Consider the following 72,089-nt stretch of genomic DNA (forward strand, 5'->3'; position numbering starts at 1 on the left):
CCCCTGACGCTCATCACTAACTGCACCGCTGAATGGCAAATATATTTTACTTTTGTCACTAATACACGGCAAAAAGGGCTGTGATTTTCTCACTTCACCACTCAACAGCTAATAAGCCCTTTTCTTCCCACTAATACAAGCCAAAAAATTCTTTAGAACATATAACTGCACCGCACGAGGGCAAATAAGATGTAGAAATATTTCCTTGTAATAACCCCTGTTAATGCCTGTATCACACAGCACTTGCACCCTAATAATAAGAACGGTTTGCTGGAATTTCAGAGCTGTATAATGGCAATTTGGATCCGCAATCAGTGCAGCAAGGTGTAATAGGTAGTGATAATTGCAAATATTCTATTCGTTAATTTTCATTGCGAATATCTGCACTTTGAGAATTCGCAAAGATGTAGAATATAGGGCTATATATTCGCAATCGCAAATATTCTAGATTTTTTTTTTCCATCAGTAACCTCCCTTCTTGCTTGTGGGCCAATGAGAAGGCTGCAATATCTTTGTCTGAGCTTAGCACCATCCTTAGCAACCAATAGGAAAGTTGCCTACCCCTTACTATATAAGAACCTCCCCAGCAGCCATTTTCTGCTCTTCTTTTGCAGATCTGACAGAGAGAGCAGTGACATTGCTGTGCTCTGTGCTATCATCTGGATCCTATTTCTTATCCAATTACATTAGATAGTTAGTTAGCTTATATATAATACAGATAGTTAGTTGGAGATAGTCAGTGTAGGTTAGATAGTGATATAGTGTAGCTGTTGCAGTGCAGGGTGTTAGGTAGTGTGAAAGGGATTAGTGTCCACACATACATGCTACAGACATAGTGCTGTGATGTCACAACAATACTTAGTGCACTAATCAGTGATATCTACTCAGACCTGATAAAATGTGAAGTTGCATGTATTGCGCAAAAAATATGCACATCATTAGTGCCGATTTGCACAATCACGAAAATAATGACTGGAGATCACGAATTCTAGAATTCGCAAATTTATTGTGAATATTAAGGAAATAATTCGCGAAATATCGCAAAATCGAATATTGCCTATGCCGCTCATCACTAGTGATAGGATTGTTCCTATTACCCAGGCTGTAGCCTCCCCTACTTAACCCTGTTCAACGTGAATGCTGTGGAATGATTCCTCCATATCCTTTCCCTGCACCTTAAATAATCTTTCCAAGCACTTGTAAATCGTTTTTTTAGCACAATGAAGTCTTTCCTAGCACTGTCCCTAGCGCCTGCTGACGTCTCTCCCTGCACTAAGTACGCTGGTAAATGGCAGAATCTAAGATGGTTGTCGCTATTTATAGGGCTGTGACATCACAGGGCTGGCTGGCTGCTGATTGGCTGCATGCATGGCATTATGGAGTTCCTTTCTCCATGTCCTCACACGTGCAGCAGCCATTTTAGGAAAAAATGTGATTCGCTACCACGAAGCAGGAGGAAATTCTGCTTCGGTGCGAATCACATTTTTCCTGAAATTCGGATCAAATTCAACTTTGTCAGCTTCAATTCTCTCATCTCTACTGACCACCTTGCCCAGTTGGAGTTGGCAGGGTGATAGCCAGCGGAATGTTTGCTGCTTGATGTACAGTATTTTAGCAAATGCTCATTTCTGTGGCTGCTCTCGCGCAGGCTGATCTCGTCCAACAAGGCATGGCAACACTTGACTTGACACATGTGACAGGAAGGAGGGGGAGTGGGAGCAATGCTGTGAGGATGGAACCATACCCACTTTAAAAATCAATTACCAAAGTCATTCAACAAAGTCACGTGCAAATTCGCGAATAACTAACTTTAACTTATCAGAGCCCATACATTTTAATACTGTACGGAGATGGATCTTCATACAGTATTAAACTGAAGTTATGAACAAGGCTACTTCAGATTTAACATCCGAAGCTCGCTTCGCTCATCACTAATTACAACCGGTTGTATATACTACAAAAAAGATAGGTCTTTTGGATGTACCAGTTAGGAGCACTATTGCGGTGTGCCAGACCTTGCAGGGGAATTATGTGTGAGGCCACGGTGTGAATAATAGGTGGGCAGAGGTCAATACAGTTCTGGTTACTCACGGTTACGTGGTCCCTGGGCAGGCTCGCATAAGTGAAAAGGAGAACGGCACTATGATTCTCTGGGGCACACTCTGGTGTGAGGGACACTGGCCAGATGGTGGTTTGAGGTGCCCTTGATGGTCTGTATTAATGTGCCATTGGCAAGGTCCCTTGTAGTCGTGACGCCAGTACCTTTTATATGGAGGTACAACCATTTACTGTTGTATTAATAGAGGAACTGGAGTCTGAGGCAAGCAGGATGAAACTCCAAATGGCACTTTACTGATGATGACTCTTGATAATAACACATCCAATGCATTAAAACAGTCTCTTGATACAATCTGGCATTAAGCACAATCTCCCATGCATATGGGGAAAGAGAAATGCAAATCCTCAATGAAGTACAGGCTCTTGTAATACATAAGAAAGCTAGAAACATAGAAACATAGGAACATAGAATGTGTCGGCAGATAAGAACCATTTGGCCCATCTAGTCTGCCCAATATATCTGAATCCTATTAATAGTCCCTGGCCCTATCTTATATGAAGGATAGCCTTATGCCTATCCCATGCATGCTTAATCTCCTTCACTGTATTTGCAGCTACCACTTCTGCAGGAAGGCTATTCCATGCATCCACTACTCTCGCAGTAAAGTAATATTTCATTATATTACTTTTAAAACTATGCCCCTCTAGTTTAAAACTGTGTCCTCTTGTGGTAGTTTTTCTTCTTTTAAATATTCTATCCTCCTTTACCGAGTTGATTCCCTTTATGTATTTAAAAGTTTCTATCATATCCCCTCTGTCTCTTCTTTCTTCCAAGCTATACATGTTAAGGTCCTTTAACCTTTCCTGGTAAGTTTTATCCTGCAATCCATGTACTAGTTTAGTAGCTCTTCTCTGAACTCTCTCTAGAGTATCTATATCCTTCTGGAGATATGGCCTCCAGTACTGCGCACAATACTCCAAGTGAGGTCTCACCAGTGTTCTGTACAGCGGCATAAGCACTTCACTCTTTCTACTGCTTATACCTCTCCCTTTACATCCAAGCATTCTGCTGGCATTTCGTGCTGCCCTATTACATTGTCTTCCCAACTTTAAGTCTTCTGAAATAATTACTCCTAAATCCCTTTCCTCAGATACTGAGGTCAGGACTGTGTCAAATATTCTATATTCTGCCCTTGGGTTTTTACGCCCCAGGTGCATTATCTTGCACTTATCCACATTAAATTTCAGTTTCCAGAGTTCTGACCATTCTTCTAGTTTTCCTAAATCCTTTTCCATTTGGCGTTTCCCTCCAGGAACATCAACCCTGTTACATATCTTTGTGTCATCAGCAAAAAGACAAACCTTACCATCGAGGCCTTTTGCAATATCACTTATGAAGATATTAAACAAAATTGGTCCCAGTACAGATCCCTGTGGAACCCCACTGGTAACATGACCTTGTTTTGAATGTTCTCCATTGACTACAACCCTCTGCTGTCTGTCACTCAGCCACTGCCTAATCCACTCAACAATATGGGAGTCCATGCTCAATGACTGCAGTTTATTGATAAGTCTTCTATGTGGGACAGTGTCAAAAGCCTTACTAAAATCTAGATATGCGATGTCTACTGCACCTCCACCGTCTATTATTTTAGTCACCCAGTCAAAAAAATCTATAAGATTTGTTTGACATGATCTCCCTGAAGTAAACCCATGTTGCTTTTCATCTTGCAATCCATGGGATTTTAGATGTTCCACAATCCTATCCTTTAATAGGGTTTCCATTAATTTGCCTGCTATTGATGTCAGACTCACTGGTCTATAGTTGCTCGATTCCTCCCTACTACCTTTCTTGTGAATGGGCACGACATTTGCCAATTTCCAATCTTCCGGGACGACTCCTGTTACTAATGATTGGTTAAATAAATCTGTTAACGGTTTTGCCAGCTCACCACTAAGCTCTTTTAATAATTTTGGGTGTATCTCATCAGGCCCCTGTGACTTATTTGTCTTCACTTTAGACAGCAAACTTAGAACATCTTCCTCTGTAAAGACACATGCATTTATTAGTCATCGTTTCTAGTGGAGGTCCTTCTCCTTCTTTTTCTTTTGTAAAAACTGAACAGAAGTATTCATTAAGGCAGTCGGCTAGCCTGCTACTGCTCAGACTAGGCTTGTAATGATGAAGAAAGTCTTACACTGGTCAAAACTCTGGCCTGATCCTAATCCTTGATTAAAGGTGCTTTTCTGAATCCTGAAACTTCTATTCCAATGTTGTTCTGACAGTTGGCCTAACTGCCCTCAGGATTTGAACTGGAGATGTAGATGCTTCAAGCTATCTCCTACACCTACTACAAATGTGCCTAATAAGTCCTCAGGTAATGACTATCTTGCTAATCCTTTGTCTTGCATAAACGTGATAATTCCTTAAATACTCGGCTGCACGCAGTTTAGACATTGGTCACCCTGGAAGAGCAAACTATAGTAGTGGATTGCTCACCTCTAGAAAGAATACTTGTAGGCCTTAACCCTGGGCTATGGAGCCGACAGGGACAGAGTAGAGAGGCTAGGAAGGGGCCTCCCTCCAGATATTCAGCTACATGGCTGTTGCTTTCTTCGAGCAATATGGAGAATTCAATGCCTGGACCTCCACCTCCTGGATCAAGCGACATGGAGAATATGACAGGAGATAAAATACAAAATACAGGCATATCACATGACATTAATACATAATTAAAATACGTTTGTGGGGCCCACGGTCACAAGAGTGGGACACTGCACTATCACCCCAAGGACTAAATGAGATAATAGAAACTATAAGATATAGATACACCGAGTCAGAAATTATACCCATAAACCATTTTTTTCTCCCTCTCCTAACTCTCATCCAACATACAGTATGTGGCGAAACCAACCTCGCCACTGGGTTTTGGAGAGGCCTGTTTATCAGCCTCTTGCCTCAGGATTATGACCCATACTAACTTTTAAACCCCTGAACCTATTCAAGTGAATTTTGGATAGGTTTGTCCCCAAGTTATACTGTTTAAATTGATGTAAGTTATATGTATGGCCAATGTAAACTCACAAAGTTGTAACAATTTATAATTAGAGTTGAGCGAACACCTGGATGTTCGGGTTCGACGAGTTCGGCCGAACTTTCGAAAAATGTTCGGGTTCGGGATCCGAACTCGACCCGAACTTCATCCCGAACCCGAACCCCATAGAAGTCAATGGGGACCCGAACTTTTGGGCACTAAAAAGGCTGTAAAACACACCCGGAAAGGGCTACAGGGCTGCAAAAGGCAGCAAAATGTAGTTAAATCCCCTGCAAACAAATGTAGATAGGGAAATGATGAGTTAACATAAAATAAATAAAAATTAAACAATATTAATTGGAGTGAGGTCCCATAGCACAGAATCAGGCTTCAAGTCACCCACCAATGGAGAAGGTCACTTACTATTATTTTGACCACAGCACCCAGACAAAGGAGAGAGGTCCCACAGCAGAGAACCAGGCATCATATCACCCACCACAGGAGTAGGCCACCATTTAGTTACTTTGACCCCTACACCCAGACGGAGGAGAGAGGTTACACAGCAGAGAATCAGGCATTTAGATCACCCACCACAGGAGTAGGCCCCCATTGAATCAGACCCTGGCAACCATGTCAGATGGCACAACCATCAGCTTTATATCAATCAGCACAGGAGAAGGCGACTTTGAAAGACTTTGACCCCTACACCCGGACGGAGGAGAGAGGTTTCACAGCAGAGAATCAGGCATCATATCAACCACCACAGGAGAAGCCACCATTTAGTTACTTTGACCCCTGCACCCAGGAAGAGGAGAGAGGCACCACAGCACATATTCTGGCATCATATCAGCCACCACAGGAGAAGCCACCATTGAGTTACTTTGACCCCCGCACCCAGGAAGAGGAGAGAGGCATCACAGCAGAGAATCAGGCATTTAGATCACCCACCACAGGAGAAGCCACCATTTAGTTACTTTGACCCCTGCACCCAGGAAGAGGAGAGAGGCACCACAGCACATATTCTGGCATCATATCAGCCACCACAGGAGAAGCCACCATTGAGTTACTTTGACCCCTGCACCCAGGAAGAGGAGAGAGGCACCACAGCACATATTCTGGCATCATATCAGCCACCACAGGAGAAGCCACCATTTAGTTACTTTGACCCCTGCACCCAGGAAGAGGAGAGAGGCACCACAGCACATATTCTGGCATCATATCAGCCACCACAGGAGAAGCCACCATTTAGTTACTTTGACCCCTGCACCCAGGAAGAGGAGAGAGGCACCACAGCACATATTCTGGCATCATATCAGCCACCACAGGAGAAGCCACGATTGAGTTACTTTGACCCCTGCACACAGGAAGAGGAGAGAGGCCCCACAGCACATATTCTGGCATCATATCAGCCACCACAGGAGAAGCCACCATTTAGTTACTTTGACCCCTTCACCCAAACAGAGGAGAGAGGTTCCACATCAGAGAATCAGGCATCATATCAACCACCACAGGAGTAGGCCACAATTTAGTTTATTTGACCCCTGCACCCAGGAAGAGGAGAGAGGTTTCACAGCAGAGAATCAGGCATTTAGATCACCCACCACAGGAGTAGGCCCCCATTGAATCAGACCCTGGCAACCATGTCAGATGGCACAACCATCAGCTTTATATCAATCAGCACAGGAGAAGCCACCATTGAGTTACTTTGACCCCTGCACCCAGGAAGAGGAGAGAGGCCCCACAGCACATATTCTGGCATCATATCAGCCACCACAGGAGAAGCCACCATTGAGTTACTTTGACCCCTGCACCCAGGAAGAGGAGAGAGGCACCACAGCACATATTCTGGCATCATATCAGCCACCACAGGAGAAGCCACCATTTAGTTACTTTGACCCCTGCACCCAGGAAGAGGAGAGAGGCACCACAGCACATATTCTGGCATCATATCAGCCACCACAGGAGAAGCCACCATTTAGTTACTTTGACCCCTGCACCCAGGAAGAGGAGAGAGGCACCACAGCACATATTCTGGCATCATATCAGCCACCACAGGAGAAGCCACGATTGAGTTACTTTGACCCCTGCACACAGGAAGAGGAGAGAGGCCCCACAGCACATATTCTGGCATCATATCAGCCACCACAGGAGAAGCCACCATTTAGTTACTTTGACCCCTTCACCCAAACAGAGGAGAGAGGTTCCACATCAGAGAATCAGGCATCATATCAACCACCACAGGAGTAGGCCACAATTTAGTTTATTTGACCCCTGCACCCAGGAAGAGGAGAGAGGCCCCACAGCACATATTCTGGCATCATATCACACACCACAGGAGAAGGCCTCTTTCAGTGATTTAGGCCTTTGGACCCAGACAGAGGAGAGAGGTCAGAGATTAGCTTCATATCCCCCAGCACAGCAGAAGACCGCTTTATTTGACTTAGGCCTCAGCACCCAGACAGAAGACAGAGGTAGCATGGCAGAGGTTATGGCTTCATGTCACCCGTTAGTTTAACCGGCCACTTTCATCTGGTTAGGCCCCGGCGCCCAGACAGAGAAGAGTTTCATTCAACTGTGGGTTTCATAAAATTTGTATGAAATAAAGAAGTGGCCCGTAGCACAACAAGACATGTTTTAGGCAGTTAATAAGGACTACTCTGCACAAGGGAGGGACAGGTCCTGTGGGATCCATGCCTGGTTCATCTTTATGAAGGTCAGCTTGTCCACGTTGGCTGTGGACAGGCGGCTGCGCTTGTCAGTAATGACGCCCCCTGCCGTGCTGAATACGCGTTCAGATAAAACGCTGGCCGCCGGGCAGGAAAGCACCTCCAAGGCATAACATGCTAACTCTGGCCACGTGGACAATTTCGAAACCCAGTAGTTGAATGGGGCCGAACCATCCGTCAGGATGTGGAGGGGTGTGCAGACATACTGTTCAACCATGTTAGTGAAATGCTGCCTCCTGCTAACACGTTCCGTATCAGGTGTCGGTGCAGATAGCTGTGGCGTGGAGACAAAACTTTTCCACATTTCTGCCATGCTAACCCTGCCCTCAGATGAGCTGGCCGTGACACAGCTGCGTTGGCGACCTCTTGCCACTCCTCTGCCTTCACCTTCCACCTGTTCCCCTGTGACATGTGGGAATGCTCTCAAGAGCGCCTCTATCAGCGTGCGCTTGTACTCGCGCATCTTACGGTCGCGCTCCAGTTCAGGAATTAAAGTGGGCACATTGTCTTTATACCGGGGATCCAGCAGGGTGGCCACCCAGTAGTCTGCACACGTTAAAACATGGGCAACTCTGCTGTCGTTGCGCAGGCATTGGAGCATATATTCGCTCATGTGGGCCAGGCTACCCATGGGTAAGGACAAGCTGTCCTCTGTGGGAGGCGTATCGTCATCGTCCACCGTATCCCCCCAGCCACGCACCAGTGATGGGCCTGGGCTGCCACCCCGCTGTGAACTTGCGTCATCCTCGTCCCCCTCCACCTCCTCCTCCTCATCCTCCTCGTCCTCCAGTACAGTGCCTTGGCTGGCGACTTGTGAACCTGTCCTCTGCTGCTTAAACAAACCTCCCTCTGAGCCACTTCGAACAGACTGGCCCGAAAGTGTTAGAAACGAGCCCTCATCCTCCTCCTCCACCTGGGCCACCTCCTCTAACATCATTGCCCTAAGTGTTTTCTCAAGGAGACATAGAAGTGGTATTGTAACGCTGATAACAGTGTCATCGCCACTGGCCATGTTGGTGGAGTACTCGAAACAGCGCAGCAGGGCACACAGGTCTCGCATGGAGGCCCAATCATTGGTGGTGAAGTGGTGCTGTTCGGCAGTACGACTGACGCGAGCGTGCTGCAGCTGAAACTCCACTATGGCCTGCTGCTGCTCGCACAGTCTCTCCAGCATGTGCAAGGTGGAGTTCCACCGGGTGGGCACGTCGCATATGAGGCGGTGAGCGGGAAGGCCGAAGTTCCGCTGTAGCGCAGACAGGCGAGCAGCGGCAGGATGTGAACGGCGGAAGCGCGCACAGACGGCCGCACTTTATGCAGCAGCTCTGACATGTTGGGGTAGTGGTGAATGAACCTCTGCACCACCAAGTTCAGCACATGCGCCAGGCAAGGGATGTGCGTCAAACCGGCTAGTCCCAGAGCTGCCACGAGATTTCGCCCATTATCGCATACCACCAGGCCTGGCTTGAGGCCCACCGGCAGAAACCACTCGTCGGTCTGTTGTTCAATACCCCGCCACAACTCCTGTGCGGTGTGGGGCCTGTCCCCCAAACATATGAGTTTCAGAATGGCCTGCTGACGTTTACCCCGGGCTGTGCTGAAGTTGGTGGTGAAGGTGTGTGGCTGACCGGATGAGCTGGTGGAAGCAGTGGAGGAGGAAGCCGAGTAGGAGGAGGAGGCTACAGGAGGCAGAGAATGATGCCCTGCGATCCTAGGGGGCGGAAGGACGTGCGCCAAGGAACTGTCCGCCGGGGGCCCAGCCGCCACTACATTCATCCAGTGTGCAGTTAGTGAGATATAGCGTCCCTGGCCGTGCTTACTGGTCCACGTATCTGTGGTTAGGTGGACCTTGCCACAAATGGCGTTGCGCAGTGCACACTTGATTTTATCGGACACTTGCATGTGCAGGGAAGGCACGGCTGTCTTGGAGAAGTAGTGGCGGCTGGGAACCACATACTGCGGGACAGCCATGGCCATCAGCTTTTTGAAGCTGTCTGTGTTCACCAGCCGGAATGACAGCATTTCAAAGGCCAGCAGTTTAGAAATGCTGGCGTTCAGGCCAAGGGCTCGAGGGTGACTCGGGGGGAATTTGCGCTTCCTCTCTAAGGTTTGAGATATTGAGAGCTGAACGCTGCTGTGTGATATAGTGGAGACGCTAGTTGACGGTGGCGGTGGTGGTGGTGTCGGTGGCACATCCTCTGTTTGCTGCTCGGCAGGTGGCAACATTCCTCTCGAGGCGGAAGCCGAGGCAGCAGCGGTAGAGGGAGCAGGGGGAGCCTCAGCGAGTGCCTGGTTTTTAAGGTGTGTACCCCACTGCAGTTCATGCTTTGCATGTAGATGCCTGGTCATGCAGGTTGTGCTGAGGTTCAGAACGTTAATGCCTCGCCTCAGGCTCTGATGGCAGAGCGTGCAAGTCACTCGGGTCTTGTCGGTAGGACATTGTTTAAAGAAGTGCCATGCCAGGGAACTCTTTGAAGCTGCCTTTGTGGGGCTGGGTCCCTGTTGGCGATGTCCAGTAGCAGGCGAACTCTGGGGGCGGCGGCTCGTCTGCTTTGGCCCCCTGCTCCCTCTTTGGCTTCGCTGTTGTCTCGGTCTCACCACTACCTCTTCCTCTGAACTGTGAAAGTCATCGCCACGACCTTCAGTCCATGTGGGGTCTAAGACCTCATCGTCCTCTGCATCGTCTTCCACCCAGTCTCCCTCCCTGACCTCCTCCTGTTCAGTCTGCACACTGCAAAAAGACGCGGCAGTGGGCACCTGTGTTTCGTCATCATCAGAGAGTCGGTGACTCTGCTGTGGTGGTATTCCCATGTCCTCTTCATCTGGAGACATAAGTGGTTGTGCGTCAGTGCATGGTATGTCTTCCTCCACTGGGGAAGGGCTAGGTGGACGCCCCTGGGAAACCCTGGAAGCAGAGTCTTCAAACAGAAGAAGAGACTGCTGCATAACTTGTGGCTCAGACCGTTTCCCTGATATGCTTGGGGGTGATGTGACAGACTGATGGGCTTGGTTTTCAGGTGCCACCTGTGCGCTTTCCGCAGAAGACTGGGTGGAAGACCATGTGGTGAACGTGCTGGAAGCACTGTCGGCCACCCAATCGATTAATGACTGTACCTGCTCAGGCCTTACCATCCTAAGAGCGGCATTGGGCCCCACGAGATATTGCGGTACATTCTGCCGGCTAGTTGAGGGAGTTCGTTCCCTACTGTGTGCGCCTGGGGCCGAACGGCCACGTCCTCTACCAGCAACAGAGGCTCCACGGACACCACCACGACCGCGTCCTCGTCCCTTAATAGTATTTTTCTTCATTGTTGCGATTCAACTCGCACCACAATGAAATATATTATTTTTTATAAGCAAAATCCCCTCACTGGAATACTTTCAGTCTTTTGACTGTATGGATTACAGATGGAATGACTGTTATATGTGAGTACCGCTTTCTTTGACAGATTCTAGTATGGGTACATATATGTTTTCCCAACCCCAGCACATTAGTTTGCTAATTCCAGATGTATGAAACGCAGGCCTAACTGTATCTAGTATATTGAACGCCAGATAAACTAACTTGGCCTTTTTTAAATAAAAAAAATCCCCTCACTGGAATACTTTCAGTCTTTTGACTGTATGGATTACAGATGGAATGACTGTTATATGTGAGTACCGCTTTCTTTGACAGATTCTAGTATGGGTACATATATGTTTTCCCAACCCCAGCACATTAGTTTGCTAATTCCAGATGTATGAAACGCAGGCCTAACTGTATCTAGTATATTGAACGCCAGATAAACTAACTTGGCCTTTTTTAAATAAAAAAAAAATTCCCTCACTGGATTACTTTCAGTCTTTTGACTGTATGGATTACAGATGGAATGACTGTTATATGTGAGTACCGCTTTCTTTGACAGATTCTAGTATGGGTACATATATGTTTTCCCAACCCCAGCAAATTAGTTTGCTAATTCCAGATGTATGAAACGCAGGCCTAACTGTATCTAGTATATTGAACGCCAGATAAACTAACTTGGCCTTTTTTAAATAAAAAAAATTCCCTCACTGGAATACTTTCAGTCTTTTGACTGTATGGATTACAGATGGAATGACTGTTATATGTGAGTACCGCTTTCTTTGACAGATTCTAGTATGGGTACATATATGTTTTCCCAACCCCAGCACATTAGTTTGCTAATTCCAGATGTATGAAACGCAGGCCTAACTGTATCTAGTATATTGAACGCCAGATAAACTAACTTGGCCTTTTTTAAATAAAAAAAATTCCCTCACTGGAATACTTTCAGTCTTTTGACTGTATGGATTACAGATGGAATGACTGTTATATGTGAGTACCGCTTTCTTTGACAGATTCTAGTATGGGTACATATATGTTTTCCCAACCCCAGCACATTAGTTTGCTAATTCCAGATGTATGAAACGCAGGCCTAACTGTATCTAGTATATTGAACGCCAGATAAACTAACTTGGCCTTTTTTAAATAAAAAAAATTCCCTCACTGGAATACTTTCAGTCTTTTGACTGTATGGATTACAGATGGAATGACTGTTATATGTGAGTACCGCTTTCTTTGACAGATTCTAGTATGGGTACATATATGTTTTCCCAACCCCAGCACATTAGTTTGCTAATTCCAGATGTATGAAACGCAGGCCTAACTGTATCTAGTATATTGAACGCCAGATAAACTAACTTGGCCTTTTTTAAATAAAAAAAATCCCCTCACTGGAATACTTTCAGTCTTTTGACTGTATGGATTACAGATGGAATGACTGTTATATGTGAGTACCGCTTTCTTTGACAGATTCTAGTATGGGTACATATATGTTTTCCCAACCCCAGCACATTAGTTTGCTAATTCCAGATGTATGAAACGCAGGCCTAACTGTATCTAGTATATTGAACGCCAGATAAACTAACTTGGCCTTTTTTAAATAAATAAAAAATTCCCTCACTGGAATACTTTATGGCTTTTCACTGTATGGATTACAGGTGGACTGGTATTAGTAGGGGTGACACAAGCACACCCAAGTCCCTGATGTAGGATTTCTATGGCACAGACCACTATTACAAGTGATTAATGGACGTTGGGAGAGATTGTGCTGCAGCACTAGTCCCAAGATAGCCGCCGCCTATCAGCCCAGTAACATGTGCCACAAAATGGTCTGCACAACCTCTAAATCGCTATTGGTCTGAATCCCAGGTGTAGATGTCTGACTTGTTTGGAGCTTTGGAATGCACACTGTGGCAGCTTCTGCTGCAGCACTACAAGTCGCAAAATGGCGGCCGGCGGTCAGCCCGGGTACATGTGGATGGAAAAATCACTCTGGCCACTCTAAAAATAGCCAATCCCTATCAAAAAAGCAGCTCAGCTGCAGTTGTTCAGATGAATCACAGGTGGAGGAGAGAAATTTGCTTCCAGTTATTCAATTATCCCTGCCTATTCTCGCCCTAGCATCAGCTGCGTCTAACCCTGTTCTATTCACATCGGGAGTGAGCACGTCCCGACGTGCGCACAAGCTGATAAGAGGCTGAGTCACATGCTGCACTTGGCCAATCACAGCCTTGCCAATAGTAGGCATGGCTGCGATGGCATCTTAGGGCAAGTAGTATGATGCATGTTGATTGGCTGCTTTGCAGCCTTTCAAAATGCGCCAAAATACATGCCGAACGACGAACCCGAACCCGAACTTTTACGAAAAAGTTCGGGTTCGGGTCCGTGTCACGAACACCCCAAAATTCGGTACGGACCCGAACTATGCTCGAACTGTTCGCTCAACACTATTTATAATAAGTGTAACTTGTCAGCTTGGGAGGAATATGCTGGGTGTGTTTCTATTGTGCCATTGTCCCATTGTGTGTTTAAATGGTGATGTCTGTCCTGTTATATCCACATGTGTATTGGTGATTTCTCTTTGTCTTGAGACATAATTGGATTACGCCTCGGGTTTCTCCAGGGCAGAGAGGAGGAAACCATGATGCATTGTGGGGATGTATTGTTTCTGTGTATCCTACAGTGCTGCATATCTGTCCTATGTCACAGTCTTCATTCTGGTCCCTTAGGGGCGTGTACACCAGATGAGCTTGGTTGTTTTATACCTCCCTGTGGGCGGACCTGTATTTGCAAACAACTGTAATAAAAACCAGGCTGGATGTGCCAGCACCTCAGACCACTGCTTGACCCTCAACACGGAGCCTTGTCTCGTTATTGGGGGGATCCGCTGTATGCTGTTAGAGACTGATTGCCAGGAGTGTAAGCTGATCCCTGTTCGTCTGCTAGCAGCTATTCGTGAGGTTCCAGTTTGGAGTGCTACTTTCTATCCAGTTCAGGAGTTTGGTGTTCTGCAGTAGCTGTGCCTGTCTCTCAGAAAGGGGCACATCGCCTAAACAGATTTTAACCCCTTGTCTGCTGAAACGGTCCGGTACATTGGTGGCAAGCAGCGGGATCGTTCCTACAGCCAGAAGGACAGCTACAGGAGACACCATCTCTTTGGATTTTACAACTTAAGGGCAACGCATGTCTCAGTACAGCGACCCTAAAAGCACCAGGATGGAACCAGCAGTGGAGTACAGATACTCTGTGGAGGAATTTGACCGTATGATGTGGTTGCGGCTGAACTTCTTCGGACCCAATCCAGCTGAGAAATACGTGAAGTTCGTGAGGAGTCTAGTGTTCAAGACCCTACTATACCGGGCAGAAGGTGACGGTCAGCTGCCACGTTGGGTGGACCTCCACCGGAAGTTACAGTTGCGTGACAGAGGGAGCTCAGTCTCCTCTCCCCAGCGGCAGAGTGTCCAGCAGGGAATTGGGAGCCCAGTCTCCATTCCCCAGTGGCAGTGTGAATTGCAGGGAATTGGGAGCCCAGTCTCCTTTCCCCACCGGCAGTGTGAAGTGCAGGGAATTGGGAGCCCAGTCTCCATTCCCCAGCGGCAGTGTGAAGTGCAGGGAGAGGAGAGCAGCATCCTCCCTCCCCAGCGGCAGGCTGCATTACAGGGGGCAGAGGTAGTTGTTCCTGCCCCCCAGCAGCAGAGTGATATGCCGGGAAGGCAGTGTGAAATGCAGGGAGAGGAGAGCAGCATCCTCCCTCCCCAGCGGCAGGCTGAGTTACAGGGGGCAGAGGTAGTTGTTCCTGCCCCCCAGCAGCAGAGTGATATGCCGGGAAGGCAGTGTGAAGTGCAGGGAGACGAGAGCAGCGTCCTCCCTCCCCAGCGGCAGGCTGAGTTACAGGGGGCAGAGGTAGTTGTTCCTGCCCCCCAGCAGCAGAGTGATTTTTTGGGAATTGGGAGCCCAGTCTCCATTCCCCAGCGGCAGAGTGTCCAGCAGGGAATAGAGAGCCCAGTCTCCTTTCCCCAGCAGCAGGACACTGTATTGGGAGCGGAGACGGTCGGTCGCCCTCCCAGCGGCTGGAAGTATGTATGGGAGAGGAGCTCGTTACCCCCTCTCCCCAGCGGCAGCTTAGCGCACCAGGGGGAGACAGTAACCCCCACAACAGTGCAGATGGGACCGTGGTCTCTGCACCTACAGCACAGGGGGTAGAGACAGTCTGTCTCCCCCTCCAACAACCAGACTCTAAGCCAGGGAGCAACACAGAGACCGGGAGTACCAGCTTCCAACATAACCTTGGTGGACTCACTGGACAGAGACAGGCTACCAAATGCAACAGGTCCAGTATTGGGTTGTGGGTGGGCTGCCAGACTAACTCAGGTACCGACCGGCGTGAGGTCTGGTATCTGGTTAGTCTTCCCTGGGGGGGGGAGATGTGTGGCGAAACCAACCTCGCCACTGGGTTTTGGAGAGGCCTGTTTATCAGCCTCTTGCCTCAGGATTATGGCCCATACTAACTTTTAAACCCCTGAACCTATTCAAGTGAATTTTGGATAGGTTTGTCCCCAAGTTATACTGTTTAAATTGATGTAAGTTATATGTATGGCCAATGTAAACTCACAAAGTTGTAACAATTTATAATAAGTGTAACTTGTCAGCTTGGGAGGAATATGCTGGGTGTGTTTCTATTGTGCCATTGTCCCATTGTGTGTTTAAATGGTGATGTCTGTCCTGTTATATCCACATGTGTATTGGTGATTTCTCTTTGTCTTGAGAGATAATTGGATTACGCCTCGGGTTTCTCCAGGGCAGAGAGGAGGAAACCATGATGCATTGTGGGGATGTATTGTTTCTGTGTATCCTACAGTGCTGCATATCTGTCCTATGTCACAGTCTTCATTCTGGTCCCTTAGGGGCGTGTACACCAGATGAACTTGGTTGTTTTATACCTCCCTGTGGGCGGACCTGTATTTGCAAACAACTGTAATAAAAACCAGGCTGGGTGTGCCAGCACCTCAGACCACTGCTTGACCCTCAACACGGAGCCTTGTCTCGTTATTGGGGGGATACGCTGTATGCTGTTAGAGACTGATTGCCAGGAGTGTAAGCTGATCCCTGTTCGTCTGCTAGCAGCTATTCGTGAGGTTCCAGTTTGGAGTGCTACTTTGTATCCAGTTCGGGAGTTTGGTGTTCTGCAGTAGCTGTGCCTGTCTCTCAGAAAGGGGCACATCGCCTAAACGGATTTTAACCCCTTGTCTGCTGAAACGGTCCGTTACACAGTATAACAATTAGTCCCTAAAATAAAATTATTTACTTACCGAATCTCAGTTGGCCGAGACTCTGGGTTCCCTGACTTCTGGATGCTTCATCAACAGAGAACTACAGAAAACAAAAAACATTATAAATACTATCAGATATACACAAATAGCTCCATAACAGTAATAATACACCTATTATCATTCTCTTCATCTCACTCACATTGAAATTACAACATGATGTCAATATATTGCCATTGCAACAATTTAGAATAATCCACTAACAAGATAAGGAGGACCCTAGTGACCATTCTTTTAAAATACAGTGGGGGGCGTGGCTTGGAGCGCACCAGAGCGGACGCATGCTTCTGTAGCTCCGCTATTTCCAGTCTTAAAGCGGCTCACAGGATCCTTATAACAAAGCGATTTCTAGCCTAACTTCTCCCCTATCATCAAGTGACTCGAATCGACATGTTAAAGATGCCGAGGGGCAAGAAGAGAGCAGGAACTCCAGCTAAACTCACCAGTTTCTTCAGCCCAGCTTCGATCCAAAATGGCGCCGACACGCGGGAACCTTCTTCCCCGATACATGAGGAAGCTGCTACAGTCTCTGGATCGCCTCAAAGCTCACCAGCTAACAGCTCAACATCCTACAGAACGGATAAAGCACAAGGCAAGTCACATTCTCCTTCTTTATCTCCGGTACATACAGACCCTATGAGCGCTGAGAAAAGCCATAATGCGGTCCCTATAACTTATGAGGCTATGAAGGAGCTATTGTCTGACCTGAAAACCTCTTTCAATAACGATCTCAAGACAGCTCTATCCTCACTAAAAGCAGACATAAATGCTATAGGAGACCGAACAGCTCATCTAGAGAAGAAAATGGAGGAGTTTACTAATGCTCACAACTGCCTTGTGGACGCTCACAATTCTGCTGATGATGACATAGCAGCTATTAAGCTAAAATTAGCAGATATTGAGGATAGATCCAGAAGGAACAATATCCGGTTTAGGAATATTCCAGAAACAGTACAAGATGACCAACTGCAGGACTATTTGATTGACCTGTTCTCGGCTCTGCTACCTCAAGCCTCAAATACAGACCTACTAATAGACAGAGTCCATAGACTTCCTAAACCTAAGTCTATCCCAGCTTCCCTGCCTAGAGATACCATCGCAAGGATTCACTATTACCACATTAAAGATTCAATTCTTAAAGCCACAGCTAAGAAGCCTGACCTTCCTGAACGGTTTCAAGAAATTTTACTTTACACAGATTTATCACCAGCTACCCTTGCCAGACGGAGGGAATTCATCAAAGTTACTCAAATTTTAAGAGAGCAAAAAATCCTCTACAAGTGGGGTTTCCCAGTCAAGCTTTTAGTGCATTACAACGGTCGCACTGTGGTGCTAATATCCCCCAAAGAAGCTTTGAATTTTCTCATTAAGAACGCTATCACCAAAGACACAGAAGAACCGAAAAGTCCTCCAAAAAAGAAATATCACACACTTGCCCAGGAATGGACAGTAGTGGGTTCTCCAAAAGCTAATATCTCTCCCAGATAAGCACTTGCTTTAGTATTGGCTAGTATCTTAATAAATGTTTTATTCTCAGTCTGACCCAAATAACTTCAGACTGGTGTGATAATATTGGAAGTAGAGTACCTCTGTAAATATTATCGCCACCTCCCGAGTTATGTTTGCGACCTGGGGTCGCTTTGGTTCACATAGAACCGGACTTTTATATATCACTCTTATGTTTTCCATGTTTTTTACCCTTTGTTATCTTATTGCTTTCTCAAATGCTACTTGTATGTGGTACACTGGTAGTGCTTTGAATGTTACAATGCTGCAGGTATATTTCGTATCATATCCTCTCTGCGCACTTCTTTCCTTTAAATTACAATGGTTATAAAGATTGCCTCTTTAAATGTGAAGGGCCTTAATAGCCCAGTTAAACGTGCTTTTCTGTGGAAAGAGGCTCTCAGATTGGGCTGCGATATAATATGTGTTCAGGAAACGCATTTAAACGAAATAGATAGTTCAAGAATGAAACATAAGGATTTTCCTACCATTCTCTTCTCACATGCCATTGATAAGAAAAAGGGTGTTCTAATTGCTGTTAAAAAATCCATCGCCTTCCAAACCTTATCCTTAGACATAGATCCTATGGGGAGATATATTATAGTTACCTGTTTGATTAATAACTCACCGTATACTTTAGTGTCTTTGTATGCCCCTAACTCTAGAACTTTAAGTTTTATTAGGTCTATCTTGGAGTCTATCTCAACCCAGAAGAAAGGTTCCACCATCATATGTGGCGATTTTAACCTGGTAATGGACCCTTGTATTGACAAATCTTCTCCTGTAAGTAAAAAAGACAACTACTAACTCAAAGATTTATGTCACAAAGAAGAGCTGTTTGACGCATGGAGGTCACTTCATGCCTCTGAAACAGACTACTCCTTTTTTTCTAATCCACATAACTCATACTCACGGATAGATTTCTTTTTGGTTGACAAATGGTTGCTCCAAAAAGTAGTGGACTCCAAGATAGGCCTGATTACTTGGTCCGATCATGCCCCTATCACAATATCCATCCAAGAAACTTTTAATCTCAAACACTCTTCTCCGTGGAGGTTAAATAACCTTCTACTATCAAATAAACATTACAAGGATTTAATTTCCAGTGCGTTAACGGAGTATTTTCAACTAAACACTAGCGCAGAGATTAATCCAACAACATTATGGTGCGCTCATAAAGCGGTAATAAGAGGCCTATTTATCAAATATTCCTCAGAGGAAAAAAAGAAAAGAATGTTCAAGTTAGAAGATTTGCACAATAGACTTAGAACCTTGGAAATAAGTAATAGAAATTCTCCAACCTCTCATATCTCTCAGAAAATTATTAACATTAGACATGAGATTTACCTCCTGTTGCAAAATAATTTTGAGAGACATCTTAGACAATCAAAGGCTCAATTTTATAGACAAGGAAATAGGGCGTCTAAAATGTTAGCAAACAAACTCAAAAATAGAGCAGCAAACACTCGAATCCCCTTCTTGTGGTCTACAAACAAGAGTAAAATAATAAATCCCCTCAAAATAACTGAAGAATTCGCCAAATACTATCATTCCCTATATAACTTAAAACACGACCCAAATTCCCATCAACCAACTACAGAAGACATTAATTCTTTTTTGAATAACTTATCACTCCCCCTTCTATCCCCAACTCAACTTTCTCTTTTAAACAAACCTATATCTTTACAAGAAATTCAGGATACAATTTCTACCCTTAAAATAAATAAATCCCCAGGCCCAGACGGGTTTATTAACGAATATTATAAATCCTTTTCCCATATTCTTGCTCCCCACCTCTCATCTTGCTTTCAATATATGTTACTTGATAAAGGCATCCCTTCAGAAATGCTTCAAGCAATAATAATTACTTTACCCAAACCTGGTAAGGCCCCCAATACGCCAGCCAATTTTAGACTGATTTCCCTCTTAAACACCGATTTAAAACTTTTTTCCAAAATTTTAGCTAATCGTCTGGCAGACATCCTACCAAGTCTGATAGATTCTGACCAAGTAGGATTTGTCAAACATCGCCAAACCTCTGATGGAACAAGGCGTTTTCTGGATCTAATTGAAATAGCTCATGCCCGTCGAACGCCTTCCATGCTCCTTTCCTTGGACGCGGAGAAGGCGTTCGACAGGGTACATTGGGGATTTCTTAGCTCCGTTCTGAAGAAATTTGGGTTTGCTGGCCCCTTATTAACGGGAATTTTAAACTTATACTCCTCCCCCCAAGCCTTTGTTTACTCTTCTGGCTTTAAATCCCACCTATTCCCCATTTCAAACGGTACTAGGCAGGGCTGTCCACTATCTCCCTTAATTTTTGCTCTTTTAATGGAACCATTCGCTTCTCATATCAGATCATCCCCCAACATTACTGGTATTTCAATCTCAGGGAAAGACCACCGTATAGGTCTCTTCGCGGATGACGTCCTTTTATTATTATCTAACCCTACCACCTCTCTTACTCACACTTGCGATATACTTTCGTCTTTCACGAAGGCATCCTATTATAAAATTAATACTACAAAATCTCAAATCCTAAACTTAGGAATTCCGGAAAAAAGCGTCAAATCCCTAAAATTAACTTTCCAGTTTAATTGGGTTAAAAAATCAATCCCCTACCTAGGAATCAATTTAACAGCTATTCCGAGCGAAACATTCACCCTTAACTATATTCCCTTATTTCATGATATTAAGTTGAAATTAACTAGTTTTAAAACACAAGGCATCTCCTGGTTAGGCAAAATCGCTGTTATCAAAATGAGTATTCTGCCCAAAATCCTTTATTACTTTAGAAACCTTCCTATTCCAATACCCATAAAATTTCTCAAAGATTTACAGAAATGTATCTTACATTTTATATGGGGAGGAAAATATCATAGAATAAAAGCAGATATTTTGTACCTTTCCAAAAAAGAAGGAGGTTTAAACTGTCCCTCAATAATACAATATTATAGAGCTACAATCCTAGACCAATTAAAACATTTATGGCATAATGACCAATCAAAAGAATGGTGTCGCATAGAAAAATACTTTCTTGGGACACATTCTCTAAAAGATCTCCTTACTGCCATGTCACTGTTTAGATTTATGCCAAATAATAAATTGGCCACCATTAAAGCAATGTTTAACATTTGGGACGTTATAGCTAACAAACGTCACTTATTTACCTATTCCCCTCAAGATTTTAGCATTTCAATTTTGGAAGCCTATATCCCAGACTTAGATATCTCGACGTGGAAGAAGAATGGCTTATGCCTTATTAATGATCTTTTCATAAATAATACTCTAAAACCCTTCTCAGAAATTTCACAGTCTCATGATCTCCCTACAAGAGATTTTTATAAATATCTTCAAATCAGACATGCCACTGCCAATACCCTCTTCACACAGCCTCTTAGTCGCATCAATAACACTCCAGATGCACTTCTCTTCACGAAATGGCTTTTAAACTATAATAGTTACAATAAAGGGATATCTTACTCATATAAAGCCCTTATTACTCCACTAGAAGACCCTCTACAAACGATTAAGTCTAAATGGTCTCACGAGCTATCCATCGCTCTTTCTCCAGAACAGTGGTCATCTGCACTTGACGCAATATTTAACATCTCAAGATGCATCTCTCACCTAGACACATCTAGGAAAATTCTATATAGATGGTATTATCACCCAATGAAACTAAATAGAATTTTCCCAGACACTCCCTCGACCTGTTGGAAATGCGGACATTTACAAGGTTCCTTCCTTCACTGCTGGTGGGATTGCCCTCCGATTAATTCTCTCTGGCATAGATCTTTTAGTATCTTTGAAAGGGTCTGCCATTTATCAATCGTTCCTTCTCCACAATTGGCACTCCTCTTTATAGGCATTGAATCAATCCCGTTTGAATTTAGAACTATGTTTGGACATATATGCATAGCCACACGTCACCTTATTGCATCTCATTGGAAATCTAACCAAATTCCTAAAGATCTTGATGTCATTAAATTGGTCGAAGATAACTGTTGGTATGAAGGAGTGGCTGCATCAGCTCTTTTTAAAAAAGAGAAATTTTATAACCAATGGGGAGTATGGTTGAAGAGTAATTTTCACGTTAATTCTAGTACAGCAAACTCACTAGCCCTATAAAATAATTCATAATAGTATTCCACAATCTATTCATATTATTTTACAATTGTCTTGCTCATGATATATTATATACCTGTGTATACACATATTAATGTACCACTTTATGTTATGTTATGATATTTTAAGTTATAGTATACTGGCTTTCATTGTGAAATTTATCCATTTACAACGGACATTATCAGTATATCTGGTTCATTCATTATGTATTATTTTGTTACCCTACACCTCAACCCTCCACCTCCCCTTCCCTTCCTCATATCCCTCTCCCCCCTCTCCCTAATTCATTTCTCCTCACCTTCCCTTCCCTCTCCTGCCCTTTACATTCCCTTTATGACTTTGTATGCATTCTATGATGGATTTATACAGTTGTCACTATTTGTATTATCCACAAAAACTTTAATAAAAACTTCATGTTTCAAAAAAAAAAAAAAAATACAGTATGGTACTAATTAGGGATGAACAAATCGACTTCGGATGTTTCAAGGTACTACTTGGAACCAAATCCGAGTTCGTGAAATAGTTTTTTACAGTAAAAATTAATTTATGAAGTTATTGTGTGAAGTCTCGCGAGACATCGCAAAGCAATAACTTCAGCTCATAGGAGGCAATACATTCTAATAGTGTACAAAGCTCCTGCTCCTAGAGTGAAGTTTTATGCAAATCGACTTTGCTCATCCCTAGTACCAATGCACAGCAAATCTCTAAGTACTTTTATCTTTACAATATATTGGATTCTCATGAAGAACATCACATAATGTTGCAAAACACTTTACACTCCGCAGCTACTTATCAAATATTTCCCAGGAAATATTGTTATTACCTTGCAGCAGATAACTACGAACAGCAAATCGAAACCTTAAACAGTGGAGAGAAAGAGGAAGTACCCCCCTACCCATCCGCGATCCCTGGCCCTAAATGCCAGCATTTTAAAATTCCTTTGAAATACCTTTGAAAAGCTGCCATTCCATCTGGCTACCTCCTCCATCTCCTCCTCCTCTTCTGCCTGGACCATCACATCTGGCTCTTCCGCCTGCACCGCACTAGCCTCTGTTATACTCCAGTGCACTTTGTGCATTCTCTTTGCTATGTCCCAATGTTTTGGAGCCTCCACAAACAAAAAAACAAACAAACAAATGTAAGAAAAAATTTAAAACAATTAAAAACAATATATATATATATTTGTGCTCGGAATTTAATATGTAATGGATGATGTCAGAGATGAAAGTTGGTTGTGGTGTGCCGAAACCAACGTCCGAGTGGGCCTGTAAATAAAAGAGGGCCCACCAAGAAGAATTGTATGTACTAAGGGTGCCGGTGGGTGGGGAACACTTGAACTCGAACGTCAGAGGTGAGTAGGGGCTGGGTGTTTAAGTAGGGGACTAACTCCTCCCACAAATTCAGGCCTAATGGCCTTTCTACTTGTGCTCGGAATTTAATATGTAATGGATGATGTCAGAGATGAAAGTTGGTTGTGGTGTGCCGAAACCAACGTCCGAGTGGGCCTGTAAATAAAAGAGGGCAAAGAGAAGTTCAAAACCCACACTTTATTGCATTTGTCTACATGACTAAATTCCTGAAGGCTTGGCGAAGTTCTCTTTCTGGTCGTGGAATATACGTATTGTATATAGAGGACTTCCAGCGACCCAGTCTCTTTATGATGTGGACCGGGGTGCTAGAGGCTGAGGAAGCGGCTCCTATACGAAAGGAATCCCCGGAGAATGAAGTTGGGTTGTGAGTAGAGTTGAGCGAACACCAGGATGTTGGGGTTCGAGAAGTTCGGCTGAACTTTCCGGAAATGTTCGGGTTCGGGATTCGAACCCGATCCGAACTTCGTCCCGAACCCGAACCCCATTGGAGTCAATGGGGACCCGAACTTTTGGGCACTAAAAAGGCTGTAAAACAGCCCAGGAAAGAGCTAGAGGGCTGCAAAAGGCAGCAACATGTAGGTAAATCCCCTGCAAACAAATGTGGATAGGGAAATGAATTAAAATAAAAATTAAAAAAATAAAAATGAACCAATATCAATTGGACAGAGGTCCCATAGCAGAGAATCTGGCTTCACGTCAGCAGAGAATCAGTCTCTTCATGCCATAGCAAAGAATCTGGCTTCATGTCAGCAGAGAATCAGTCTCTTCATGCCATAGCAGAGAATCTGGCTTCATGTCAGCGCAGAATCAGTCTTCATGTCATAGCAGAGAATCAGGCTTCACGTCACCCACCACTGGAACAGGCCACTGTCACACATTTAGGCCCCGGCACCCAGACAGAGGAGAGAGGTCCCGTAACAGAGAATCTGGCCTGATAACAGCACAGAATCTGTCTTCATGTCATAGCAGAGAATCAGGCTTCACGTCACCCACCACTGGAACAGGCCACTGTCACACATTTCGGCCCCGGCACCCAGACAGAGGAGAGCGGTCCCGTAACAGAGAATCTGGCCTTATGTCAGCGCAGAATCTGTCTTCATGTCATAGCAGAGAATCAGGCTTCACGTCACCCACCACTGGAACAGGCCACTGTCACACATTTAGGCCCAGGCACCCAGGCAGAGGAGAGAGGTCCCGTAACAGAGAATCTGGCCTTATGTCAGCGCAAAATCTGTCTTCATGTCATAGCAGAGAATCAGGCTTCACGTCACCCACCACTGGAACAGGCCACTGTCACACATTTAGGCCCAGGCACCCAGGCAGAGGAGAGAGGTCCCGTAACAGAGAATCTGGCCTTATGTCAGCGCAGAATCTGTCTTCATGTCATAGCAGAGAATCAGGCTTCACGTCACCCACCACTGGAACAGGCCACTGTCACACATTTAGGCCCAGGCACCCAGGCAGAGGAGTGAGGTCCCGTAACAGAGAATATGGCCTTATGTCAGCGCAGAATCTGTATTCATGTCATAGCAGAGAATCAGGCTTCACGTCACCCACTACTGGAACAGGCCACTGTCACACATTTAGGCCCAGGCACCCAGACAGAGGAGAGCGGTCCCGTAACAGAGAATCTGGCCTTATGTCAGCGCAGAATCTGTCTTCATGTCATAGCAGAGAATCAGGCTTCACGTCACCCACCACTGGAACAGGCCACTGTCACACATTTAGGCCCAGGCACCCAGGCAGAGGAGAGAGGTCCCGTAACAGAGAATCTGGCCTTATGTCAGCGCAGAATCTGTCTTCATGTCATAGCAGAGAATCAGGCTTCACGTCACCCACCACTGGAACAGGCCACTGTCACACATTTAGGCCCAGGCACCCAGGCAGAGGAGAGATGTCCCGTAACAGAGAATCTGGCCTTATGTCAGCGCAGAATCTGTATTCATGTCATAGCAGAGAATCAGGCTTCACGTCACCCACCACTGGAACAGGCCACTGTCACACATTTAGGCCCAGGCACCCAGACAGAGGAGAGCGGTCCCGTAACAGAGAATCTGGCCTTATGTCAGCGCAGAATCTGTCTTCATGTCATAGCAGAGAATCAGGCTTCACGTCACCCACCACTGGAACAGGCCACTGTCACACATTTAGGCCCAGGCACCCAGGCAGAGGAGAGAGGTCCCGTAACAGAGAATCTGGCCTTATGTCAGCGCAGAATCTGTATTCATGTCATAGCAGAGAATCAGGCTTCACGTCACCCACCACTGGAACAGGCCACTGTCACACATTTAGGCCCAGGCACCCAGACAGAGGAGAGCGGTCCCGTAACAGAGAGTCTGGCCTTATGTCAGCGCAGAATCTGTCTTCATGTCATAGCAGAGAATCAGGCTTCACGTCACCCACCACTGGAACAGGCCACTGTCACACATTTAGGCCCAGGCACCCAGGCAGAGGAGAGAGGTCCCGTAACAGAGAATCTGGCCTTATGTCAGCGCAGAATCTGTCTTCATGTCATAGCAGAGAATCAGGCTTCACGTCACCCACCACTGGAACAGGCCACTGTCACACATTTAGGCCCAGGCACCCAGGCAGAGGAGAGAGGTCCCGTAACAGAGAATCTGGCCTTATGTCAGCGCAGAATCTGTATTCATGTCATAGCAGAGAATCAGGCTTCACGTCACCCACCACTGGAACAGGCCACTGTCACACATTTAGGCCCAGGCACCCAGACAGAGGAGAGCGGTCCCGTAACAGAGAATCTGGCCTTATGTCAGCGCAGAATCTGTCTTCATGTCATAGCAGAGAATCAGGCTTCACGTCACCCACCACTGGAACAGGCCACTGTCACACATTTAGGCCCAGGCACCCAGGCAGAGGAGAGAGGTCCCGTAACAGAGAATCTGGCCTTATGTCAGCGCAGAATCTGTATTCATGTCATAGCAGAGAATCAGGCTTCACGTCACCCACCACTGGAACAGGCCACTGTCACACATTTAGGCCCAGGCACCCAGACAGAGGAGAGCGGTCCCGTAACAGAGAGTCTGGCCTTATGTCAGCGCAGAATCTGTCTTCATGTCATAGCAGAGAATCAGGCTTCACGTCACCCACCACTGGAACAGGCCACTGTCACACATTTAGGCCCAGGCACCCAGGCAGAGGAGAGAGGTCCCGTAACAGAGAATCTGGCCTTATGTCAGCGCAGAATCTGTATTCATGTCATAGCAGAGAATCAGGCTTCACGTCACCCACCACTGGAACAGGCCACTGTCACACATTTAGGCCCAGGCACCCAGGCAGAGGAGAGAGGTCACTTAACAGAGAATCTGGCCTTATGTCAGCGCAGAATCTGTATTCATGTCATAGCAGAGAATCAGGCTTCACTTCACCCACCACTGGAACAGGCCACTGTCAAACATTTAGGCCCCGGCACCCAGGCAGAGGAGAGAGGTCCCGTAACAGAGAATCTGGCCTTATGTCAGCGCAGAATCTGTATTCATGTCATAGCAGAGAATCAGGCTTCACGTCACCCACCACTGGAACAGGCCACTGTCACACATTTATGCCCAGGCACCCAGGCAGAGGAGAGAGGTCCCGTAACAGAGAATCTGGCCTTATGTCAGCGTAGAATCTGTATTCATGTCATAGCAGAGAATCAGGCTTCACGTCACCCACCACTGGAACAGGCCACTGTCACATATTTAGGCCCAGGCACCCAGGCAGAGGAGACCGTGTGCTTTTACGGTCACTACAAATAACTTGACCAGCTAAAACAGTACAGATTTGGTTAAATAGAGATTTGAGGCCTGTTTTTTTTTTGCGCTGTGTGACAGGTATAGGTTTAATCACAGAATCAGATTTCTATCAGCACGCTAGCGTGTGTCTTAGGTTTTTCTGAATGACACTATCACTAGCTTCAATGTAAGATATTCTTTTTGGGATAGATTTCAAGTAGGCCTCAAATACCAGAAACTAGTTATTTTGAGAATGGCAAATTTGGGAATGGTTTTTCAACCCAGAAAAAAAAGTGTGCTTTTACGGTCACTACAAATAACTTGACCAGCTAAAACAGTACAGATTTGGTTGAATAGAAATGTCAGGTCTATTTTTTAGGCGCTGGGTGACAGGCTCAACTTGCCCCTGATGTAATATATGGCCAAAAAATAACCACACTGTTGATGGTTAAATGCACTTGGGTGACACAGGCTCAGCCTGCACCAGATGTAGTATATGGCCAAAAAATAACCAGACTGTTGATGGTTAAATGCACTTCGGTGACACAGGCTCAGCCTGCAGCTGATGTAGGATATAGCACAAAATAACCACACTATCGATGGTTAAATACACTTGGTGATAGCTTGTGCTGGCGCACCACAAGTCACAAAATGGCCGCCGATCACCCCAGAAAAAAAGTGATCTAAAAACGCTTTGGGCAGCCTCAAAAAAGTGAGCAAGTCAATAATAGCACTTCAATGATACACAGCTGCAGATCGATCACAGAATGAAGTCTTTTGGAGGAGTTAATCTGCCTAATCTCGCCCTAACGTCGCAGATGCAACCTCTCCCTACGCTTGTATCAGCAGAGTGACGTGCAGCGCTACGTGACCCAAGCTTATATAGAGGCTGGGTCACATGCTGCACTGGCCAATCACAGCCATGCCAATAGTAGGCATGGCTGTGATGGCCTCTTGGGGCAAGTAGTATGACGCTTGTTGATTGGCTGCTTTGCAGCCTTTCAAAAAGCGCCAAGAAAGCGCCGAACACCGAACCCGAACCCGGACTTTTACGAAAATGTTCGGGTTCGGGTCCGTGTCACGGACACCCCAAAATTCGGTACGAACCCGAACTATACAGTTCGGGTTCGCTCATCCCTAGTTGTGACCCAATTTTACCAATAAGGTTCCAACGTGCGTGGTGAATTTTGCTGTAGTGAGTGGGTGCCCTTGTAGTTGTAAGAGAGGTGAGTCTGATAAGTGCGTGCTATAGGTTGACCGTAAGAGGTCTAGTGTCTTAACTGGGCACCAAGCATTGTCTTTTGGAAAGAGAGGAATGATAGTGGGGTGTAGGGACTGATTAGTTTTGGTAGATGGGATTGTGAGAATGTAATGGTCGTCTACTTTAGTGAGTTGTGAGGTTTTAAGGCTGTGAGTGGTATCTCCTTGACAAACAACGGTAAATTCCCTAGGCCTTAAGAACCCATAAAAAGCCAAATAGATAGCAGATTTGATCACTAGGTTAGTGTTGGGATCAAAAGGGGATTCGTCGAGGAGGTTGCTAAGTGCTCTAAAGAGAGGCCCATCTATAGGTAGTCTGGTGGTGATAGGTGGAACCGATACTTTAGAGATCCCCTTTAAGATTTTCTTGATGGGGTATGATGACAAAAAGGGGGTATTGTTAGGGACATTTGTGAGGCTGTGATGCTGCACCCCTGTGAGGTATAATTTAATTGTGTTGTGGGAAAGTTTTAAGTGTAAGTGGCAAAAAGAGGCAAAAGCCACTATAGTTTGGGTTGAGAAATCACCTTGTAATCCGAATTCAGCAGTAAATTTGTTGAAAATGGTAAGTGCCCTATTGTAGGTGATAGTAGTGTTTGGTGATAGTGCTTGGTGCGTAAGAGTCCTGGCATGGTGCATGAGTGTGTTCAATCCAAGATTAACTCGTAAAAATTCGGTGTTTTGGATGCTTGATGGTGGGCTGACAGGAGTGCCTGGAAAAACACCTGAAATTGAGATCGAGACAGAGCGTCAGCAGCCGTGTTGTGAATGCCCGGGATGTGAAGGCAAATTAAGTAGAACTGGACGGTTGCCGCCAACCAGGTCAGCTTGCGAATCAGCCGCATGATGGTAAGAGAGGAAGAGCGCCCTTTGTTAATGATGTCGCAAGCTGACGAGTTGTCGGAATAACATTTTACTGCCTTGCCGGACCAGAGGTGACCCCAAGTGTGTGCGGCCGCAACAATGGGGTAAATCTCAAACAGAGCTGAAGTTTCTCTAAACCCCGGCAAGGCATCCGTCTCCGCTGGCCAGCGACCCCTAAACCAGTGATTACCAAATATAGCTGCAAAACCCGTGTTGGCTGCAGCGTCAGTATAAATGCAGGGAGAGGAGTCGGAGAGAGGGGGAATAAACATGGAGATGCCGTTCCATTGAGTCAAAAACTTCCCCCACATGAGTAGGTCAGCTTTGGCGTGATGGTCCAACGCGATTGGGCAGGCGTCTGGAACCCCGTGAAGCAGACAGAGGAGCCTGGACACAAAGGATCTACCCAGCAGAACGATGCGCATCGCAAAATTCAGGGACCCCAATAAGGACTGAAGTTCTTTCCTGGTGCATACATCATTCCGTAGGAACATATCTATTTCCCCTCTCAGGCGGACCAGTTTCTCAGGGGGAAGGCTGGCGCGGAAGGTACCAGAGTCCAGCTCTATCCCCAAGAAAGTGAGTTTAGTAGTGGGGTTAATTGTTTTAGTGGGAGACAAAGGTACCCAGAGGGTGGCGAAAAGTGCAGAGGTGCTGAGGATATCTGTGGGTGTGCGTGTGCTTGGTTCTATGATGAAGAAGTCATCCAAGTAGTGAATGACGGTGTAAAACCTAATAATGTTCAGAAGCAGCCAGCATAGAGTTTCTGCGAAAATATCAAACAGTTTGGGGTTGCTTCTGGACCCAAAAGTGAGTCGCGTGGAAAAATAGTATCTGTTTTGCCATTTAACATCGTGCAAGTGCCAAAGTGATGGGTGCATGGGCAGTAATTTAAATGCTATGGTAATGTCTGTTTTACTAAGCCAAGCGTTGCTACCAGTTGAAATTATGGTTTGTATAGCGTCATCTATTTTTACGTATTGTAGTGAGAATTCGTCTGTGGGAATGAGTGCGTTGATGCTAGGGACAAAAGAAGAGTGCGGTGCCAATAAATCAATAATCATGCGCTTTTTATTTGAATATTTGTGTACAGCTATACCAATAGGGTTAGTGCGCCAGGAGGAAAACGGTGAGGAGGTGAAGGGGCCGATCATGAAACCTTGTGCTATTTCTGTGGAGAGGAGAATGTCCGTGGCCTCTGGGTCTAGGCAGGCTGATAGGAGATTGGGGCATTCCAGTATCCCTGAGGGAATGGCCACGAGACCCGTGAGAAAGCCCTGGGTAAAACCTGTTATCAAATACTCTACAAGATGTTTACTTGGATGATTTTTTAAGTAAAAAACCAGGTTGTCGATATTAACGTCGGTTAGTCATTTGTTGGGGGACAACCTGGCCGGGCACATGGTCTTAGTGTGTGCCCTGAAACAGATAGAGCAGATGTGCAACAATCTACAAGCGCTGAAGCTGCAGAAACCTGCATTGAAGTTGTTGCACACCTGAGCCTTCCCTAAAAAGGAGATGGGCCTCCCCAGTTTATTCCGCTGTCCGCCTTCCTGTTTAAGGTGAGGAGTGGAAGAGGATTGAGGGGTGGGTGTGGGTGTGGATGGGTCGGCCATAGAAGGGCACAAATCGGCCAAGTGGATTGAGGAATTGCATATGGCACAGGACGGGGGCCTCAGACCAGCGAAGTGGCGACAGAATAGTTCTGTATCCATTTGACACCAGTTAATTCTAACATTAAACTGTTTCAAATGTGTCGCCGCTTTCGCTGATATCGATTTATGGTAATCATAAAAAGATGAGCCCCCGTACTTGACGCCCAAATCCACAACTTTATGGAGATAGAGGTCCAGTTCCTCTCTCCTGTGGGGATATACAGAGCAGATGACATCACGGTATATCCCGAAGGCTAACACGAAATTGGGAATCGAGAATTTTTTGTTGAGCCTTGGGTCTCTGGTTTTAAGAGCCACCGAGATATCGCCAAAATTATAAGCCCTGTTCTCCAGTACGTCTTGGGAGGCAATGAGTAATGACACCAGACACACGTCCTTCCCATCTAGGATTTCTTTCCTAATGGAGTCTGGGACGGAGTGAGCTGGTGACACGAAAGGCGACGTGACTGGAGCAGGAGCTGGAGGGAGAAGTGTGGGGACGGGTGTTGGTGCCTTAGGTACCGCCGGGACAGGGGCTGAAGGATCAGGAAGGTTACCTGGGGAGGCTATGGCACTTTCCACCTTGCTTAACCTGCTGTTCAAGGTCTGTAGGTTGGCCAGGATTGCCGCAAGGGTGTCCTGGGAGGCAATGCCAGCGCCAGAAGGTTGACTTTGAGAGCTTGCGCCTGGCCTAGGCTCAGGGGCTTGGTTGGTTAATAGTCTGTATAATTCCGCCTTTCTGGCCGTAGCAGGAAAGGGGATGCCCCTAAGCCTAAGTTCGGTCGTGATTTTGGGTATAGTCCATGCTCTCAAAGACGTAGGGGTAGAAGGGGCGAGAGATACTCCTGGGGATACTGGTCTGATAGGAGTGGATATTATATCCTCATCAGGCACCTCATTCATGGGAGACGTATCTTGCGACATTCTAGAAAATGAATTAAATGAGTTGGATTTAGTAGAGGCGTCTGAGAAAAATAATTTCAAGGGGTGGGGGGAGGGGGGATTGCTCCTGTGAACTGGACTGTAAGGTTAATGCCGAAGCGAAAAACTTAACTTAGACTAGTGACGGATGAGACCCTGCTAATGCCAAGTGGCGGTGAGAGGCTCTATCTATGATTTGGGCGAGGTGAACTACGTTGCCACAGATGTGGTGGCGGGATGTTGGCCTCTCGATGACAGTTAAAAGGTTCAAAACGTGTGGCCGTGAGAGGTGAGGCCCTGACTATGGCCCTATAGAAGAGCGAATGAGGCGTTTAACTATGATTTGGGCGTTGGGCCGTGTTGAGGTAGGAGATGGTTAGTAAATGCCTCGGTGAGCTAGGTCTGACACCCAGACCCTGTGAGCCAGTTCACGTACCATCTATGAGATAAATTGGCAAATTTATGTGATGGTAGGATACTAACCTTGATAGTGATTAAACCCAGGGATTTGATCTTTGAGTATATGGAAGACAGGCCCAGCGGTAGTTGATATCGCCGAAGAAGCCTAGGGGGTTTGAGACAGATGTAGATCTGTGAGCGTGGCGTATGAGCGTCTGATGAATACTGGGGGCATAAATGAGTGATGCGAGAACGTGGCAAATGACAATGAAGGCTGACTGCGGCCTTGAAACAGAACTGAAATAAATAAAATACTGAAGTGTGAAAACAAAAAACACTATACCTGGATATAAGGGACGAAAACCAGGGTCTAGCGATTTATGAGGAGAAGCAAAGCTTGTTTGATGTTTTAATGATAGAAAAAACCTAAGGGTTTTAAGACAGATGTAAATCTAAGCGAGCGTGACGTATGAGCGTATTGTGTGAAGAAAAAAAAAAAGTGGGAGAAAAATTAAACCTATACCTGGATTACGGACAAGAATCAGGGTTTGACATATAGAATGAGCACACCGGTTGGTGCTATTGTAGAAAGAGAACCTGGATTTTTTGAGGAGAAGAACCCCCCTATTTTTTTTTTTTTTTGTATTACACAGTACGATCTGTGGAGATAAAAGAAAGCTTTTTTAACAGGGCTGAGCTTAACTTTGTACATAAAGGCATAGTATAGTATTGTGTGAATAGTTATTGCGTGGTAACCTCCAAATAAGTGTGCTACTAGCTGCTGCTATAGTTTAGGTGCAGGGTAAATACATTAATACAGAATAAGACAGAAAATACCCTAAGAACCACTAGGTGGCGATGACAAGCCAAACTGGGTATGGGATTTAATACAATGACCAGTGTGAATGAAAGTTTGTAGACGATAGGTTTGCTATATGGAACTTGACTTTCCCACATGCAGTATAGTTTAGTTCAGCATGATTACCCCCCCCCCCCCCCAGGCGGGTGCACGGAAGGGCAGCCTAGATGCCGACGTGAGGGGGACCGCGGGTGGTCCCCGGTAAATTTCCGAAATGTGCGCTCCGGTCCCTTGATTAGACGACCGTGCGGTGTGGTGGGGACCGGAAAGTAGCGCAGTAACTTACGATTAGGCTGAAAAGCCAAGACCGTACCGCCGAAAACGGAGGATTTCCGCCGTGCAGCCAAAACGGCAGACGTCCGAACAGGAAGTGACGCGAACCTGCAGACACACATGAACCGGAAGTGGAAAAAGGAACACTTGAACTCGAACGTCAGAGGTGAGTAGGGGCTGGGTGTTTAAGTAGGGGACTAACTCCTCCAACAAATTCAGGCCTAATGGCCTTTCTACATATGAATAATGTTGGCTACCTCCTCCGCCTCTTTCACCTACACTACCACTTCCATCTCTTTCTCCTCTTCCACCTACACCACCAGGTCCACCTCCTCCTCCTCTACTCGGAGAAGTATACTGGCAGCACCACAAAAAATGGCTATAGGTCACATGCAGAATTAACAGACAAATAACAAAAAAAAAGCAAAGGCTTGCTCCTCCACCTCTTCCACCTTCATTGCCATGTCTACAGCCTCCTCAACTTCCTGCTCCACTTGGACCTCCACCTCCTGGTTTAAGGTTTTTTTAAAATTTTTTATGTATTTTATGTTATTTTAAGTAATTTCCCTATCCTAATTTGTTCGCAGGGCAATTGTACTGTTCTTACCCCCATTTTGGATCCTTTTGCAGCCCTCTAAGTATTTCTATTACTTTTTTATAGCCATTTTTAGCCCCAAAAATCGGGTCCCTATTGACTTCAATAGGGTTCGGTGTTCAGGGTCAAGTTTGTGTTAAGTTCAGAACCCGAACATCCACTGGTCCTCTCATCACTAAGTCTTACCCATCTGGTTTCTGTTTTTTGGGAAGAGCACCACAGAAGTCTTGTATTTTTTTCCCAAAAAATTTATTCTGTCTTTTGAAGCAAGGATGGCTTTTTGGGAGAAATAATTCTGGCTAAGTATTATCCAGTGAGGCTGAGCGCATGCCATTAGCTCCCTAAACGCAGCTAAGTCGATTTAATGGTACAGCAGCAACTTCACTACCAGCAACTTGACGAGGTGGGGATTAAGTTTGTGCATTATCGGATTGGTGGGCATGTAGAGTTGTTTCCCAGTCACATATTCTGTTATCGATGACTGATGATGAAGAGGAGGTGGAGGAGGAGTATGAGCGGGAGAAGCAGAAAGGGATGATGACAATGTGAAAGACCCACAGGCTATAAGGAGGAGCAGGAGGAATATAGTAACATAGTTTATAATGCTGATAAAAGACATTTGTCCATCCAGTTCAGCCTGTTATCCTGAAAGTTGATCCAGAAGAAGACAAATAAAAACTGTGAGGTAGAAGCTAATTTTCCTCATTTTAGGTGTAACAAATTCCTTCAATCAGGCAATCAGAATAACTCCTTGGATCAACGACCCATCTCTAGTTGCTATAACCTGTAATATTAATACACTCGAGAAATATATCCATGCCCCTCCTGAACTCTTTTAGCAAACTCACCATCACCACCTCCTGAGGCAGACAGTTCCATAGTCTCACTGCTCTTAGTGTTAAGAATCCTCTTCTATGTTTGTGTACAAATCTTCTCTAGATGCCGAGGATGTCCCTTTGTCACAGTCACAGTATTTGTAGTGCCCTGGAGCAGGGGGTATTTTGACGTTTGGACATTTGTGGACATTTGCCTATTTCACCTATGCAAAGTTAAAAAATTCTTACTTTATTTCACTTGAAAATATTAATTTGCACTGTCTAATACTGTTGAACTGCATTTTTTATATGTACAGTACAGACCGAAAGTTTGGACACACCTTCTCATTCAAAGAGTTTTCTTTATTTTCATGACTATGAAAATTGTAGATTCACACTGAAGGCATCAAAACTATGAAATAACACATGTGGAATTATATACATAGCAAACAAGTGTGAAACAACTGAAAATATGTCATATTCTAGGTTCTTCAAAGTAGCCACCTTTTGCTTTGATTACTGCTTTGCACACTCTTGGCATTCTCTTGATGAGCTTCAAGAGGTAGTCCCCTGAAATGGTTTTCACTTCACAGGTGTGCCCTGTCAGGTTTAATAAGTGGGATTTCTTGCCTTATAAATGGGGTTGGGACCATCAGTGGCGTTGAGGAGAAGTCAGGTGGATACACAGCTGATAGTCCTACTGAATAGACTGTTAGAATTTGTATTATGGCAAGAAAAAAGCAGCTAAGTAAAGAAAAATGAGTGGCCATCATTACTTTAAGAAATGAAGGTCAGTCAGTCAGCCGAAAAATTGGGAAAACTTTGAAAGTAAGGGCTATTTGACCATGAAGGAGAGTGATGGGGTGCTGCGCCAGATGACCTGGCCTCCACAGTCACCGGACCTGAACCAATTCGAGATGGTTTGGGGTGAGCTGGACCGCAGAGTGAAGGCAAAAGGGCCAACAAGTTCTAAGCATCTCTGGGAACTCCTTCAAGACTGTTGGAAGACCATTTCAGGTGACTACCTCTTGAAGCTCATCAAGAGAATGCCAAGAGTGTGCAAAGCAGTAATCAAAGCAAAAGGTGGCTACTTTGAAGAACCTAGAATATGACATATTTTCTGTTGTTTCACACTTGTTTGTTATGTATATAATTCCACATGTGTTAATTCATAGTTTTGATGCCTTCATAGTCATGAAAATAAAGAAAACTCTTTGAATGAGAAGGTGTGTCCAAACTTTTGGTCTGTACTGTATTTTGGGATATATATCCTGTTCATTTGCACTGTATTTGAAAGGCTCTCTGGAAATAGTTAACAAATACTGAGAGACTGCTAGGACTTTGAATGAGAAGCTGGTAATTTCCTACAGCTGCCATATAGTTTAAAGAAGAGCATGTTTTGGAGGGAAAAAAACCGACGTTGTTTACCACCAAACCCATACAGACTGACCTTGTGAATGTCTGGAATTAGCTCTGTTGTTATGTCTGGAAACTTGTTTTTTTCTGGAAAAACTGCTTGTCATTGCCATTAAGTATCATTGAAGCTCTAATGTAGGTCTATGAGAGACGGAAAGGGTTGCAATGTATCAGTTTGTGCTGAGCTTCTCCACTCCACCCCTCCCACTAGAAGGTTCTAGTCTAGCTAAAACTGTATATAAGGAAAGCAGCCAGAGCCCCTAGTGTTCTGCAGTTAGAGACTAGTGCTTGGAGGGGAGACTCATGCCAGTATGCATGAGTGACCAGAAGAAGACGCTGAGATGGGGACGCTGAGCCACAGACCATGGGTCATCAGCCCTGTGACCAAGGAGTCACCTGGACTACTGAGTGACAAACCATGGGCCTTCAGCCTTTGGCCAGTGTACCAGCCTTCTTAAGAGAGAGATTGACAGCTAACTCAGGCCTTTCCTCAGCATCAAACCATTCTTCTGCCAGGGAGGAGACTGAAGAAGCCAGCCATATGCCTCGTCTGTATTGTTTTGCACCTGAATCACTCCAGTAAAGAAGCACCCGGGCTTACTGCAGACCCTGACTCTCGGGACTTATTTCCTATTGGGGTGCACCATGCCTTACCATCTCTTCCGGAGAGCAGCAACACGTGGTGACACCTCAACAGAGTCTGACTAGTGATTTATAAAGTGGCAGAACTATGCTCTCATCACGGGCATTTATGCCCCTTTTAACGTAACCCATTATCTTATTGGCCTTGGCAGCAGCTGCCTGACATTGATTTCTACAGATTAGTTTGCTGTCCACTAAGATCCCTAAGTCCTCTATCATGTCAGTGTTACCCAGTGTTTTACCATTTAGTATGTACGGGTAACTTGCATTATTCCTTCCCATGTGCATAACTTTACATTTGTCAGTATTAAACCTAATCTGCCACTTCTCTGCCCAAGCCTCCAATCTATCCAGATCCATCTGTAGCATTAAACTGTTCTCTGTAGTATATATACAGTATACTGTTCTCTGTAGTATATATAACATATAGTCCTCTGTAGTATACAGTCCTCCTGTTAATTACTTCACATAGTTTACTTCATTCACACTGTCAAAAGGATTTTCTTTTCTGTCCTGCATAATGGAAACCATACGGATCTGTTATGCTTGCCCATAGATATCTATTATGATCGATCAAAACGGAATGCCTCTAAAGGTTTTGTTTTCAATTCCACCTTACAAATCCCTTATAACGTAATTCATAATGTTGATGTGAACCTGCACCTAGTGTGTAGGACTATGTTCTCATCACGGGCATCTATGCCCCTTTTGATGCAACCCATTATCTTATTGGCCTTGGCAGCAGCTGCCTGACGCTGTTTTTTGCAGCTTAGTTTGCTGTTTATTAAAATTCCTAGATCCTTTTCCATGTCAGTGTTACCGAGTGTTTTATCATTTAGTATGTACGGGTGACTTGCATTATTCCTTCCCATGTGCATAACCTTACATTTGTCAGTGTTAAACCTCATCTGCCACTTATCTGCCCAAGTCTCCAGTTTATCCAGATCCCTCTATAGCAGTATACTGTCCTCATCAGTGTTAATTACTTTACACAGTTTAGTGTCATCTGCGAAAATTGATACTTTACTATGCAAGCCTTCTACAAGATCATTAATAAATATATTGAAGAAAATAGGGCCCAATACTGACCCCTGTGGTACCCCACTAGTGATGGGGACCTCTCTAATACTGACCCATGTGGTACCCCACTGGTGATGGGGACCCCTCCAACACTGCCCCATGTGGTAACCCACTGGTGACAGTGAACCAAACTGAGTGTATACCATTAATTACCACCCTCTGTTTTCACTAAGCCAGTTGCTTACCCACATACAGACATTTTCCACCAGTCCAAGCATTCTAAATTTATCTATTAAACTTTTATGTGTCACAGTATCAAATGCTTTGGAGAAGTCAAAATATACGACATCCATTGAGTCGCTGCAGTCAAGTCTAAAACTTACCTCTTTATAGAAACTGATTAAATTAGTTTGGCCTGACCGATCCCTCATGAAGCCATGCCGATATGGCGTTATTTGCTTATTTTCATTGAGGTACTCCAAGATAGCATCTCTTGTAAAACCTTCAAACAGTTTACCCATGACAGATGTTAAACTTACCGGCCTATAGTTTCCGGGCTCTGTTTTTGGACCCTTTTTGTATATTGGCACCACATTTGGTATGAGCCAATCCTGTGGGAAACTCCTTGTCAATACAGAGTCCTTAAAAATTAGAAATAAGGGTCTGGCTATGGCATTACTTAATTCTCTTAGCGTCTAATCACAAAAAGACCTCAGCACACGTCTTATCAGTGGCTTTTGTGGGTGCATGTCCCCTCCGACTCTTTCCACCCAAGGTGTCTGTAAATAACTTGTATCAATAGTGTGGAGACAGCACACCAAAGACGGCATATAGCTTCAATTCAACATTTATTTTACAAGTGGTACAATCTCAGAGTTACATTTATTGCAACTTTTTGGGCACAGTTTGGTGCCCTTTATCAAGCTGGGAAGGCCGGGTGTCATCACACCGTGGAATTCTGACACCCGGCCTTCCCAGCTTGATAAAGGGCACCAAACTGGACCCGAAACGTCACAATAAGCAATAAATGTAACTCTGAGATTGTAACACTGGTAAAATAAATGTTGAATTGAAGCTATATGCCGTCTTTGGTGTGCTGTCTTCACTTAATTCTCTTAGGATACGGGGGTGTATGCCATCTGGCCCCGGCCTAAATACAGTGGAGAAAAAAAAAAATTATAGCTATTGTATGGATTTGCTCTGGTAGGCAGGGTAAGCAGACACAGTACAGAGGCAAGAACACGGTAATAAAGCAAAAGTTCAGTGTTTATTCACACAAAAAGCAACAAAGCAAAAATAACACTGTGCAGAGTCCTGGTGTTAATTAACACCACATAATGTCCACAGCACAAATGTGTCACCTGGTGGACTGTTTTGTCCAGGGCAATCCACAGCCGTCCACCACAGGCTTTAGGGCGCCTGATTTTCAGCGTGCGGCTCTCCAGCATGCTACCAACTGGTTGGAACCCAAAAACCACAGTGCTTCACAGATCCACTATGAAAATGCAGGCTAATCCACCCCCAGCTGAGCTGCTGGCTGGGTTTTTAAACGCAGTCCAAACCCTGGCCTGGACGTGGGGAACAGACACCCACCCTACTCTTTGGCTGCTCCCAATAAGAACTGGCACGGATTGGCTTTACAGCCACACTAAGTAAAACAGTGTCGGCAAGCATTAGCTGCCGCTGACACACAAAATTACCGGTTCTTATCTCACCGAGGCCAGGAACCTCGGTGACACGTACCTTCCGTTAATGACGGACCCTTGCGCCTTCCTACATACCACCCCATTGTTCAACCCTGAGGGGGTGAACACACGCCAGACAGTGTACTCGGGACAGGGCATCCGTGTTTCCCTGCAACCGGCCTGCCCTGTGTTCTACTGTGAATTTAAAGTTTTGCAGAGACAAGAACCACCTGGTGACCCGAGCATTCCTCTCTTTGGCCTGGCTCATCCACTTGAGAGGGGAGTGATCGGTCACCAGATGGAACTTCCTCCCCAACAGATAATAGCGGAGAGACTCGAGTGCCCACTTGATGGCCAGGCACTCTCTCTCCACTATACTGTACCGGGTCTCCGCTGGAGTGAGCTTACGGCTGAAGAAGACAACGGGATGCTCCTCCCCGTTGACTTCCTGAGACAGCACCGCACCGAGGCCCACTTCGGAGGCATCAGTCTGTAACACAAATTCCCTCTTGAAGTCGGGTGTCACCAAAACCGGGGACCCACACAGGGCCGTCTTTAAAGCGGGGAAAGCCTCTTCCGCCTGGTCATTCCAGCGGACTATCACAGACTTCCATCCCTTTAAGAGCCCTGTCAACGGAGCCGCTAAAGTGGCAAAATGGGGGACAAACCTCATGTAATAGCCCACCATTCCCAGGAATCACCTTACTTGTCTAGAGTTGGGAGGTTGGGGCCAATTCCGTATCGCCTCTATTTTGCTTACTTCAGGTTTAATGACTCCGCACCCAATGACATACCAAAGGTATTTAGTCTCCTCTAACCCTATCACACATTTCTTTGGGTTAGCTGTTAGTCCCGACTTTCGAAGGGAGTCCAATACGGCCTGTACTTTGGGCAGGTGACTTTCCCAGTCGGTACTGTGAATGATAATATCGTCCATGTAAACCGAGGCGTACCGCCGATGTGGACGAAGTAGAATATCCATTAGACGTTGGAAAGTGGAGGGGGCGCCATGCAGACCAAAGGGTAACACCTTATACTGGTACAGCCCCTCTGGTGTAATGAAGGAAGTTTTCTCTTTGGCAGCCTCCGTCAAGGGTACCTGCCAGTACCCTTTGGTGAGGTCCAAAACAGAAAAAAACCTGGCTTGGCCTAACCTCTCAATAAGTTCATCTACCTGAGGAATGGGATATACATTGAACTTAGATATTTCTTTTAATTTCCAAAAATCGTTACAAAATCGTAACATCACGTCTGGCTTGGGAATTTAGACTATAGGACTGGCCCACTTACTTTTAGACTCCTGAATGACGTCAAGCCGCAACATGAGCTGCACTTCCTCCAAGATTGCTTTTCGCAAGCCTCGGGTACCCGGTATGGCTTTAACCTGACTTTTGCCTGAGGCTCAGTGACAATGTCATGTTGGATTATGGAAGTGCGTCCAGGGAAGTCTGAGAACACATCCGTGTTCCAACTAACGAACTCCCTGGTTTCCTGAACCTGTTTAGAGGAGAGTCTGTCAGCAATTTTTATTGTGGCAACCGCTTCCTTTGCATCAGACAGAGGAGCCGGAACCTCTTGCCCTAGAAAGCCCGGCCGCAGGCTGTCTTCCGTACAGGTTTCCCTATTAGAGTTGAGCGAACCCGAACTGTAAAGTACGGGTTCGTACCGAACTTTACGATTTTTGGACCCCGGACCCGAACCCGAACATTTCAGTAAAAGTTCGGGTTCAGGTTTGTTGTTCGGCGATTTCTTAGCGCTTTTTGAAAGTCTGCAGAGCAGTCAATCAACAAGCGTTTAACTGTGTGACCTTAGAAGCCATCACAGCCATGCCTACTAATGGCATGGCTGTGATTGGCCAATGCAGCATGTGACCCAGCCTCTATATAAGCTTGGGTCACGTAGCGCCGCACGTCACTCTGCTGTTACTAGTGTAGGGAGAGGATGCTGCTGGACTGGTGATTTCAGGGAGAGAATAGGAGAGAATCTAACTCAGCGATCTAAAGAGAAATAGTTGTGTGGGTGCAGGGCACTATCTTTTTACCCTGCCCTGAGCCCATTGACCGAAAAAAAATTACTTTTATCCGTCTGTTAGTTAGGTGGGCGGTGGCAGCGGCGGCCATTTTATGCAAGCTCAGTGCACCAGCACTGCATCTGAGCTTTTGTGACATTCTAATCCAAGCGTGAAAAACTGCACTAATAATCTGGTTGTAAAAATCACACTTTTTTGGCAATATACATCATCTGGTGCATTTGCAGGATTAGTCAGTGTGCAATTTTAGCTAGAAATACAGGCATCATTTTCTGGGTTTTTAAAAACACAATTTTTGGCCAAAATACACCATTTTACAGCCCTTGCAGCATCAGCACTTGAGAAATTCCAGGGTTATATACTGCTGTCATATTCAGTTATGAAACAAACACCCGTTAGGGCAAAAAAAAAATTGTTGGCAGCCTTTGCTGCATATGTCATTGTGAGATACAACCTTTATATATTTGGGTTCTATTCAGATATTTGAAATACCACAATTTTGTGCACAAATCTTTAATTGCGGACATGGGTGGGTCAGGGCGTGTAAGATACACCCTTTAAACACAGGGCTTCTATTCAGGTATTTAAAATACAGCCATTTAGTGCAGAAATCTTTAATTGCAGCCTAGTTTGGTTCAGGGCGTGTTAGAGACACCTTGTATATAGAGAGGTTATATTCTTCTATCAATAAAACACTCTTTTTTGGGCAAAATACACAATTGTTGCGCCCTTGCAGCATCAAGACGTTTGAAATTCCAGGATTATATGCTGCTGTCATATTCAGTTATTAAACTAACACCCATTTGGGCAAAACAATTTTATTTGGCAGCATTTGCTGCAGAAGTCATTGTGAGATACACCCTTTATATAATTGGGTTATATTCAGATATTTGAAATACCGCCATTTTGTGCACAAATCTTTAATTGAGGCCTAGTGTGGATCAGGGCGTGTGAGATATATTCTTTATATACAGGGATTTTATTCAGGCATTTGAAATGCAGCCATTTTGGGCACAAATCTTTAATTGAGGCCTATTTTGGATCAGGGCGTGTGAGATACACCCTTTACATACTGTCGTTCTATTCTACTATTAATTAAACACGAATTTAGGGCAAGATCCTAAATTCGAGAAATATGAGGAGAGCGTCAAATAAGGGACGTGGCCAAGGTCGTGGTGCTGCTGGTGGAGCTCCTGTTGCTGGGAGAGGACGTGGTCGATCTGTGCAAGCTACACGCACAAGTGAAACCCCTTCCACAGGTGCGAGTAGGCAACAGTACCTGCAGCGGTATTTGGTCGGGCCTAATGCTGCTCTACGAATGGGGAGGCCAGAACAAGTACAAGCGATAGTAGATTGGGTTGCTGACAGTGGCTCCAGTTCCTTCACATTGTCTCTCACCCAGTCTCCTACTGAAAGATCAGAGTTGGCACCTGTAGCGGATGTCCATTAGTCTTTCACCTCACCCCCTTGCAAATTAGCCAAGCAGTCTGAGCCTCAAGTCATGCAGCAGTCACTTCTGCTTTTTGATGACTCTGTTAGCAGGGTTTCCCAGGGCCATCCACCTATCCCTGCCCCAGAAGCGGAAGAGATTGAGTGCACCGATGCCCAACCACTTATCTTTCAAGATGAGTACATGGGAGGACCATCGCAGCACGTCTCAGATAATGACGAAACACAGGTGCCAACTGCTGGGGCTTTTGAAAGTTTGCAGACCGACAAGGAGGGCAGGGGTGAAGACTGGGTGGAAGATGATGTGGAGGACGATGAGGTCCTCGACCCCACATGGAATCAAGGTCATGCGAGTGACCTATGTAGTTCGGAGGAAGAGGGGGTGGTCGCACAGAGCCACCAGCACAGCAGAAGAGGGAGCAGGGTGCAAAAGCAGAGCAAGGGACCGAGCACACCAAAGTCAGCTCCAAGGAGTTCCCTGGCGTGGCAGTTCTTCAGACAATGTGCTGATGACAAGACACGAGTGGTTTGCACGCTGTGCAATCAGAACCTGAAGTGAGGCATAAACGTTCTCAACCTTAGCACAACCTGCATGACCAGGCATTTAAGTGAAAAGTATGAGCTGCAGTGGAGTAGACACCTCAAAATCCAAGAAAGGTCTCTGCCTCCACCTGCTTCCTCTTCTGCTGCAGTCTCGGCCTCTTCATCCACCTCTGGAATGACAGTGCCACCTGCCACCCCGCAAACAGAGGATCTTCCAGCAACACCACCACCTGGGTCACGAAGCATCTCCACAATGTCCCATGGAAGCATTCAGCATTCCATCTCCCAAACGCTGGAGAGGAAGAGGAAATACCCCCTACCCACCCACGATCACTAGCCCTGAATGCCAGCATTTCTAAATTACTGGCCTTTGAAATGCTGTCATTCCGTCTGGTGGAGACAGATAGTTTTAAAAGCCTTATGGCGGTGGCTGTCCCACAGTACGTCGTGCCCAGCTGCCACTACTTTTCCAGGCAAGCCATCCCTTCCCTGCACAACCAAGTAGGGGACAAAATCAGGTGTGCACTGCGCAACGCCATCTGTGGCAAGGCCCACCTCCCTACGGATACGTGGACCAGTAAGCGCGGTCAGGGACGTTATATATCCATAACAGCACACTGGGTAAATGCAGTGGCGGCTGGGCCTGAGGGGGATTGCAGTTTGGCGCATGTCCTTACACCAGGCAAGCCATCCCTTCCCTGCACAACCAAGTAGGGGACAAAATCAGGTGTGCACTGCGCAACGCTTCAGTTTGGCGATTCAGTTTGCCTCCTGTTGCTTCGTCCTCCTACTCTGCTTCCTCATCATCTACCAGCTCCTCATCCTGTCAGCGTAACACTTTCACCACCAACTTCAGCACAGCCAGGGGTAAACGACAGCAGGCAGTTTTAAAACGTATCTGTTTGGGGGAAAAAACCCAACACCGCTCAGGAGCTGTGGACGGGCCTTGAACAACAGACCGATGAGTGGTTGGTGCCAGTGAGCCTCAAGCCCGGCCTGGCAGTATGCGATAATGGGCGAAATCTCGTAGCATCTCTGGGACTAGCCGTTTTGACGCACATCCCTTGCCTGGCGCATGTGCTGAATTTGGTGGTTCAGAGATTCCTTAAAAATTACCCCGATATGTCAGAGCTGCTGCATAAAGTGCGGGCCGTCTGTGAGTGCTTTCGGTAACTTTGCCTTCCCGTTCACCGCCTCATATGCAACGTGCCCACAAGGTGGAACTCCACCTTGCACATGCTGCCAGACTGTGCGAGCAGCAGCAGGCGATAGTGGAGTTTCAGCTGCAGCACGCATGGGTGAGTCGCTCGGCAGAACAGCACCACTCAGCACCAATGACTGGGCCTCCATGCGAGACCCGTGTTCCTTGTTGCGCTGTTTTGAGTACGCCACCAACATGGCCAGTGCCAATAACGCCGTTCTCAGCTTTACTATGCCAGTTCTATGCCTCCTTGAAAAAACGCTCCTGGCGATGATGGAAGAGGATGTGGCACAGGAGAAGGAGGAGGAAGAGGGATCATTTTGTAGGGTTTCTGGACAGTCATTCCCAAGTGGCTCCGAGGGTGGGTTCCTGCACCCACAAACCCAAGGTACACAATTGTCCAGCCAGGGCACAGTTCTGGAGCATGACGAGGTGGAGGATGAGGAGGAGGAGATGGAGGAGGAGGAACCATGTTCACAGCAGGGTGGCACCTAGACAAGCTCATGGCCATCACTGGTGCGTGGATGGGGGGAAACAGAGGACACAGACGATACACCTCCCACAGAGGACAGCTTTTCGTTGCCTCTGGGCAGCCTGGCACACATGAGCGATTACATGCTGCAGTGTCTCCGCAACGACCGCCGAGTTGCCCACATTCTAACTTGTGCTGATTACTGGGTGGCCACGCTGCTGGATCCCCGTTACAAGGACAACGTACCGTTCTTAATTCCGTCACTGGAGCGTGATCGTAAGATGCGCGAGTACAAGCACACACTGGTAGACGCGCTGCTGGTGGCATTCCCACCTGACAGCAGGGGCACAGTGCAAGCACAAGGCAAAGGCAGAGGAGGAGGAAGAGGTCGCCAATGCAGCTGGGGCACCGCCAGCACCTCAGAAGGCAGGGTTTGCATGGCCGAAATGTGGAAAAGCTTTGTCAGCACGCCACAACAACCTGCACCACCAGCTGATATGGAACGTCTTAGCAGGAGGAAGCATTTCACCAACATAGTGGAGCAGTATGTGTGCACACGCCTACACGTACTGAATGACGGGTCTGCCCTCTTCAACTTCTGGGTCTCCAAATTGGGCACATGGCCTGAGCTTGCCCTTTACGCCTTGGAGGTGCTGGCCTGCCCTGCAGCCAGTGTATTATCTAAACGTGTGTTTAGCACGGTAGGGGGCGTCATCACAGACAAGTGCAGCCGCCTTTCCACAGCCAATGTGGACAAGCTCACGTTCATTAAAATGAACCAGGCATGTATCCCACAGGACTTGTCCGTACCTTGTGCAGAATAGACATGTATACCGGCCTTTGCCAGCCATTGTTATACTGCAGCACAATTGCTCATTCTTGTATTTTGGATATTTCACACTCTTTTGGAGTGTACCCTAATTTTAAAATTTTTTATTAAAACCAAAAACCTGTGTTGGCTACTTCGTCCTCCTCCTCCACCGCGTCCACCGCCTCCTCAAACTCCTACTCCATAAATCAAATTTTTTATTTTTTTTGTACGTATTTTATTTTATGTCATTTCACTACTTTGTCAGTTACATTTTCGGGTGAAATTCACCAATTTTTGGGTGTGAAGTACCACTGCTATACCTAGTAGACAGGTTAAAAAAATAAAAATAAATTGTCAGTTACATTTTCCGTTGAAATTTACCAATTTTTGGGTGTGATGGTACACTGCTATACCTAGTAGACAGTTAAAAAATATAAAAATTTGTCTGTTACTTTTTTGGGTGAAATTCACACATTTTTGGGTGTAATATACCCCTCCTCTACCTAGTTGACAGCTTAATAAATTTCAATAATTTATATTTTACATTTTAGGGTGACAATAAACAATTGTTTTCTGTCATAGATCCCTGCTCTACCAAGTAGACAGGTTAATTAATTTCTGTAATTTTTCTGTTACATTCTTGGGTTGACATTATACAATTTTAGACGTGAATAATCCCCTGCTCTGCATAGGTGACAGGGAATAAAATTTCTGAAATGCTTCTTTAATTGATGCGCGCCACCTCCTTTGACTCAATGCTTAAACTTTAACAAGTTGTACCACATTTAAGCTTCAATAATTTGTCCCACATTTCCGCTTTACTCTTCTGGCCCACATTTGGGCTTCTGTAATTTGTCTCACATTTGCGATTTAACAGCTTTTCCCACATTTCCGCTCGATCACAATTTTTTTAAATAAATTCATCTCCCTTAAATTTGGTCTCTTTTTCTCACGCTCCCTCTCCGGCGTGGAACCCTGAATCGCCGATAGCCGTGATCAACATGGTAGGCCCAGAAAAGAACATCGAAAGTTGATAGAGAAAATATCGAAATGGATGGTGGATGTCACTGGGGCACCTCTACATAGTTGACAGGAACATAAATTTTAAAAAATCGTCAATTACATTGTCAGGTGACATTTTTCAAATTTTGCCGGATAGAAACCCCTGCTCTACATAGATGACAGGGAATTACATTTAATACATTTTTCATTAATTAATGTGTGCCACATCCTTTCATTCAATGCTTAAACTTTAAAAAGTTGTCACACTTTTATGCTTTAATAATTTGTCCCATAATTCCGCTCTATAATTTTAAATTGGAAAAAATGAATCCTCCCTTGGATGTGGTCTCTCTTTCTCATGCTCCCTCTCCGGCATGGAACCCTGATTCCCCGCCACCCGTGATCACCATGGTAGGCGCATTAAAGAACATCGAAAGTTGATAGAGCAGATATCAAATTGGATCGTGAACATCACGGGGACGTGCAACATGGTGGGGCAGTAAGTGTGCACACGCCTACACGAACTGACTGACATGGGTCAGTCCCTGCAACTTATGGGTCTCCAAATTGGGCACATGGCCTAAGCTTGCCCTTACCCCTTGGAGGTGCTGGCCTGCCCTGCAGCCAGTGTATTGTCTGAACGCGTGTTTAGCACGACTGCAGGGGGTTATCACAGGTTATATTTCCCAATGTTTTGGGGTGTACCCTAATATAAAAAAATTAAAATTGATTTAAAACCAAAAAGCAGTGTAGGCTACCTCCTCCACCGCCGCTTCCACCTACACCGCCATATCCACCGCCTCCTCAACCTCCTACTCCATATGGACCTCGTCCTCCTAGATCAAGATTATTATTTTTTATTTTTACGTATTTTATGTTATTTTAAGTCATTTCCCTATCTACATTTGTTTGCAGAGCACTTGCCATGCTCTTAACCACATTTTGATGCCATTTGCAGCCCTCTAACCCTTTCCATTCCATTTTTACAGCCATTTTAGTGCTCCAAAGTTCGGGTCCCCATTGACTTCAATGGGGTTCGGGGTAAACTTTTTTCTGAAGTTCGGCCGAACCCGTCGAACCCGATCATCCAGGTGTCCACTCAACTCTATTCCCTATCCTTCCAAGGTTTTAGTACATTAACATGGTAAACCTGCACTGGTTTTCGCTTCCCCGGCTGGTGTACTTTGTAATTTACCTCTCCAATTTTTTTCACGTACCTCGTAGTGCCCCTGCCACCTGGCTAGGAACTTACTGTCCACGGTCGGCACCAGAACCCAAACCCTATCACCCGGGTTAAAGATCCGGACCTGGGCCTGCCGATTATAGATCCGACTCTGGGCTCGCTGAGCGGCCTCCATATGCTCCCTGACAAGAGGCAAAACGGTCTCTATCCACTGTTGCATCTTGGCAACATATTCAAGGACGCTTTTATGCGGAGTGGGTTGTTGTTCCAATGCATCTTTGGCTACGTCCAACAAACCACGAGGATGTCTGCCATATAGCAATTTGAAGGGCGAGAACCCAGTAGAGGCCTGGAACACCTCTCGCACTGCGAACAAGAGATAGGGCAGAAGAAGGTCCCAATCCTTTCCATCTTTGGACACCACCATTTTTAACATGGTTTTTAGAGTTTTATTAAACCTTTCAACCAGTCCGTCCGTTTGTGGATGGTACACGGACGTCTGTAACTGTTTAATACGCAGTAACTTACAGAGTTCCCTCATGACCTTCGACATAAAATCGGTCCCCTGGTCAGTCAAGACCTCTTTAGGTAACCCCACTCGGGAGAACATTTCCATTAGCTCTTTAGCTATAAGTCTCGCCGATGTATGTCGCAGTGGCACTGCCTCCGGGTACCGAGTGGCGTAATCAACGACAACCAAGATGTGTTGAGGTTCCCTAGCGGACTGGGTCTACTAGGTCCATAGCGATTCCCTGAAACGGTACCTCAATGATCGGAAGATGCACCAAGGGACTGCGAAAAAGGTGCTGGGGGCTAGTTGCCTGGCAGGTTGGGCAAGACTTACAGAACTCGTCCACCTCCTTAAACATACTGGGCCAGTAAAACCGTTGTAGTGTCCGGTCCTGTGTTTTCTGCATTCCCAGATGACCCCCGAGAACATGCTGGTGGGCTAACTCTAACACGAGTTTGCGATAAGCCTGGGGTACCACCAACTGTTCAATGGATTCACCTCACAGCTGATTTACCCGATACAACATATACTGATGAACCACAAAACGGAGGAACACCGACTCTGTCCCTGGTTGTTGTGGTTCACCATCTACTATTAATAAATTTTCCCAGGCTCGGAATAAGGTTGGTTCCCGGTGCTGGGCGGTACCAAAATTATCCCCGGACACATTGAGGTCTGCCAGCTCAGGACTCGGTGGCAAGTCCTCCATGTCTCCCACCATCACACTTAGCGGGGTTATCTCTCCCTCTTCCACCGAAGTGGCGGTCACCTCTACTGCAGGCCCTTCGGACTCAGGTTCCCAGGGTTCTGGTCTCCCCCCTGAGCCGGGCCATTCTGCTAGGGTTACCCCTGTCTCATAGGTATCAGTCACTCTCGTAACCGGCCACAGTGCCGGGAAGCCCGGGAAGTCTCTCCCTATTATCAGTTTATAGTGTAGGTTGGTTGCGACGTCCACCTGCCGGAAACCGTGGACAGAGACACCATAGCAGTAGGGTAATCTTTTAAGTCCCCATGTATACACATGACTCCGACCTTATGGCCGGTGTACTCAGCGGAGCGTACCAGGGAAGCCCTTACCAGGGTCACCAGACTCCCTCAGTTCAACAGAGCTTTTGCTGGAGTGTCTCTCACCTCAACCTGGCACAGGTGGTTCAGAGACTCCGGAGCACCCACTGCACACAGTTTTGTTGCATACAATGACTGACAGAAACCATAGTTCATGTCCATGGGTTCCCACTGATGTGGACAGTCAGCTCGAACATGGCCAGGCTCCCGACAACGCCAGCAAATTATTAAAACTTGGTCCACAGGGGTTACATCCCGGGCGGGTTTGAGGGGCACCAGTCGCCGGGCCGGGGTGTAGAGTTACGGGATTTGACTGCCCTTCTCCCAAAGGAACCCCCCTGCAAGTTCCGGGTCGCCTCATAGCACTCCACCAAGTCGACCATCTCAAACGCATTACCTGGAGAGACCTGGCCAATCCATTGCTGGAGAGGGGGAGGCAGAGCCCTCCAGAACATATCTGCTAACAACCGGTCCAGCATAGCAGTGGGGCTCAGCATGTCAGGCTGCAGCCACTTTTAAAAAAGGTTGAGCAGGTTATAATACTGGGGTCTCACGGGCTCAGCCGGGTTGAACCTCCACTGATGCACCCGCTGGGCCCGGACCAGCAAATTCACCCCCAGTCTTGCCAAAATCTCACCCTTTACCTTTGGGTAGTCGGCCGCTTGATCGTCCGGCAAGTCGAAAAACACCCGCTGAGACTCTGATGTCAGGAAAGGAGCGACGACCTCAGCCCACTGGTCCTGGGGAAGCCTTTCCCTGGTGGCCACTTTCTCATACATCGCCAGGTAGGTTTCAATGTCATCTGTGGGTGTCATCTTAGGGATCGCTGCACTGACTGCTTTCCGGGCTTCGTGGACGCTTGGGGTTGCTCCTGCTGACTGAAAAGCCATCACGTGTTGTAGCAGTAACTAGTTGGTCTCTTGCTGCTGCTTGTTAGCCTCTCGCTAGTGCAGGTTGGTCTCTTGCTGCTGCAAATTAGCTTCTATGAGGGCCTTCACAACAGCCTCCATTTTGTTATGTGACACAGGTTTAAATTTAACTGGCTTGATAACTGACATACAACCGTGCCCAAAAATGCAAACCAAAAATATTTTGGCGTTCACGCCAGCCTCACTGCGCTTGCCCGCTCCAAGCCACCAATTGTAAGGATTTGCTCTGGTAGGCAGGGTAAGCGGACGCAGTATAGAGGCAAGAACACGGTAATAAAGCAAAAGTTCAGTGTTTATTCACACAAAAAGCAACAAAGCAAAAATAACAATGTGCAGAGTCCTGGTGTTAATTAACACCACAAAAAGTCCACAGCACAAATGTGTCACCTGGCACACTGTTTTGTCCAGGGCAATCCACAGCCGTCCACCGCAGGCTTTAGGGCGTCTGATTTTCAGCGTGCGGCTCTCCAGCATGCTACCAACTGGTTGGAACCCAAAAACCACAGTGCTTCACAGATCCACTATGAAAATGCAGGCTAATCCACCCCCAGCTGAGCTGTTGGCTGGGTTTATAAACCCAGCCCAAAACCTGGCCTCAGGGCCGGTGCAAGGATTTTTGCCGCCCTAGGCAAGATAAAAATTGCCGCCCCTCTTTATCAGATGATCTGCCCATATCATGACATCACATATGTTCCACCCCTTTCTCAGCTTTTAAATAAAAAGAACTGCTAGGTTTACCTTAGGGTTAATCCAGCTTCTTGTAGCTGTCTTTTTTTGCGGAACGGAATTGCGGACCCATACATTTCCTATAGAAACATGTCCTATTCTTGTCTGCAATAGCGGACAAGAATAGGCATATTCTGTTAGTGCCGGCAATGTGCGGTCCGCAAAATGCGGAACGCACATTGCTGCTGTCCGTGTTTTGCGGATCCGTGGATCCGCAAAACACACATGGATGTGTGAATGGACCCTAAATGTGAGGTAAATTAGTTTCCAATGTAGTATTAATAACTAAACAATTACATAATAAAAATATTGCATTGTCTACTTACCACCAGGACAATAAGATGATCTGCTCTCTGGCTGCAGTCTGGCTCTTGGTCTGGCTCTGGGGACTCCCTTGTCACTCTCTTCTCCCCCACTCCCTCCCTTGTCACTCTCATTATTCCACCCCGACACCCACCTCCCTTGTCACTGTCATTATTCCACCCCGGCACCCCCCTCCCTTGTCACTCTCATTATTCCACCCCGGCACCCCCCTCCCTTGTCACTGTCATTATTCCACCCTGGCACCCCCCTCCCTTGTCACTCTCATTATTCCACCCCCCCTCCCTTGTCACTCTCATTATTCCACCCCCCCTCCCTTGTCACTGTCATTATTCCCCCCCTCCCCCCTCCCTTGTCACTCTTATTATTCCCCCCCCTCCCTTGTCAATGTCATTATTCCCCCCCTCCCTTGTCAATGTCATTATTCCCCCCCTCCCTTGTCAATCTCATTATACCCCCCCCTCCCTTGTCACTCTCATTATTCCACCCCGGCACCCCCCTCCCTTGTCACTCTCATTATTCCACCCCGGCACCCCCCTCCCTTGTCACTCTCATTATTCCACCCCGGCACCCCCCTCCCTTGTCACTCTCATTATTCCACACCCCCCCCTTTCCCTTGTCACTCTCATTATTCCACACCCCCCCCTCTCCCTTGTCACTCTCATTATTCCACCCCCCTACCTTGTCACTGTCATTATTCCACCCCGGCACCCCCCTCCCTTGTCACTGTCATTATTCCACCCCGGCACCCCCCTCCCTTGTCACTGTCATTATTCCACCCCGGCACCCCCCTCCCTTGTCACTGTCATTATTCCCCCCCTGCCCCCTCCCTTGTCACTCTCATTATTCCCCCCCCTCCCTTGTCAATGTCATTATTCCCCCCCCTCCCTTGTCAATGTCATTATTCCCCCCCCTCCCTTCTCAATCTCATTATTCCCCCCCTCCCTTGTCAATGTCATTATTCTCCCCCCTCCCTTGTCAATGTCATTTTTCCCCCCACCCCCCTTGTCAATGTCATTTTTCCCCCCACCCCCCTTGTCAATCTCATTAGTCCCCCCCCTCCCTTGTCAATCTCATTAGTCCCCCCACACACACACACCTCTAATGTAGCGTGGCCGAGCTCTCTTCGGTCCGCGGTACAGGAGCATTTGTTTCCTGTACCCGGCCGGACTGACAGGAAGTGCACACTAAGTGAGCACTTCCTGTCAGTCCGGCCGGGTACAGGAAACAAAAGCTCCTACCGCGGACCAAACAGAGCTCGGCCACGCTACATTAACAAAAGCACAGAGCAGACGCACAGCAGGCGCAGGCTGCGCAGCAATGAGCCGGAGGCCGGAGATTCAAATTAGAGCGGCAAGCGCTCAGGACTCAGTCCTGAGTGCTTGCCGCTCTAATTTGAATCTCCGGCCCCGCTGGAGATTCAGGAGGCGCAGCATGAGGGGCGCCGCCGGCCGAACTTATATAACCAATTTTTATTTTATTTTTTACACCGCAACGGGTGCCCCCTGCTAAATGGCGCCCTAGGCGACTGCCTAAGTCGCCTTACTGGTGGCGCCGGCCCTGCCTGGCCTGGACGTGGGGAACAGCCACCCACCCTGCTCTTTCGCTGCTCACAATAAGAACCGGCCCGGATTGGCTTTACAGCCACACTAAGTAAAACAGTGTCAGCGAGCAGTAGCTGCCGCTGACACACAAAATTACCGGTTCTTATTTTACCGAGGCCAGGAACCTCGGTGACACGTACCTTCCGTCAATGACAGACCCTTGCGGGTACAGCATGACGTAGGACGTGCTGCAGGCTCCGCCCCCCTGCTACTTTGAGCGTCTCCCTCTTCCCCTCGCTGACTGATTGCTCCATGGTAGTTCTGGAAGGTGCGCGGTGTGATGTGAACATAGGCACCATCTAGTGGCGCTCCCGGACCGGCTCTTGATGTTATCTTTGCCCGACGACCAGGACAAGCCGAGGGGGGATCCGTAGCGTTGGACGGGGTGTACTGTGGGCTGTGAGAGGGCATCGCAGGCGGCCCGTGCGGCGCATGAACCTCCAAGGGAACTTCAATCCTGTGCGTCGCATGCAGACGGTGTGCAGCCTTTGGGAATGCCGACGCTACTCTGCCGCTCTATATGATCGGGACGCAAACCGGGCAACCCCTGTGCAGCCTTTGTAAGCAGCAGGCCACAGATACATTAGTGAAGGGAACTACATTGATCTCTTGTGGTCTGGAACCACTCTGCTGATTCTGATTTATCGACCGACTGACTCCAGGACTCCAGGATGGGCAAGTTTGGTGAAGCCACCTGTTTAACTGTACAATTAACATTAATATTGCTACTAACTGAACTTTATGCCAAATAGGCCATCATTTGCGGGGTACACCGGCTAGCTTACTAACAATATTAACAAGCTGAATATTTTTGAATAATTGGTACTATAAAGAAATTGCTTGGATACATTCTGAAACTTCCTCGACTTAGGTGGAAGGGACCACCTATACAGTTGCAAGAAAAAGTATGTGAACCCTTTGGAATGATATGGATTTCTGCACAAATTGGTCATAAAATGTGATCTTATCTTCATCTAAGTCACAACAATGGACAATCGCAGTCTGCTTAAACTAATAACACACAAAGAATTAAATGTTACCATGTTTTTATTTAACACACCATGTAAACATTCACAGTGCAGTTGGAAAAAGTATGTGAACCTTTGGACTTAATAAGTGGTTATCCTCCTTTGGCAGCAATAACTTCAACCAAACGTTTCCTGTAGTTGCAGATCAGAAGTGCACAGCGGTCAGGAGTAATTCTTGACCATTCCTCTTTACAGAGCTGTTTCAGTTCAGCAATATTCTTGGGATGTCTGGTGTGAATCGCTTTCTTGAGGTTATGCCACAGCATCTCAATCGAGACTCTGACTGGTCCACTCTAGAAGGAGTATTTTCTTCTGTTAAAGCCATTCTGTTGTTGATTTACTTCTATGCTTTGGATAATTGTCCTGTTGCAACACCCATCTTCTGTTGAGCTTCAGCTGGTGGACAGATGGCCTTAAGTTCTCCTGCAAAATGTCTTGATAAACTTGGGAATTCATTTTTCCTTCGATCATAGCAATCCGTCCAGGCCCTGACGCAGCAAAGCAGCCCCAAACCATGATGCCCTCACCACCATACTTCACAGTTGGGATGAGGTTTTGATGTTGGTGTGCTGTGCCTCTTTTTCTCCACACATAGTGTTGTATGTTTCTTCCAAACAACTCGACTTTGGTTTCATCAGTCCACAGAATATTTTGCCAGTACTGCTGTGGAACATCCAGGTGCTCTTGTGCAAACTGAAAACGTGCAGCAATGTTTTTTTTGGACAAAAGTGGCTTCCTCTGTGGTATCCTCCCATGAAATCCATTCTTGTTCAGTGTTTTACGTATCGTAGATTCGCTAACCGGGATGTTAGCATATGCCAGAGACTTTTGTAAGTCTTTAACTGACACTCTAGGATTCTTCTTCATCTCATTGAGCAGTCTGCGCTGTGCTCTTGCAGTCATCTTTACAGGACAGCCCCTCCTAGGGAGAGTAGCAGCAATGCTGAAATTTCTCCATTTATAGACAATTTGTCTTACCGTGGACTGATGAACAGCAAGGCTTTTGGAGATACTTTTATAACCCTTTCCAGCTTTAGGCAAGTCAACAATTCTTAATCGTAGGTATTCTGAGAGCTCTTTTGTGCGAGGCATCATTCACATCAGGCAATGCTTCTTGTGTAAAGCAAACCCAGAACTGGTGTGTGTTTTTTATAGGGCAGGGCAGCTGTAACCAACACCTCCAATCTCATCTCATTGATTGGACTCCAGTTGGCTGAAACCTCACTCCAATTAGCTCTTGGAGATGTCATTACTTAGTCTAGGGGTTCACAAACTTTTTCCACCTGCACTGTGAATATTTACATGGTGTGTTCAATAAAAACATGGTAACATTTAATTCTTTGTGCGTTATTAGTTTAAGCAGACTGTGATTGTCTATTGTTGTGACTTAGGCCTCATGCACACGACCGTATTTTTTGGCGGTCCGCAAAACGGGGTTCCGTTTTTCCGTGATCCGTGACCGTTTTTTCGTTCGTGGGTCTTCCTTGATTTTTGGAGGATCCACGGACATGAAAAAAAAGTCGTTTTGGTGTCCGCCTGGCCGTGCGGAGCCAAACGGATCCGTCCTGAATTACAATGCAAGTCAATGGGGACAGATCCGTTTGACGTTGACACAATATGGTGCAATTTCAAACGGATCCGTCCCCCATTGACTTTCAATGTAAAGTCAGGAGTTAATATACCATCGGATCAGAGTTTTTTCCAATCCGATGGTATATTTTAACTTGAAGCGTCCCCATCACCATGGGAACGCCTCTATGTTAGAATATACCGTCGGATTTGAGTTACATCGTGAAACTCAAATCCGACAGTATATTCTAACACAGAGGCGTTCCCATAGTGATGGGGACGCTTCAGGTTAGAATATACTAAAAGAACTGTGTACGTGACTGCCCCCTGCTGCCTGGCAGGTGCTGCCAGGCAGCAGGGGGCAGCCCCCCCCCCTGTAGTTAACACATTGGTGGCCAGTGTGGCCGGCCCCCCCTCCCTCCCCTGTAGTTAACTCATTGGTGGCCAGTGTGGCCACCCCCCCCCTCCCCTGTAGTTAACTCATTGGTGGCCAGTGCGGCCGCCCCCCCTCCCCTGTAGTTAACTCATTGGTGGCCAGTGGGCCCCCCCTCCCTCCCCTGTAGTTAACTCGTTGGTGGCCAGTGGGCCTTCTCCCCTCCCTCCCCCTCCTAATTAAAATCTCCCCCCTATCATTGGTGGCAGCGGAATGTACTGATCGGAGTCCCAGTTTAATCGCTGGGGCTCTGATCGGTAACCGTGGCAACCAGGACGCTACTGCAGTCCCGGTTGCCATGGTTACTTAGCAATTTGTAGAACCATTATACTTACCTGCGGGCTGCGATGTCTGCGTCCGGTCGGGAGCTCCTCCTACTGGTAAGTGACAGGTCCGGCCGGGAGCTCCTCCTACTGGTAAGTGACAGGTCATGTCACTTACCAGTAGGAGGAGCTCCCGGCCGGACCTGTCACTTACCAGTAGGAGGAGCTCCCGACCGGACGCAGACATCGCAGCTCGCAGGTAAGTATAATGGTTCTACAAATTGCTAAGTAACCATGGCAACCGGGACTGCAGTAGCGTCCTGGTTGCCATGGTTACCGATCGGAGCCCCAGCGATTAAACTGGGACTCCGATCAGTACACTCCGCTGCCACCAATGATAGGGGGGAGATTTTAATTAGGAGGGGGAGGGAGGGGAGAAGGCCCACTGGCCACCAACGAGTTAACTACAGGGGAGGGAGGGGGGGGCCACTGGCCACCAACGAGTTAACTACAGGGGAGGGAGGGGGGCCGGCCGCACTGGCCACCAATGAGTTAACTACAGGGGAGGGGGGGCCCACTGGCCACCAATGAGTTAACTACAGGGGAGGGGGGGCCGGCCTTCACTGGCCACCAATGAGTTAACTACAGGGGAGGGAGGGGGGGGCGGCCTTACTGGCCACCAATGTGTTAACTACAGGGGGGGGGCTGCCCCTTGCTGCCTGGCAGCACCTGCCAGGCAGCAGGGGGCAGTCATGTACACAGTTCTGATAGTATATTCTAACCTGAAGCGTCCCCATCATCATGGGAACGCCTCTGTGTTAGAATATACTGTCGGTTCTGAGTTTTCACGAAGTGAAAACTCAGCTATGAAAAAGCTTTTATGCAGACGGATCTTCGGATCCGTCTGTATAAAAACTAACCTACGGCCACGGATCACGGACACGGATGCCAATCTTGTGTGCATCCGTGTTCTTTCACGGACCCATTGACTTGAATGGGTCCGTGAACCGTTGTCCGTCAAAAAAATAGGACAGGTCATATTTTTTGGACGGACAGGATACACGGATCACGGTCTCGGCTGCAAAACGGTGCATTTTCCGATTTTTCCACGGACCCATTGAAAGTCAATGGGTCTGCGAAAAAAAACGGAAAACGGAACAACGGCCACGGATGCACACAACGGTCGTGTGCATGAGGCCTTAGATGAAGATCAGATCACATATTAAGACCAATTTGTGCAGAAATCCATATAATTGTAAAGGGTTCACATACTTTTTCTTGCAACTGTATATGTGTTAAGTGTCACCCTGAATGACCCGCGAGTCTGGGGGGGATTTTTACGTTTCACGTAGAACTGTATTTGGGGGTTATCCTCCCATGTGATTGATAATTTTTTAATTTTGTGTCTAACTACTTTTAATTTTTATTCGTCTTATTTCTATTTCACTTTTTTTTTTTTTCACCGTATACATAGTTTAAAAGAAAATGTTCGAAGTGGCTGGGAGAGGGGGGGCTTGAGGGGGGGTGCGGGGAGGAGGAGGCCTAGGTGATGTGTAAGAGGAGCATGGGACCTTATTGCCTCATGCGCCATGGGAAGGGGGGGGTGACGGGGGGTTTTTCACTGTTGCGGGACCCGATGTAGAATCGGGGAAGGGAGCGGATAATCTTGACCATCCACTAATTTTGGATAAATGCCACGTATTTTGACATGGAATGTCCGCGGATTGGCGGACAAGTTTAAACGGAGGGTGGTCTATGATATTATCTCTAGACATTTATCTGCCATTGTGGGTTTACTTGAGACGCATTTAACTGCTGAAAAACTGTACTATATGCGAAAACCTTGGACACAGTACGAGTACCACTCCCACTACTTGGCCTATGCGCGATGGATGGGACTGGTATGCGTACTTGCGTTTGTATATATCCCCCTCCCTTCTCTTCTGAAGTTTTGAGGAAGCTCGCGGAGTATGTATGTAAGAGGGATGTGTGTCCTATATTAGTGCTGGGAGACTTCAATGCAGTTATGGACAATAAGGATAGAGTATCTGCGCTTAGTGGAGGGGGGAGTCTTAATGGTCAGCCCACGATCCTTAGCAGGATCTGCCAAGAGATGGGCCTCATGGATGTGTGGCAGTATTTGTATGGAAAAAAATTGCCTTCTCCTGTTTTAGCAGATCTTGCAAGGCTATGTCTAGAATAGACCTATCCTTGGCGAGTTCAGAATTCCTGGAAAGGATCCAAAAAATTAAATACGAGCCACATGGTATCTCTGACCACACCCCAATGTTGTTGTCGACAGTTGACTCCGTGCCTTCAGACGGTATAAAACCTTTTAGGTTAAACCCACATTGGATCCATGTGGTTGGTGAACAAGAAAGGATCGGAAATGACATCTCAGAGTTTTGGGCACTAAACTACGGATCTACACATGTACATTATGTGTGGGAATACCTGAAGGCTATGATACGAGGGTTATACTGTATGAGGATTAGCAGAAAAAGGGCAGAATATGCTAATACTTAAAAGGAACTGGTTGCGAGGGTTGGGGATCTGGAGGCAGACCTGGCCAGACAGAATGGGGAAAATGCCTGAGTATTATTAAAGGAGGCTAAGAGGAAATATCAGACCTTCCTATATGAAAAAGCGCAACATAAGTCCTTTTTTGCGGGTAAGCAAGCCTTTTTTGAAAAAGGTAAAACAGTTAAAATCTGTAATTGCTAACCAAAAGAGTCAAACCCCAATAAAGCAAATTAAACTGCCCTCCGGCGCCTTAAAGGGTTTCTGTCACCCTGCAAAACTCTTTTTTTTTTTTTTGGCTAGTTAGATTCCTCATAGTGCGATATAGCATAATATAATGCTCTTACGTACTTTGATGCGGCCGATTCTTTATAAAACTAACTTTTATAATATGTAAATGAGTGCTCTACCAGCAAGTAGGGCATCTACTTGCTGGTAGCTGCTGCAGAAATCCGCCCCCTCGCCGTCTTGATTGACAGGGCCAGCCGTGATTTCCTCCTCCGGCCGGCCCTGACAGTAATTCAAAAATCGCGCGCCTCGCGTCATTCGGCGCAGGCGCTCTGAGCTGAGGAGGCTGGTACCCTCAGCACTCCCTCAGTGCGCCTGCGCCGATGACGTCTTCTCTTTCAGTGATGTCATCGGCGCAGGCGCACTGAGGGAGTGCTGAGGATACGAGCCTCCTCAGCTCAGAGCGCCTGCGCCGAATGACGCGAGGCGCGCGATTTTTGAATTACTGACAGGGCCGGCCGGAGGAGGAGATCACGGCTGGCCCTGTCAATCAAGACGGCGAGGGGGCGGATTTCTGCAGCAGCTACCAGCAAGTAGACGCCCTACTTGCTGGTAGAGCCCTCATTTACATATTATAAAAGTTCGTTTTATAAAGAATCGGCCGCATCAAAGTAAGTAAGAGCATTATATTATGCTATATCGCACTATGAGGAATCTAACTAGCCAAAAAAAAAAAAATGAGTTTTGCAGGGTGACAGAAACCCTTTAACGAACAATCATTTAAATATTAAATCAGCTTTTATAGAACATTTTACAAAACTATCTTAGTCGGACCTCGGGGAGGATGATGGAGCCCTGGCTCTCTTTTTAGGCAGTGTGGTGCTCCCTTGTCTCTCCGATCAAGACTGTTCCAGATTAAATTTACCAATTACTCTCGATGAGCTGGAGATTGCCGTCGATAGCATAAAAGGCAATACGGCTCCAGGCAGAGACGGCCTGCCCCTTGAACTTTATAGAGCATATCGCAAAGTTATACTGCCCTTCCTTCTTCAAACGCTTAATGAATCTTGGAGGAGTGGTCTACTCCCTCCTTCTTTGAGGGAGTCTTCCATTTCTCTGATTTTGAAAAAGGATAAAGATAAGACTGAAATTGTGTCGTATCGCCCAATTTCATTGCTCAATACCGACTACAAGATATTAGCCAAATTGCTTGCTAATAGGTTGAGGGGGGATATTCACTCTCTGATCCATCCAAATCAGACGGGGTTTATTCCAAAACGAAATATACACTCTAACATCCGTAGAGCCTTCCTTAACATTTATATTGGGGACGGGGAGGACCGCTCCATCCTGTCCTTGGATGCTGAGAAGGCTTTTGACAGGGTGGAGTGGTCCTTTCTGTGGGGAACTATGGACAGAATGAACCTGGGTGAACACTTTATTAAATGGGTGCAATTGCTCTATTGTGGATCTACCACTAGCGTTAAGATTAACGGGATTGATTCCGAACAGTTCCCCTTACAGCAAGGCACTCGGCAGGGCTGCCCTCTCTCACCTCTGATCTTCGCCCTGGCCTTAGAGTCCCTTGCATGCAGAATCCGACAGTCTAATAAGATTATTGGCTTCGGAGGGAGAGAAGAGGAAGATAAAATTAGTCTTTATGTGGACGATATTCTAGTCTTTTTGAAACAAGGATGGAAGGCAGTTCTATCTGTTATGAACATCTTGGAAGAATATGGCTCACTATCGGGATATAAAGTAAACTGGGATAAGTCTGAACTTCTCTCCCTTGTTCGATCACCTCCTGATGGCCCTCTAGGTATTAGGTCATTTGAACCCACCAACACTATTCAATATCTGGGTATTAGAATTAGCGCGGATTTGACTAGATACAATCATTTAAACATTACCCCTATGATCAACAAGGTGAGGGAGAAGATCCGCACTTGGCAGAAGCTGCCTCTGTCACAGGCGGAAAGGATCGCATTGGTCAGGATGGTGATCCTTCCCATCGTTCTATACCCTCTGACTGCGTTTCCGATATGGATCGACGACTCATTCTTTGGTCTGTTGGAGAGACTGCTGAATGAGTTAATCTGGGGGAGGGGTAGGGTTAGGATCAAACAAAAATATCTTTGGCTCTCTGAGTGAGATGGTGGTCTCTCCCTCCCCTTCCTTCAGGGATATTATATTGCAGCTCAGATAATGTGGTGGGTGGGACAGGGGGGGGGATCACCAACCTGCCCTATTGTTAAGTATCCTGTCAAAGGACTTTCAGGGGCCGTATTGGGATATTTTTTCTATTTTGGAGACCGGTCACCCGGGGAAAAGGAAAAAACAGTGTCTAATACGTTAAATAAGGTCTGGAATAAAAATTAAAAAGATACTAGGCGTAACATATCCCACTCACTAAACTCAACTTTGGCACAATCATAATTTAAATAAATTTATGTTAATTGCAGATTACAAATATTGGAATTCACGCAGTATCAGTCGTTTAACTCACATTTCATCACATGGCAATATTATCCCCTTAGATAAATTAATAAGGCACAACTGCCACTTTTTTAGATAGTTATAGATATGCACAAATCAGTCACTCATTTATGAGCACTCAGGATAAATGCCTTTTGACTATTAGGGCAAACTCCTTTTTGGATTATTGTTTTAAATTTAAGGATACACAACTCACACTTTCCCAAATATATCACAGACTTCGGGACTCTCTTGGTGAAATAATAACATTTAAAAGCGAGGGAAGCTGGGAAGCTGAACTGGGCGATGTGAGTATCTTGGATTGGGATATAGTATACAAAAATATAAAAAAAAGTATCGATCTCCCAGAAATATAGACTGATCCAGTTCAAGATTGTACATCGCCTATACTACTCCCCCACCTTCCTCGCCAAAATATATAAAGAAAAAATGGATGAGTGTTGGAAGTGTTCGGCAGAAAATGCCGATCTGAGTCACATACTATGGAAGTGCCCAGAAATAAGTCGTTTTTGGACCTGTATCTATGAGAAATTATCGAGAAGACACAAGGTCCAACTGGACCGTTGCTTTATGCAGGCAATACTGTGTTTCTTCTCCCCTAGTGATTTAACGTCTCACCAGATACGAATTTGCTTGGATGGTTTTATGGCCGCAAAGGCCCTGATAGTCAAATATTGGGGTACCAATAATAGCCCTAGTTTTTCCGAGGGGCTGGCCCTGATAGACACCATTGATGTCTATGGTAGAATAGCAAGAAAATTAAAGCGTAGCTAGAATGGGTTGGATCTCCGCCCCTTAATCCCCGGTCATTTGTAGTATTGGTAACTGAAATAAAAGTATCAACAAAGGTATGGTCGGACCTCTAAACAGTGAATTTGGGGGGGGGGGGGGGGTGGGCAGGTAATGGGGTTAATTGTATCAATCTTGTGTATAATGACTTTTTATTTATTATTTGCAAACTGTACGTTACAAAATTTATACATTTGTCTAAGAAAACAATAAAGAATAAAAAAAATTATAATAAATGACGGACCCTTGCGCCTTCCTACACTTTTTTTTTTATTTTTTTTATATTTATTTTATTTTAGAAACCACAAATTAGTACGAAATTGAATATTGATCAAATCAGTATACATAATACAATACTTATAAACATCATTGTGGGAAACTTGTACCGATCAATATAGGTTTACACCCAATATAATAATAGTTATACTAACAATACCCCCCCCCCAAATTGGCTGCCGTCCAATCCATTCAATCAGCTATGGAGCAACATTAAATATACCTAAGTGGTCTTGCGTGACCCCCCCTGCTTTCTTGCGATATCCTCATATACTCTAATTTGTTGGAGGTATAAACTCCACTCGCTTACCGAGGGCGGGGAGACAGAGCCCCAATACTTAACCAACATAGCTTTAGCGACCATCAGACCCCTCATCCAGATCTGTCTGACCCGGTGGGGGGTTTCCATTTCTGAAATATAGTATCCCAAAATCACTGTCAAAATACCCGGCTTGTAATTCGACGCGGACTCCTTTTGTAGGGAAGAGAACACTTGGTCCCAATACACTTTGCTTTCTCCTCATCGCTGTCTGAAACTTCCCCCTCCTCATGCTATAAAAGGCCAACACCTTCAGACTTATACTTTTTACTATTTATAAAATTGAAGAACATTTTAGGGTTAGCTTTACTCTCTTTGGCAATGAATCTCTCTGTCTCTAGTTTGGCTGCTTTTATTTGTCTTTTATATATTCTATTTTTTTCCTTATAGTTTTTTAATGCTTCCTCGCTACCCTACTGTTTTTGTGATGTAAATGCTTTCTTTTTGTGAGTCATTGTATCACATCTGTTATGGCAGGTACCAGACGCACGGCGCAGAGTAAAGAGGAGTGGTGACCCCTAACTCACCTAGCACTGGCACCTGGCTGCCCTGACGTTCCTAGGCAGGTTTCTCACCCGTACGCCGATCACATGCCTCGTCCCTGGCTTACCCTGAAAAAAGCACTAGGTAGTGAGTAGGGAGGTGGGAGCACTAGTCCTTACCACTGACACCTAGGGTAACAACAGGGAGTGGACAAACAACACAAACACCACATATAAACCCTGAAGGGAGACAAAAAAACAGTAGGAAAAAAACTGGAGAGAACAGGAGATCCAACCGCACTTGTTTCAACAGCTCCAGCAGGCTCCACAGCAACACCACCTGAGGTCAGAATAGATAACCAGGAAGGTCTATATCTGGCAACAAAGAAAGTAGGAAGAGAGAATATATAGTAGCTGGGTGTGGCAGACCAAGAACAGCTGAAAGGAAAACTACCGATACCTAGATAGGACAAAAAGGATCGCAAACCAAAACAGGAAAACCTAGACTTGAATCCATTCCCACAACTAGGTCATGTAGCAATCCTTTGAAATCAGGTGGGTAGTCATCCGCTGTGACCTTCTGACCCCAGGCACCATGGGGTGAGCGATAGGTTGGGACATCCTCGTGACACATTGCTTTCTTTACATTTCTATTTATCCACATTGTTTTTATTTTTCCTCACCCTTTTATTCCCATAAGGTATGTACCTCTTACAATTAGAGTTTAGAATGATGGTCAAATTATCCCATTTTGTGGATGTATTTTTATTTTTGAGGACTTTGTCCCAGTTAGTTAGGCCAATGGACTTTCTTAGCTGGTCAAATTTAGCTTTTTTAACATTTGGTATTTTTGTGCCTCCCTGAAGAAACAATCTTTTGAATGACAATTAGAAGGTTATTATTAGAGATGAGCAAATTTTTTTAAATATATGATTCGCCGGTTCGCCAATTTTCTGGTGAAAAATTTGGTTTGATCCGAATTTATTCACGGCAAATCTCATTAAAAAAAAAGGCTATTTCCTGGCTGCAGAGAGCCTTTATAGGGGTGTAGAACACTGTGCCTTGCAGTAACACGCATAGGGAGTCTGCTGTGGTAGTGAAACAATACTGTGAGTCAGTATGACATGCAGATGACAGGCGTCGCTCTTAGAATCACTGCACACTTCACTTATTTGGGCAGTCATGGGTCCAAATCTTATGTGGAATATCTGTGGAAAAAATTTAATTTTTTCTTCTTGGGGGTTTTCAATGTATGGTAACCTAGGGTCCATTCAAATGTAACATGGTGCATAAATACCATTCTAGCTTATTCTGTCCTCCAAAAGCGAAATTATGCTTATTCCATTATAAATAGAGATGAGCGAATCGAATCCCACAAAGTGGAATTCGATCCGAATTTCAGGATAAATCGATTTAACCTGAAATAGAATAAAAAACTAACTTTTCTCCTCCATTTGCTCACGACCGGCCTTTAGCCTCCATCTTGCTTGAAGATCTCGGCCAAAATCCCGTGCGTTGGGAGATGACATCAACACGCCGGCCGGCGTGATGATATCATATGTCACCACGCCAGCCGACGTTATGACATAATCTTGCGCAGCACGGGATTTCGGCCGAGATCTTCCAACAAGATGGCGCGGCTGGCCCGTCTCGAGCAAATGGAGGCGGTAAGTTTGATTTATTTTTTTTATTCTTAATTTTAGATCACTGCAAATGGTGCACTACAATGAACATGCAACTGACAATACAAGGCTAACCCTCACACTGATGTTAAAAAATGAGATTTTAGCCAATATATTCCAGCCAGGAACATATCTGAGCCCGCGCACCCTGCCAAGGTATCTCCGTGTAGCACGGGACCTAACACTAACATACTTATAGTGTGTGAACACTGTGCGCTAGGTGCCAAGGTCCGACTCCCAGCCAAACTCCCACATACCTCCATAGTAAGATCACTAATGCAATGGGAGGAGGGAGGAGACTGTGAGCCCCACCTATTGCAGGCCATTTGACACAGGCTACCAGGTGCAATTATTGGAAAAAGATGTAGTTTTTAATTTTCACAACCAAGTGTTTCTAAATTCTATGAAATATCTGTTGTGTATAAGGGCTCACCAGACACCTTGAAAAACTCCTTTAGGGTTGTAGTTTTCAAAATGTGGTCACTTTTTTGGAATTTCCACTGTTGGAGAGCCCCAGGATGTCTTCAAATGAGACACGGCGCCCCTTCTGAGCCCTGCGCTGCTACATGTAACCTCCATTTTGCTTAGATTTGTTAGCAAAGTTTCTAAAATGAATTTTGAAATATTTGAGGGGTGTGGTTGCTGAAATGCAGTCATCTCTGTTTGTTTTTGTATTATGTAAGCCCCTCAAAATAATTCCATAACTCAACTGGTCCTTAAAAGAGTCAGTTTTGAATATTTTTTTTTAGATATTTGAAAAATTGATGCTAAAATGCCAAGCCTTCTAACGTCCTAAATTTTTTTTTAAAAATTACATTTACAAAATGATGCCAACATAAAGTAGACATATGGGGAATGTTAATAACTATTGTATGAGGCATCACTATATGCCTTAAAAGCTATTTTGGAAAATAGCAAATTTAGAAAATAGCAAATTCCCAGCAATCGGGGGACCCATTGGTTAAAATTGAAAGCCCTAGTCTCGATAAAGAAATCAGGGCTTTCAGAATTGTTAGTGGTAGAGCGCCAGAACATAGCAATGAAGTACTGACTTGCTTTTCCAACTGTATGCAATCTATGGTATAAGCAATTTAATTATTGCTTCTTATAGTCACCTATGATGTTTTAATACATGCAAATGAGCCTCTAGGAGCACAGGGCCAAAAAAAGATTTGCCAAATTTATTATAGAGGCTCAGGCTGGATGCTAAATTTGGTGCATAGCTAGACATTTTTGTTTAACATTATACTATCTATTGACATATTAAGAGTTGCATTTTAAACTGTTTTCTGTTCTATCTTTCTTTCTTTTTTTCTTTTTTGAAGCCATGACTCCTTGATGGATGAGGTTTAGTGGACTATTCTTTTTTTTCTTATTTGATTCATAAATATGTCTAAAAAACAGGCTCCAAATTGCATCAAAATTTTACCAAATTTTTGTACCATTTATTGTTTATCTCTCCTTCTAAATATCCTCTCCATGATCATTCTCATCTCATGATTCCTCAAGCAGTATATAATCGGATTGAACAGGGGAGTCACTACAATGTATAAAAATGAAATGAATTTGTTTATAGGCAAGGTGTATCCATTAGCTGGAACTGTGTAGATAGTGATTAGAGTTCCATAGAACATGGTGACCACAGCAAGATGGGAACTACAGGTGGAGAAGGTTTTCTTCCTCCCTGTTGCAGAGGAGATGCCAAAAATTGCTAAACAGACGCATGTGTAGCTGATAATAACTAAAATAAAAGGTATGACAATGATAGGGACAGAGATGATCATGATCTCCAACTTTAAGGCAAACTTGTAAGAGCAGGAAAGGTCAACAAAAGGAATAGCATCACAGAAAAAATGGTCAATCACTGGGGGGCCACAGAACTCAAGCTGACAAAGAAGAGCAAGAGTGATCTGGGTAAGGAGGAAGCCGAAAACCCAACAATAGACAACCAAATGATGCTGAAGTCTCAAATCCATAATGACGTTGTAACGAAGAGGGTTACAAATGGCCAAGTACCGGTCATAAGCCATGACAGTGAGGAGGTGACATTCTGTGCACCCTATGGCACAATATACATAAGTTTGGGTTATACATCCAATAATGGAGATGGTAGCTCCTTCTAACCAGACAACATGAAGCATTTTAGGGACAATTACAGTCAGGAGTATGGACTCAACCAATGAAAACTGCTGGAGGAAGAAGTACATGGGGGAATGGAGCTGCGGCTTGATGGATACCAACACAATGACCATAATATTTGACATGAGTGTGAGGATATAAACAATCAGGATAAAAATGAAGAAAGCAATGGCCTTGTAGCCAGTAACATTTGGGAACCCAAGTAGCAAGAGCTCGGTGACTGATGACTGGTTTTCTTTATCCATAGGTGTTTTGTACGTTTTCTAAAAATATAAAAAATAATATACATTACAGATTTTCAAATGTCTTTGTCAATGGATCTATGTACTCCTGTGAAGTCTTTCTTTTGTCCTAACAGTTTCAGAATATCATTGATATATCACTTATAATACTGATGTCATTTGACATTTTGTAGAATTAGATTCATAATTTAGAAATGTATGCTACTGTTAATCCATCTTAACACAAAATGATATAACTGCACATCATGGATTGCCATATACAGAGACTTTGTGACTTAAGACTCATTTACACTGGTCGACACCACAGGCAATTACTGGGAATTAAAGGGGTTCTGCACTTTCATTTAACTGATGATCTATCCTCTGGATAGATCATCAGCATCTGATCGGCGTGGGTCCGACACCCGGGACCCCCGCCGATCAGCTGTTTGAGAAGGCAGCGGCGCTCCAGCAGCGCCGCGGCCTTCTCACTGTTTACCGCCGGCCCACAGACGTCACGACTAGTATCAACTAGCGTGGGCGGGGCTTAGCTCTGTTCACTTGAATGGAGCTTAGCCCCGCCCATGCTAGTTGATACTAGTCGTGACGTCAGTGGGCCGGCGGTAAACAGTGAGAAGGCCGCGGCGCTCCTGGAGCGCCGCTGCCTTCTCAAACAGCTGATCGGCGGGGGTCCCGGGTGTCGGACCCCCGCCGATTAGAAGCTGATGATCTATCCAGAGAATAGATCATCAGGTAAATGAAAGTGCAGAACCCCTTTAACTGTTTGTTCCCTATAATTGCTTGTTACAGGAAGTGAGAGTTGCATTTAAATACAGCAATCGCTTCTGATTTATGATGTCTCTAGAGTGATTAATTATACTCATGCACATACATTGTTTCTGGGCAGAAGATATGCTGCCCAGAAACCATTATTTAGGTTTCTGCACCAGAACACGATGAAAAAGTGTTTGCTTATTTATCATGTTATTGACAGCAGCTTTAGACAGCACAATTATCTGGAAGGAGTGTTCCAGAACGCTACTTCTCAATAATTGCCAAGGTCATTGGCCTGTGTAAAGTGGCCTTTACATCATAATGATTGCTCAGAAGCTTTGTCCATGCGATCAACAGCAGGACACCAGCTGCAATACCAAATCAGAAGACAGAGGGTATTTAGAATAGCAAAGCCGAAGTCAGAACCGGCAACCACAATACCAAATCACGAGGCAGAGAGTGGTCAAAGGCAAGCCGAGATCAAAACAAATAGAAATCCAATATGCACAGAACGGAATCGGCGCATAGTAAGGTAGTAAAACCTATAACTAGCAAGGGTGTATTGCCAGCAGGGTATTTTAATAGAGAGCCGAGTCCCTGGATCAGAACCGATAGGTTTCAACTGAAATTTTGCCATACCAAATCACCCAATAGAAAGTTTGGGCTTACAGACCACATGTTCACATTGGATGCTTTTGGCTTTTTCCAGGCTTTTGCGAGTCTGGGCCCAAACTGTGCACAGATCTTCAAAGATAGCATCCACAGCAGGATTTAGAGAGCTGGGCACCAATAAAGAAGAAAACCGGGGCTAAAAACCATAGGGAGACATACCACTTGAGGAGCTGATATAATAGTTAATAGCGATCAGGGGGGAGAAACAGAACTGGATCGCACATCCACAATGGTATGCTTTGATCTAACTCACTACTCAGCGCTATAATAAAGTGTACGCTAATGCCTCTTGTACAGAATGCAGTATGGGGGGCTGTACACTTTATTATAGCGCTGAGAAGCAAGTTAGATCAAAGCATAGCATTGTGGATGTGCGATCCAGTTCTGTTTCTCCCCTTGATCATTATTTGAGTCTTTCTTCTTTACTACTGGTATCAGCACTCCTCCCATTCGGCACAGGTGGTTTTAATAACAGAAGTCTGCATATAAGTGGTCATTGACCTGTAGCTTCTGATAGTAATGGACATGTTGTGTTAGACAACTGTTCACATGGTGCAGTACTGCGTGGTGGCCTTTGTTTTTGTGGCGCTGTGCTGGTGGGTTGGTGGGACCCAGTGCCATGGGTGGCATAATCAGACAGCAGAGGTGCTGTTTGACTCCTGGGTCCCGCCGCCTACTAGGGCAGTGCCGCCTCGTCACCGCATGGTCGCTGCGCCTTTTTTCAGAGTAGGTCCCACTCTAAGAGGCGACCTTGGCGTGGTGAGTGGGCTTATGCCATTTGATCAAAATGTACACTAATGCCTCTGGTACAGCATGTAGTATGGGGGGCTGTACACTTTATTATAGCGCTAAGAAGCGAGTTAGATCAAAGCATAGCATTGTGGATGTGCGATCCAGTTCTGTTTCTCCCCCCTGATCATAATTGTTAATAGCGACCTCCGCTAGAGACAAAAACCTTCTCCACTCATTTTTGCACTCTGAAACAAAGCACCTTAAAGGGATTTTGTCACTTCAGCAGCATTTATTGTGTAGTGAAAGTTAATACAAGGCACTTACTAATGTATTGCTGTTATTCATATCGTCCTGAATAGGGAAGAGCGAACCCGAACTGTATAGTTCGGGTTCGTACCGAATTTTGGGGTGACCGTGACACGGACCCGAACCCGAACATTTTTGTAAAAGTCCGGTTTCGGGTTCGGTGTTCGGCGCTTTCTTGGCGCTTTTTGAAAGGCTGCAAAGCAGCCAATCAACAAGCGTCATACTACTTGCCCCAAGAGGCCATCACAGCCTTGCCTACTTTTGGCATGGCTGTGATTGGCCAGTGCAGCATGTGACCCAGTCTCTATATAAGCTTGGGTCACGTAGCGCTGCACGTCACTCTGCTGATTCAAGCATAGGGAGAGGTTGCTGCTGCGACGTTAGGGCGAGATTAGGCAGATTAACTCCTCCAAAAGACTTCATTCAGTGATCGATCTGCAGCTGTGGATCATTGAACTGCTGCTATACAATTGCTCACTGTTTTTAGGCTGCCCAGAGCGTTTTTCAGTCACTTTTTTCTGGGGTGATCGGCGGCCATTTTGCGTTTTGTGGTGCGCCAGCACAAGCTGCCACCAAGTCCATTTAACCATCAATAGTGTGGTTATTTAAATCTATCCCTAAAAGGGTATATTAGATTCAAGGTGCTGATAGGGTCATTCTCAATACCTTCTGTAGGAGAGTACCTGGGGTGGTGGTAAACGGGAGGTACGTGCCAGCGGGGGTCCTGGCCCCACTGGAGTAAGAGCCGGAAAAGTGCATTTTTTTGCAGCGGTTACGCTGTTAACAATGGATCCGGGCCGGCTCTTATTGGGAGCAGGCAGATATGCGGGTGGGTGCCTGTCTCCCCACGGTCCAGGCCAGGTTTTGCAGGGAAGGGTTAAAACCTGACCAGCAACAAGGGTGTGGGGCACAGTGTGTAGCTTCTGTGTTCTCTGGCTGTGAGAGTGAGGAGTGGAGGTGAGCTGGGCTGCGTGCTGCGTGCTGAGGCCTGTAAAGGAGTGTGCAGGGACCCGCAGCTGAATCCAGGAGGGATCCATGTCCTGTGGCTAGGAGCCGGAATCATGGACTTACTTCACCAAGGAGAAAAGGTGACATTACTCCTGGCTTTAAATAGACTTTGCTTTATGTGACTGAAACAGGCCTCAAGTAGCCTGCAGCAGGGACTTGCTGTGTTTGAACTATTATTTTGCTGTGTGTGACCACCCTCCCTGTGAACTGCACCGTCTTTTCACAAATATGCACCGTGTGAATAAACAAAGCCGGTCTGTGATGCCTCTATACTGCACTCGCTACCACTGCCTACCAGAGCGGATCCCCACAAATGGTGGCTTCAGCGGGCAAACAGCAGTGAGGCCGAAAAATTGTGTGGTTTTAACTGTATGTCATATATTAAGCCGGCAAGTTTTGTGGCTCCAGATAAGATGGAGGAAGCCATTAGACACTTGGTGCAAATTAATGAGGAGGCTACTCGGAGACATGAGGAAGCCCTGAGAGACCAGCGGCAGTTGAATAGTCTACTGGCCCAGCAACTGGCGACTATGCAGGAGTCCATGCGTGTGTTACAACAACAAGCCGTCCCAGGGGGAACCGCAGTCCTACCTGCTGCCCGGGATAAGGTGCGCTCAGCATTAAGAAAGATGGGCCCCGAGGATGATATCGAGGCGTTCCTGATGGTCTTCGAACGCACTG

The sequence above is a fragment of the Bufo bufo genome, chromosome 1, assembly GCF_905171765.1.
Source record: "Bufo bufo chromosome 1, aBufBuf1.1, whole genome shotgun sequence".
Classification (NCBI taxonomy): Eukaryota; Metazoa; Chordata; class Amphibia; order Anura; family Bufonidae; genus Bufo; species Bufo bufo.